This window comes from Falco rusticolus, chromosome Z (assembly GCF_015220075.1).
Source record: "Falco rusticolus isolate bFalRus1 chromosome Z, bFalRus1.pri, whole genome shotgun sequence".
Lineage (NCBI taxonomy): Eukaryota > Metazoa > Chordata > Aves > Falconiformes > Falconidae > Falco > Falco rusticolus.
In genome coordinates this window covers 36,793,076-36,865,164 of record NC_051210.1, presented here as the reverse complement: position 1 = coordinate 36,865,164, position 72,089 = coordinate 36,793,076, and the positions used below count along the sequence as shown (strand labels likewise).

The window sequence follows — 72,089 nt, the reverse complement described above, 5'->3', positions numbered from 1 at the left end:
AGGTAGAGTGCAACTCAGGGTTAAGTCAAAATGATGAGTGGAGTTTACTGACAATGATATTAGAACTTTGATGAAGAGTACAACTATATCAAAAAGGACTATTTATGTCCTTTAAGGTAAGCTATGAAAAGCAAGAACATCTTAGCACTAACTGTAATATTGTTAGCTTTTGGCAATTGAGAGCAGACTCCATGACATTTAATATTGCAATTATATTTATTTTTAAGTGGAAAAGATTGAGGAAAGCAAAAACCAGTAAAAAGAATTTTCTCAGTAATTTTTTTCATGTAACTGCCACTTTGTAGTGGTTAGCATGTTGTGAATGGTGGGTTAGACTAAAAGCACAGGCTGTCACTTGAACTAGAGAGAGGAACTGGAAAACAGGATAGTATGATGAGGCCCATTGTTAACGGAACTGCTGTACCCTTGGTATCCCTTAGCAGGAGAGTCCAATAAGGTAATTTGTTTGAGTGGTACAGTGATGTAAGCAGCTGGAGCTGGGTGACTGCAAAGGGACCCTGAACAAAGAAATTCCTGGGCAATTATATCCTTACAGTTGGAGTTTCCCACATCTCATGCAACAGTTTAGGCCAATAATAATAATAATATTAAGGTCTGGTGTCTTCTTCATTGGGTTTCTTCGCTCTTTCTAGGCAGGCTGTTTTTTCTCTTATCTCTGATGTTGTGGTTTCTGCTGATGGTTGTAGCTTCCCTGTCTTGCAGCTTGAACGAGCTTTTGAGGCCCTCTTTCAGAGAATGAGATAAAAATTCAACATATCTACATGCAAGTTCACAGCTCGAGGCCTAAGGCTTCAAAATTTAGCTACTAATGCTAAGCAGTTAACTACAGACGGTTTCAGTCCAATGTTCCTTAACATCTACAAAGACTCTAAAGTCATACTCCATAAGGTGTGTGGGTAGGTGTAAAAAGGGGAAGAACTTTCCCTTCCAGAGTGGGATAAGGAAGCAGGTACAGGTACAAACCTCCCTTATAGCAGAGAGTGACTTCTTTCTTCCCCTGCAAGTCACTAGCTTCTGACATAGGAGAATCGCACAGCTACAGTCACCTTCTGTTGTTTTTCTACAACTGTCAAGGTTGGCCAAATATTAAGTAATAAACATACGTGACAGACAGCAGTCCCCCTTTCCCCACATCATACAAAGAATCTAGGTAGAGCTCATGATAGCTCCCCCCCCAGCCAAAAAGAAAACCCCAAACAAAACCAAAACCCAAACCTTCAAAAAAATCAAACCATAAAAATTCTGGAACAACTGCTGTTACTCTAAACCTAAAAAACTACACATGTTTGTAACATACCTGTGCTTTATAATGTAGTGTCATTGTAGTACACCTTTCACATTGCCTTTAGCAATTGTCAGTTATGCAGTATGGTTCATTTATTATAAGTAAACACAGTAGTATTTCACATTTCAATATGAACTGTGTTTTTATGAAGCCTTGATTTCTCACACCTACAACTGAATTCTAATGGGTTCCCTAGAACCTGCGGAAGCTCTAATCTGATATTTTAAACTAAATGGACAATCTGTTATGTTCATCTTCTGCTCCACTAAAGTTCATGGCACACTGTCTGAGTCCAGTTTGCTTAAATTATTGATCTGGGAGAAAAGGCCTTCGAATGTTTTCTAAAAAGCCTTAATTCTGAACAGAAAAGGCTCAAGTGTTTGCAAGCATTCAGTTCTTGTCTGTAACACATAAATAACAAACCTATGCATTTAAAATGATTTACAAAACAGTTTTAAAATCACTGTTAAATGTCTGTTTGGGTTTTCTTTTCAAGCATTAATTTGTCCAAATGGTTTAGCTTGAAAACGCATCTTCTCTATTCAGCTCCAGTAATTATTTTAGCAGCAGCAGCCTGCTATGTTGCCAGATTTCAGCTTGCAAATTAGGGCAATTGCCTGAGGCTGTAAATCATCCTGGGGGATTTGTGGATGTCTGTCCAGCTGCTATAGTTTTGCATGTATGCAAGAGAACAATTTTTAAGAATAAGTTCTTCACAGCAGTATCTTGCTTGCTTTACATGTGAGCATGTAAAGCAGAAGATCAGTAAAATATGTAAAGTACAGTGCTACACTTCTAGTGTGCTTTTGGAGCCAGCTCCCTGTTTCTGGTTAACTGCTGTAAAGCTCATTTAGCTCTTCACTAGAAAAAAAGCCAGCATCTGTTCTGTTTTTTTCCATCTGGTGAAACCAGAACTTTACTTTAGTTGCCCAAGAAAATAATATTTACTCAGATGTTCTAAAAACTTTCTTATCTGCTAGAAAGAGATTTAGTCAGTATCTACTGCAGCAACCTTTTACCATGTTGGTGCGGGGACATAGATTATCTAGAAATATCCCCTTGAAGTCAATACTGCCCTGCCATAAGGGGTTCATGGTGGATAAAAGCTGCCAACTCAGCTTTGCATACCTCCCACTTTCCTGGTAGGCAGCATAATTAATAAGCACAATTCAGATAGGCCTGATCCTGCAGCACAGCATAAGGTGACTCCTACAGAGCCAGAAAATTATGAACAGGCTTTATATAAGTGCTAAGTATCCGTTGCTTTGTTATTTTAATGAACACAGGTCTTACAGAGGGGAAGAACTAGCATTAATCTGGAATAGGCATAAAGCAACAACTTCAGTGCATCATGAATATGTGGTGCTTGTCCTGAGACAAGCTGAGAGAACACTCTCACAGCTTCCCTCATAAACATTTTTGGTCTCATCCCTGGCATTTTTCATGACATACTGTTCTGTAGTGCGGTCTTAAAAATTGACTTGAGATAAACAGCCCTGTTTATTTGAAAGAGAAATTATGCAACGTGGTCTAGTGAAAGGTGTCCCTGCCCATGGCAGGCAGGCTGGAATGAGGTGATCTTTAAGGTCCCTCCCAACCCAACCCATTCTGTGATTCTATGATATTTGCCTGGTTACTGATTTAAACTGTTCAAAGCCATTTTTGCACAAGCAAACAGGAAAATGAAATTAATTTGTTCACAGGTGCTATGCATGTGCAATATGAGCTATTATGGTAATCAGAAATGCGTCAGGTCCAGGGGAGTCCTAGATTCATGTTCGGATAAGACACAGGCCACACACAACACTGTGCTGCTCCTCAAGCCTTCCTGTACCATCACAGGCAAAAACCTATGCAGAGGCGCTGCCACATGGCCCGTCAACACTAGTGAAGTAGCTATGTGCACTTGCATTGCCATATGGTGCTATGAAATTAGACCACTACCTCTTTTGTCAATGATATATCTAATTGGTAGGTCTAATACAAATATGTATCCAATATCAGTATATCTAATTTTGAGAAGTATTGGGTGCTTTTCTTAGAAGATACCTTATTCTATGAATAACTCTAAGAAGTCTCTATTCTGTGAAAATCTGTATTGTGTATTCTGATTTGAATAGCCTGAAAACTTTTAGGAGTATTGTACATGATAGCTGATGTAGAAATACTTATCAAAGTGAAGTTTACATGAATTGAAATAATGAAGAACACTTGTGCTACCCCAGAGGGCCGTGATATTTCTACCACCCACCTACTCCTATTTATTTAGTGAAAAGATGAGGATGTACAATAAAAAGGATACATACTTGTCTTGAATGCTTCCCTTGAGAAGGTTTTTTTTACATTCTTCCACTTTCTTTCCCTGTGTTGTTTGTAACTTCCAGCTGACCATTCTGCACACATTTTTACACACTCTTGCAGTGTCAGGCAGTAGTTCCCTAACCTACCAGAGATGATCTTGAAGAATGAAGGTTTTTCAGCCACCCAGACTTCATTTTACTCTGGTTCCCTGTAGTCTATATCCTGTATCTATGTTAAAAAAAAAACCAAACAAACCAACAGGTTAGGACTTCTGCTTTGTTTTCCTCTATCTTTTAGATATTTGATGCAAAATAGAATGACATCTGAGTTCTCTACCATTCCTCTTACTGCCAAAATTCAGGAACATAATTAATTATTCTCACTGTGGGCCTTGATAGGAAATTCACCATAGTTCCCCCATATGATGGTGGATCCTTTTCACACAATTTATTTTTGCATACATAGAGAACATTTCATACAAACAGGATAAGCATAGTTATCTTTAAAAAAAGCCTAGTCAGAAACCATTTTCAGTAATAAACAAGTCCAAATGTAACCAACAGCTGCAAGAAACAAATTATTCTCACTGTTAACATCAGTGTATTTGTGCATTCTTAGAGATGCATACAAGTTTTCGTCAGTCTTTCAGAGATATGTTAATGCCTGTATTTTCTCCTGGGTTTGAGCCACACTCTGTAATGAAAGTTATTATGTCTTTTCACTCTTTTGGCTGTCTGGATGCTAGTTTTCTCCACCCCATTCACTTCAACCACCACTTTTCATTTATGGTTATCACTATTCCATAGCAATCATGCGTTGATATCTTATTTATGTATGCCATATATGTATTCCTTGCAGCTATTCTCCTTTTTACACTCCTCACTGATGTAAAAAGGTGTTAGACGTTTATAAAGTGAGTATAATGGCCTACCTTGAGATCGTAGCAACGGGAGTGCAAGAGCTGAAAGTCCCTATAGTAAGATGCTGTTAGTACCTACTTTGTGGTCAACTACTGTCTGGACAGGAGGTACAACAGGATGTAAGATTAAACAATAACTTAGTAGTAGCTGATAGGATAAAGATATAACCTCTAGCTACGTTAGGTAGTTATAATATTAAAAACCATACCTCTAGGAGGAGGCTTTATATGAAAATGTAGGACCACCTTAAGCTAGAAAGAAATTAGGAGATGTGAAATGAGCTTTTATATAGATGACTAATCACTTATTTTTATACAATCATTTTAAATTACAATTTTGTATAAAAGACAATGCATGTTTCCTAAAAGCTGTGCTAGCTGTGTTAGATGCCTAGCACACAATTCTGCAGCATTGAAATAAAACAAGTATCTCAACTGTGTGTTGATTTGCTTATTGCATACCAGATGAAGAACTCAGATTTGGGGTAACATCTTGGTGACCTAAACGGGACAGCTGTAAGGTCTTGCCAGATCATCTTGCTCTCCCTGGCAGCAGAGAAATGGATCACACAGGGTTCTAGCAGGCACCAACCATCTGATCGAGGATTCCGCCAAATCTTCTCCAGTGCTGGAGTGGTAAGCAACTAAAAGGTGCAACACTCAAGATACTTGTATCAATAGCAAAAAGGGGGAAAACACTTGAACTGGTGAGTACTAAATTAGTTTGGTTTTTCCTTGCAGTAGGTTAAAATTTCTCACAAATAAATGCTGGGTATAAGGGGGAAAAGTGTACCTTTGGTAATGAACTCAGAGCCTAGTATGAAAATGAGGTATTGGTTTTAACGGGCTGCAGGAAATAAGTTGCACTCACAAGTAGATGTGTGATACAACGGGGGTGAAAAGGTTAGCTTTGCTTATTTTGTCAGAGCTGAGCACACAAAGGAATTGGTCTAGGTATGGGATCAAACCAATTCATGATTCCTCCCTGTAGCCCTCTAGATTGTATTTTGAAAAACTGGAAACAATTTTGAGGGGGGTCCAATGCATAAAGTTAAAATTAAGAGATATTGCAACCACTACTGGCCAAAGTATGAATTGTATAATGGTGAACTGTGGCTGGAAAATGGGTTGTTGCAGTTTAATACTATAGTACAGTTGACGTTGTTTCGTCACTGACTTGGGAAATGGGATGAAGTTCCATACGCTGATGCTTTCATGACTCTGTTAGAAATCTAAGTATTCAGAAGAAGTGTAAATTAAGGGGAGCAAAGCTGGGCTTTGAGAAGAGACCAGCAGTAGAGTGTAAGCAGAAGCCAATGCAATACCAGATGTATATTTGCACCCTTTGGATACAGAATAGGTTGCAGTGGGAAACAGGTTGCAATAAGTTGCAAATGAAAAGTGAGCAATGCTGCAGACCTCACTTCACTCTGCTGTTCATGATCATTATGTGCATGTACCTGCAGAAAGCCGTGTAATTTAAAAATAAACTAGTAAGTAAACCAAAAGCCTGAAATCACCATGTCCATAAATTTCTAATGCTACATATCCTACTTAGAGCTCTTTATTTTTTTAATGAAACAACTAATTCTTTTCTTGGAAACACAAAGATCTTTAAACCACCATGATTTAGCTAATTAGTCCCTCAACACATCCCAGGAAGTATAACAAATTAACCAGCAATTTCTCCCATTGAAACCTGCATTTTTTCTCTCTTTCTTTGATCATTATAATTACCAGAGGGATTACTGCTATTTGTGCTATCATTTGACGGCTTTAAAATACCTGCATGTGGAGCACAGGGTCATTATGGTTATTTGCTGGATGCATAGATTAAACTAAATCTATTGTGACTAGTTCAGAAAACATTTTTTTCTTCTTGGATGCAGAGAGGGGTGAGAGAACAGTCATAGAAGTGAGAATTTCCTTTCCACAAACTGGTTTTGCATCTCTGCAGATCAGATCTTCCTTCCATTTGTGTGTGTGCAACTTTCTGTAGTTTCTGCATGAATCAGTTTTCTATCCTGAAAGCAGTATAGTTACCAGTACACTGTTGTAATGAAACAATGTCAAAAAATGCCTGCGTTGGCCCCCAGATTTATAACTAACAGCTGTAAAACAGCAGCTTGTAGCACTTGAGTACATGTGGTGGTGTGATATGAAATAGTTTTATTAGGATATTTATATAGCGTTCTCTTCCACAGGCTGAAGGCAGTAGAAGTGTATTTCTTCTGAAAATACAGGCTAATTTGGATTCCTTACCTCTTCTTTCCTTTTTTTTTTTTTTTTTTTTTTTTCTGGATGAGTTTTAATGATTGTACTTTACACAAGATTCTCTGTGACATTTTCTATTTTTCCTTCAATTTTCCTGGACCCATTACTTCAGGCTTCATCTATGACATCACAGCTTTGTCATCCTCCAGAAACACTACCAATTGTCAGCCCGGCATTGGAGTGGGGAATGGTCAAGGCCCTCATTCTACTCAGATTAAACCTAAGAAAGCCTTTTAATCAAGATTTCATTGGGAGCATGGGAAAGCGGTACCCCCAGAACTGCAAAGGGTGTTAGCTGCCCATACGAACCTCACTGTGCTGGCTCCACCTCACCATGCTGAAGGTCATATGGGCAGGTCATCGAGTATGCTATGTTACAGATTTTATATCTCTTCAGATATTGCCAATACCATTCTGTATGTTTGTAGGCTGAATTGCAGATAAGCAGCAGTCTGGCATGGTAGTATATAAAACAATTCTCTTTTGCTATGCAAGCAATTTAGGATAGATTTCCCCAGGAGCACGCTTCTCCTGGAAAACAGTTGAGAAAAGACTGTGGTCCTCCTTATTATTGTTGGCAGTTTCTTTACTTTCTTTTTTTGTTTAATATCATGACTTGAAAAGAAACAATTATTGAAATTGTTCCCGTGTAATGAGTAGAAGTTTGTATATGCCACATTCTGAGGTGATCTTAGCTGGCCTCCTTATTTAACTTTCTGTGGATCTATGCTTCTGAACATACATTTTTCAGGTCGAGAATGGGATAAAAGGTGTTACGAACCTTTGTTACCTGGGGCAAAGAGAAAGGGACCCTCCTCCTCACAGGGACTTTAGGGTTTGCAGCAGATACTCCTTTTTTCTCCCTGCAGAAGCATGCAGAAGGTCCCTAAGTAACCAGTAGGCTAAATGTTCTCGTATATGTGTGTGTCTGTCACTGGGATAAATGCAGTCCACACCATTTTCTAAGTAGTGCAATATCTGTATCTGTAGTCCTGGAGATGTGTGTGTGGGCAGGCAATTTCTCTCAGAAGGGAAGTATTTACAAGCTGTGCTGACACTTAGGTGGCCTCATTGTAGCACTTGGAACTGAATATAAAGTTTGCATGGTTGTGTCTGCAATCACAGGACATTGGTGGTCTCTCTGGAAGCTGGAGTTCTGGCATAATGTCATCAGAGTCTCAAGAACTATGGCTAGAGGCCTGTATGATTTATCTGTTGGTTCCTGATAGCTAGTTCTGCACAGCTGGGAAAAAAACCTGCAAATTGGTATAGCTTTGTAGTCCTGGACAGCTGGTCATGGTCTTTTCTTTAAAATAAATTATTACTATCCTTCAATGGTGTTTCATTAGGCTGAAACCAGCCTGGATGATGCATGATGAGGGGAACTAGGTTTCAAACTTCCATGCAACTGCTGACAGCTGAGGGGACCTAGACACCAGTTTTTCTCCTAAGTGGCTCAAGCAGTCTCCCTGTGTTGGCCTGATGCTGTTTTCCAGAGCTGCTGATTTTTCTGAAATATTATTTCAGAAATATTTTTATGCTTACTCTAGTGTACTGAATCCATCTGAGAAAGAATTTAAGCATGCTTAATAACAATAAACATTCCTCACAGAGGGCTTATTTATAAAAACATTACACTTTATGGATATTGCATGCATGCAGCTCTTTTCAAAATCAGGCCAGTTATTTAAATGCCAGACTGCATCCTAGTTGACCGAGTCTTAAATTTTGGCTGAAATTACTAAATATTCAACCTAGCTTTCTACTTGTGCTGAACTTGTGTTTGAACTTTACCGGGAAATGATCATTATTACTTATGTAGAACTGTGAAATCTGCCTTTTTAAACTAGAACTAAAAAAAGCTCTGAAGAGGTAAATGTAACCATGATTTGGATATATTCCCCTTATTGTACAAACTTCCATTGTATATCAGTCATAAATGAAAATACGTGTTTGGGAGTTGGATTTTTTTTCCCCCTTACAGCCTTAAAAAATAGATTTGATTTTAGTAAAGATGAAAAAAACTATATATCTAATACACTATTCCACTATAGGTGTAATTTTTTTTTGAAGTAGCTTCCTGTGACATAAAAATCCCTGGTATTGTTAGATGTTTTTCACTTGATAGTGGAAGAAAGCCCAGTATATTCTTCATAACAGTAAATTCCTCAGTTATATTTTGGAGTTTAAACTGCTTCAACTTTTCTTCAAATATCATAAAAGTAGTCTCGTAATTTTCTACAGAAATCTGTTTTGTATTTCAGTCATGAGACATCCTAGGAAAGACTGAGTAATAACTCTGTTCAAATAGACTGTAACAACAAGCATCTGAGGAGGAGCAGTTTCACCAAGAGTTCAATTTTTTAGATCCTTCTGTAGCATCAGTTTGATAGCAAGGTTTTAAAGAGAAGTGCAATTATTTGTCCCTTCTATCTTCACAGTATTGGGGCTTTTCTTAAAAAGGTCACTGAAAGAAGTATATGGCTATTTAGACACCTTATTTCATTGCAATGACAGCCAAAGATTACAAATTTATAAATTATTAGACACTTAATTACTGCCTACTTTTCATTTTAGAATGAACATTCAAAATGTCTTGCTGTAAGCAGTCAACCTGGTAATCTGAATCACTTTCTTGAGAATTAATTTAATATACAAGGACCTTGAATTAAGAGCAGAACTGGAAGCATTTAAACTAAATAGTGTCAGTGTCCTCCCTGGTTGCATCTCCCATGACTGCCCTATTCTTCCTAGCACTAAAGTTACTATAGAGTGAAGAATGTGGAAACCCATGTAGTACCATTCTGGGCATGGTCAGAAACAGAACTTCAGCCTCTGAGGGATTAAAACGCATCTCCCTGTTACTTACAGTGAAGTTCTGTTTTTGAGACTGCCCAGAGCATCCCCATTGTGATACTTCTGAATGTCTAAACACCTGCCTTGCTTTTTAACATTATCAGATCCAAAGGTCTGTGACAACAGGGGAGCAGACATAAACTAAGCGCTGCATTGAACATGACAGGAGAAGGTGCTAATACTTATTCCTCCCAAACCATTTCTGTGCCTGGCTCCTCTTCAAAAACTCAGTAACTAGAAAGCTCACCGAGGGTGTGGGAGTTCTATGGCCAGCTCAGTCTTCAGCCTGAGGGGACTTGAGCATTGTTTTCCTTTCCAGGGACAAGTGTCTGTATCAACAAGTTAGAGGCTGTTGTGCTGGTAACCCTTCCATGTTGGACATAACTGCTAAATAGCCTGTAGTCATAGAACAAAAACAGTGAACATAATTATATTGCCTAGTGATGAGGGACCGACTTGGAAGAAAGGAAACCTAATTTCCAGCCTCTGTTCCAGTTGTTATTTAAGCATCTTATCTAATGTCTCTTTCATTTGTATTCAAGCAGCTGAGAACTGCTTTTGTTAAATTCTGGGCTGCAAGACCAAAGAGACTTCCAAGAGTGAGAAGGATGTTGTGCTTTAAACCAGCAGAAAATAAACAGAATATGTGAATATGAGAAGTACATTGCACATGCTGTTTAGTTTTTCTGCAAGTGTAACCATGTTAGTGCCATATTCCGGCACAGTGTCTTTTCTTTAAGTGTATTATTTATAAAATTACTTTGTGTAGCAGTTTGTTTTTCTTATTTTTTAGCAAAGCCTTCTTGTACCTACTTTCAAAAATTCAGGGTGTAAGAGTGGATGCTAACAGATGTGGTTTCAAATTATTATACATTTAAAAGATGTTTCTATTTATAGTACAAAATCACAATAAACATAAAACACAACCTTCCTTATTTTCTTCCTGAGCATGAATTTCAGAATGCAACAATTTAAAAACAATCATATTTTCTAGTAATATCGTCTCACATCTTTAAAAGGAAGATGAAAAAGGAAAAAAGAAAAAAAAATTAACAGGCCAGCATATTGCCAGGTGAAAGCAAACGGGTTGTGCTGGATTGTCCAGCTGAGAAAAAAAGTCATACGACTGTTTGTTTGGTTTGTATTTGTGGGTTTTTTTCCCTGGTGAAATTCATGCCTTCATTCTGGTTTCTGTTACCTAAATAAGATGTTTTAGCATATTGGATGCTTTAGAGGTGGAATGGTTTTGTGGTCTGAAAGTTAGGCTGAGGCTAAAGAGCTAAAAGAGGTTCAGTTCCTTGCTTTGAGTTTCTAAGTGATGCTGGACAAATTCCTAGCCTCTAGCCCAATTGCATATTTCTTGCTTATTGATGTCTCGACTACAGGAATAAGGAATATACAGAAAATAAAGAATATACTCCTTATTTAGTAATTTCTTAATGCATGGAGTATAGAGGTTGATGTAGTGTCAAGAACAATTTTTACTGAACACTGTATGTATGTAAAACTGTGGGTTCAGATTTTAAAATTTCATAAAATTGAACCGATATTGCTTTTGGGTTGCACTTATGTTAATATATCTTGTTTTGTTAATGGCTGCTTTAAGTTTTGCTTGACATTATTTTCCATAACCAATGATATCTTTGCCTGTGTTTCTAAGGAGCACAACAAATGTAACTATTTCCTCTTTTTAATTTAATGACAAATAGAATGAATAATCCCTGCAGAATCCAGTTATTTAAGGCTTTTTCAGAGGAATTCAGCCAATGTAGGGAGCTTAAACTGAAGAGGATTGATTTGAATATGCAACCTCAAGAAGCTGATGTTGGTACTGTCTACAAATGCTGGCTACTAGATACTGCAAATGGTGACAAAAAGGTGTCTCTCTTTCAAATAAGAGACTGTACCTTCCAGAAAGTAGTGCCTATGTATTACAAAGAATAGTTTACATTTATACCCACTGCTTCATAGTGTATACATTTCAATGATGTCCTCAGGAAGAGGGACAAATAGAAGAATGTGAAGTGGCTTCTAAATAGCTGTGCTCAGCTCAGTAGCTATATTGAGATAATTGGTTTAGCTCAGGGGTCCTCAAACTTTTTAACCAGGGGGCCGGCGCGGATGCAGTGGCAGGCAGCCATCTGCGGCTGCTTGGTTTCCCCCCCAACCCCCGGCGGGGGGGGCGGGGGGGTCTGTAAATACCGGGGGCCGGACTGAGGAGCCTGGGGGGCCGTATCCAGCCTGCCAGCCATAGTTTGAGGACCCCTGGAACTTTAGCTTCTGTGTTAGAAATTTAGCACCACTAGAGTTTCCACTTTGTTACTGGCTGAATCTGTTTGCATGTTTTTCTGAGGGACCAGGTTAGAAAGCCTGCACTATGCTAAGAAAGAAAGTAACATTGCTCAAAAGTTGGTTCTGGGGCTCCTGCTGTATAGTCCACCCCAAATAACAGCTCTGGGGTCAACAGTCTAATGCTAGGACTTAACCATCCAGTCCTATGGGATCTCAGGGAGGCATTACTTCTTCTGTATAAATAAACACAAGTATAAAAATTCAGTGGCAATTTTTAGACTGTCTAGACTCTCATATGGAAGCTGACACCTGCTTTAGTTACAACCCTTTGCTAAATGGCATTTCCATCTTCCTTTCCCAGAGGCACCCTAGTAGTCTTCAGGATGTTCTGCCTCAGCTGCCTTAGGTAAATAACACTTTTCTTCCTTCCACCTCTTTCAAACTAATTGAAATTACTTACACACACATAGCACCTGGCTTTGACCTGTGAGAAACTATTAAGTTTCCAGCCAAATTTCATCACAGACAGCAACCAACAGGACTATGAAGGAGGGTGCTGAGCCTGTACAGTTGGGACCAGCATGCCACACAGATTCAGAGGTATGGCTGAAATGCAAAAAACTAAAGTTGCTTTCATCTATAGTTGTATGGCAGATACAGTTTGTTTTTAAATAGTCCTTTCAGTATAAAGGCAGAAATTAAGAGATTCAATATAGGAATTAGTCCTTTCTGTGTTTGTATGAACATGTTCTGAATGTGAGAAGCATCACGTTATTTGTGAGGGACCCATCTTGTTTAAATAGGTTGCATATGGTTACATAGTAAACATGCAACTGCTCTTGAACCAAAATTTCTCTTTAATACTAGTAGATATTACAGCTATGCTAATCATCTTTTATTCAATGCTTGCTAACTAACATATACCTATTAATTCCACTAGATTTACCATGGTCTTTACACCATCTCTATAAAAGTTACTAACAAAAAAAAGTACAAATAGAGCATTCAGTATCTCCAATTTCTAAAGCACTTTTTATACTTAAATTTTAACTTTGTCTAAATTTTAATTAAATGTTATTAATTCAATTATATTATATTTAATTTAATTCTTATAATAGAGAACACTTACAGCATCTTTAAAGATTTTAATTGCACTTCATCAGTGATGGAGATGTTTAAGGCTCCTTCAACAAAAAGATTCAGCTTCTTCCCTGCTATGTGCTTAGAAGTGATTGGACACAAACTTCCGCTTCCCATGGATGCCCAAATGATTGGTGAACTGCATGCAGGTACATTTGATATAAAAATAATTTAAGACTACATAATCATATTTCATCACCTGCTCAGTAAAAAAAAAAGGCATATTTGATGATTAAGAACATCTCTATGCTCCTACTGAAGTTATGACTGTAACAGACAGGTGTACATGTTAGATTTAATTTAACTTGTTTGGGCAGTGTAGTCATGGAAGCTCATCACAGCTCTGGATTCATCATGGCTAAGCAGCTCTGAAGCAGACCCTGGACATGCATATGGTTAGCTAGCTAAGTTTGGTGCATCATGTCTTGTGGTATAAAACAGCCATTTAACAAAATCCTCACACTGTATTTCACCCACCAGCTTTCCGACACTTAGTCGCCATAAGCAAGCCGGAGACCACTTCCACTCCTGTGAGGATGTACTGATGTCTCACAGAGGATTTAAGTGATCCAATATAATCGATTTGACATGTAGACCATAAAGTTTTCTCTTCATTGATATGTAGAGGTGGTGCTTTAGTGGGGTGATCTGCTTTTAATTTTAATCTACAATAGGGACATTCTGTAAGAATAGTTTCACAAGTTTTTCTGTTGATAGGCCAACCTTCACTCTGTGCAGCAGAGTGCTTCTTCACCTGTGTGGCCTAGGTTTTGATGTATGCATTCTCCCAATCGATATCACTCAATATTTAAGGTGATTTTCCTAATTTTAGTTAGCTCATTCACCTTTAGATTCCATTTTGTAGCAGGTTGATTATTCTTAGTGTGAACTTTTACCCTTCCCAGCCTGAAAAGTGGTTTCCTGGGTACATCTAGTAATAATTGCCAGTCTTTGCTTCACCAAACTGGGGATCTATTTACTTCCCAATTAGAGGTTTCTCATTGACAGGGCCACTGTGTGACACCGGCCCATGCAGCATGTGAGTCTATATAAGTGCTTTTTGCTCCATTCTGCGGTGCCAGAACAACTACTCTTATTTCTCCTACTCGTGCATTGTCTTCACCTTCTTCTATTACTTCTTTACTGGTGGTAATATCTAATACAACAGCCTTATAGTGCCATTTACTGCTCATCCGTTTTGCTGAAGCATCCATAAACCAAACAGTTTCTGTTGGCGAACCCTCAGTGAGGCATGGTGCATCCAGAATGGGTGAAGGTTTAAAAAGTTGCTGTAATGCTTGCTAAAGGGTCTGTGTTTATGGACATCTGCAATTTGGAGGCCTTAGTGTGTGCTTCAGTTAATTGCCTGTTTTCTGCAACTTCTATTAGGTAGGCATGCCATTTTTGGATAATGGGGGTTTGTGCAACTCCTTCTGGGGGAGCAGTCCCCTCTAGGATTACTTCTATTAAATCAAATGGTCCTGTAGTTTACACAGGGTGTCCCTGATGTATCTTCTCAACTTGTATAGTTGCTCAGACTAAATATAAATATCTCTTTTTCCTTCAGATTATCACAGTTCCATTGCTTTAAATGCCGTTGAGCTGAACAACAAAGGTCTTTTTGGCCCATTGTGGGCAATTTAGAACAGGTTACTGTTAAGTAGTGTGTTCAGCAAAGCCCCATTCAGTTATAATAGGGTTGTGGGGATGTACTAGTCCCAGTGACTGATAAGTTTTAAATTCTTCAGTTAGAGTTTTGATAGCCTCTTTACGTTCTAATTTCCACTCCCAGGGCATGCCTTTCCATAAAAGTGTATATGGACGGGAAATGTTAGAAAATCCAGGTGCATGCTTCTTCCAATATCCTGATGTTCCCATTAACTGTTGTAACTCCTTCCTTCAGCAAGGCATTTGCAGCTCTGATTTTTCTTAGTCTATCTGGAGGAATCACTGCACTGCCTGCTACCCACCAAATACCTAAAAAATTTACTTCTCTGCTCAGCCCTTGACATTTTCCAGATGTGGAATCTCTATTTCTGCTTTGTTCAGTGTTTGCTATACTGCTGCGGCTGCTGCTTCCCCCACCTTCTCAGGGAAGTTCCTCCAATCAGAATATTATCTATATATTGGTATAGTTTCACATCTTGGGAAAGTGAGACTCTGTAAAAGTTCAGCAAGTGTGACATGAGCAACTGTGGGTGAATGTTTATACCCCTGTGGGAGTCTGTTAAAGGCATATTGAATTCCCTCCCAAGTGAAAACTTTTCTTTATCATCCTCATTCAAGGGAACCATAAAGAACGTATCTTTTACATCTAGAGCTGCCATCCATGGGTGCGCAGCTGCTTGCAAAGTAGCTGTTAAGTGTGCAGTACTTGGTACAGCAGCTGTTAATGGGCTGTATTAGCATCCAAGCACCCACAATCTGTTAAATGCCACTTTCTGTCTGGTTTCCAAACTGGTGGACAGGTGACTTATACGGGGAGGGATTTCTGGAGATTTTTTTTTTTTCTCCAAATCAGATATGTCTTCAGAAATTCCACTTGATGCCACAGAAGAAATTGGATATTGTGGTACATTAGTGATTTTTGAGTCAGGGAGTGCAGAGGCCCCACTGTGGCCTCCTGATTTCTGCTGGAGTGGGGACTGATGTTGGAGATGACGGAACACACTGTGGTTTGGCAGGTGCCAGGCTCAACCATTCGAAACATGGAAATCTAAATCATTTTCATGATGGTGTTTAACTGCAAGGCAGGTGCTTGACCTGCACTTCTAGCCCAGGAGCCATAGACTGACATAGGCAGTTTGACACACAACACTTGCTCCCTTCACACTGCTGATCTTGTCTTTGCCATCCAGATCGCATGCACAGCTTCTTGACATCTTGTGTTAAGAGTTGAAATTTGTGCTCCTGTATCTATTAAAAACTTCACCAATTGTCTCTGAGGACCAACTGGAATTAAAATGTATGGCTCATCATTGCTTACCCACTGATAAGTTTCTACTTTCTGGACAGGCAGGCCCAGTTGCCTTCCATGTACCTTACTTGTTTTTTGACTTCATGTCCTGCAATTCCTCCCTGAGAGGGAAGAAGGGATTGTCTTGCTTTCTGGGGACTGTTATCGAAGGGGTTGAAATACACTCCTTTCTTTCACCACTGTCTCAATCAGACTCAAGCTAATGCCAGTAGGCTAATCTTGAATGATGGCTCTGGGAATGCCTAGGGCTAATACATTCTTCCACAATTAATTCCTCCATTCCTGATATTCTATTTGCAGGTTTTTAAATTTGTTTACCTTTGATCTAGTTTCTCTCCCCTGTTTCAAGGGTCTTTTGTGATCTCCTCCCCAGGGCTTCAGGTTTTGTTTTTCAGCTGGTGTATCATCTCAGCCCATTTCATGATTGTATTTAACAATGCCATACGTTAATTCCACCTATGTCAGGAGCTGCTTGGGAGCATTATTGCTCTGGTTTTCATTATATTCAGTATCTTTTAATGTCATCCTGTTTTGCAACTGGATATGGTTTAAGAATTGCTGGCACTCTTCTAATCATGGTGTTAACATTGCAAAATCTATTGAAGCAGATATTGGGACATCATGGGATCCCTGTTTGTGCATGGCTTGTATGCACTTGGGTTTTGTGACAGCTGTAGAGAGCTCATTTAGAGATTTAATGGGAATTATGAAGGATTCACCTTACTCCATAGTGTCTATATTCATCCAGCCCGATAAACTACTCAGCTGGTGATAGTATGGGGTGTATTTGTTGGATTGGGTCCTAAATTTAAGAAAACTCCTGGACCTCAGTAGCTGCTTGTTTCATCCTCATCCAACATAATTCAGTCACCACCACTTAGGCATACTTGCCATAAGTATTCTGTTTCAGTTTCACCTGGTTTTGTGCTATATCTCTCTTGAAACTTTGTCAATTGCAATGGATCCCAGGGGATGGTTTTGCATAGTATGTTGCTTCTTTCGGTTTTAACAACAGGTCTAGCTTCATATTCAGGAGGATGTGTGGGGAACAAAAGATCATAATCTGGCTCGCTATCATCAGGATCACCCCAGATTTTTCCAACCCAGTCTTCAGGGTTTACTATTAGTTTTATGATCTGTACAATGTCAGGGTGATGGGAAGGCTATATAAGCACCATTTCAATCCTTTCTCCCAATTTTTCTTTTTTCTCTTTTCTTCCTGTAACTGTTCTTACAGCTGTTCAATTTTTAAGAACAGCAATAACTCAGTTGCCTTCCTACCTTCTCTTTGCACCTGGAGATCCTGGTCCTTCCTTTCCCTAGTGTCCCTTTCTTGACCGTCAGCTCCTAAACAGGTACCTAGCATCTTGCAGATAAGTCCTTCCCCTTTTCTATCCTTTGTGCAGCCCCTAGTTACTTTTAGGTGATCTTGAATGGCTTTCCAATCATGCCAATTGTCATGAGCCCATTACTCCAAGAAGATGGGACTTGAATTCTTTCCATGCCTCTGTAAATAATTGGTGATACTACTTGCCATCCTGCCAACTATGCCAATTTGTTGCAGATGGAGTGATGCACTTCACTTATAAGAGACAAGTAGCAATATGATTATTGTCAAAAATAACAATTTAATAAAGTTTGATAGTAAATGACAGTGGTTTAACAAGATTGATAGCAAGATACATTTGATTATTTACTGCGCAGAGAACAAGGTCAGAAAAAAATGTCAGGAAGATCCTCCTGTTGAGTCATGAGGTTCAGAAAGGACTCCCTTGCCTTCTAAACTCCTTCTCAGAGGAGAGTTTAAGTGTACCTAGATCCAGACTTAGTCTCAGATTTGGTCAACTGTTTATATCTAGGTGTGCAATCAGTCTTTTATGCCACTTAGCTAAGATGTCAAGGTTTAGCATGCTATTAATTACTTACTGAGCATCTGTTGGAGCAAGTAATCTCTCAGCCTTGAGGAGCAACCTTTGAGAGGTGTCCCTCCTCGGGGGAAGATCCTGGTGTGCAGCCCACTGCTGTGCAGGAGAACTCAACGGGCTCTGGACTGTCCACTATTTATGGAGTAAGATAATCGACTCACGTTTGACTAATTGACTCATCTTTGCATATTGACTACAGAACTTAGTTTCTTTCAAACTTGGCTTGAGTAGACCTTGACCAGCACTGTTAAGTGGGCACATTGTTCAAATCAGCCCGTGGCTGTTATTTTGTTATCTGTCCCTCCTGCATCCACTCTGAGTCAGATACAGCTGTCACAGCCAGATGTATCCAATTCAGCCACCACTGCGGGTTATTGCACTGGTCACAGAAATGAAGGTCAGGGCAGGGGTGCAGGGGAGCACACTGCCACATACGTTCACTGTTACTGTTTGCCCAAAGCACCTATGTTAAATAACCATGGGAAAACCAAGGATATACTTTTTGTACTTTTAGTTTCAGTTTCGATATAACCTAAGCTTATGCTTGAAAAGTCCTTCCAAACATGAAAAGATGTGGGAATGTTCTTTTGGAGAAACTTATTTTAAAGTTAAATTTCTGTATGTAACTTTTTATACCTAAGTCAGTTCCTTCCTTCATGCAACATTCACACTTGCTATGACAAATCTTTTTTTTTTCCTAGTTCTGCTGGAATCAGTCTTTCCCCTCCTACTTCTTTCCACAAGCATTCTCCTATAGAGTTCATGCCTTCTTTCAGTATCCCCTATGAAAGAAAATTGATTGCAAAGGGTGATAGGAAATCTGCATCTATAGACTGAAAAATATTGAAGCAGAATCTAAGCAGCCTCAGGGAATTTATTCTTCAGTCAAGTTCTGCAGGTATGTAATTTTTTTGTGAAAGGACAATGTTGTAGTGTTACCATAATAGTACCTAAGAAGGAGGTAGAAAAATCCCAACGGTGTGAAAGAGCGTCAAATCAATTTTTTTTTTAAATGGTATGTTTTAGCTGACATAGTTACATTTTTGCAGGATTTTCCCTTTGAATAAGTTTGAAATGCTTGCTTCTATTCCAAATGAAATCAGGTTTCAAAATGCAGCTCTACATTTTCCATGCAGTCTTCAAGAACATCAAATACCACTTGCATTTTATTTCCTCAGTAAGAAAGTCACAAAATTCAGTCAGCATCATGAAGGAGAAAATCCAACAGTCCCCAGAAAAATCCAGAAAAAACTAAGGAAAAAATGTTTCAGTTGCCATCCCTTACCACAACAGCGTGTGTAGGATAAAGTCTTTACTAAATACAGACATAACGCAGCAACTTACTAGATGTGACAGAATGGTTACCGTCTATCTAATGCACAAGATGGAGAGACAGAAATTTTGATCTGGGTGTCTGGACTCTCTTATACACATTTGTGCTAGTAGACTCTTAAGCCTTCCCACCCCCTACCCCCATGTAAAACAGGCCTAAAAATAGTGAGACCCTGCTCTCTGATAGAGAGATTGGTTAGATGCTGTGGAAGATTGCATCATGCTAAAGCTTATATCAAGTCTTACCAGTCGGTATTTCTTCTGTACATTTTGCTAAATTATTCTTAATTAGGGTTTGAAGTCCAGTTCAACTCCTGTGAGACAGAGATATATATTCAGGGATGGGATTTAACATTGCAAGTTGAAGGGTTTCATGGAATGCAGTAGAAATCAGAGGATGAAAGAAGAGGTCTAGAGCTGCATTAATATGCTTCACAGTTTTGTGTTTTTTTTTTTTTTTAATTAATTTCCTCAGTTCAATTAATGTACTTTACATATATTTAATTAATTTACTTATTTTACAGAAATAAATACTGTTGTATGAATTAGTAAGGATGTAGGGAAAAATATGGTGTCTGCAGGGTTCTTATTTTCTTCTACTTTACCCTGTATTCAGTATTTCAACAGTAACAATTATTCCCTTTCTCTTGCCAGTCTGGGTTTTCCCTGCAACATCTAATGAAATATTTGCCAAGATAATGTGCCATGCATGTTGCCAAGTGAGCTAGTCAGAGCACATCACTTCATCAACAGTGAGTTATTTATAGAATTCTTTTATGTGCCATCTCTGTTGGCTTCGACTGATGTCCTGTTGGAAAGTGACTTCAGTTGCAACTACCATAGTCACTTGAAGTGTGTGATGTACCCCTTCTTTCTTCCTCATGTTGTATCCTTAATATATAAGAACAGCGTGGGAATGGCTGCCCATTCTTTCAGCCATGGTTTTGATTCAGAGAGGGACAGGAGGAACAGTGACCATGATCTGACAGAAGTACTCAGTGCTTTCCTTAAAACTGTCTGCTGTCATGACTAAATTATGCACGCTGAGCAGTTATTGGAAAGGAGGAATGCCAAAGGTGTTTGGTTTGAGCTATTCCTTATTGCACTGCTTCTATTTATTGACAGTGTGCCAGACTTCTCTCAGGAGCTGGCTCAACTATTCCCTGCTGGTTACTATCAATGTGCTATCATTTCCTTCTCCACTTACTCCATTTTTTAGTTATTTCTTTTCTTTTCATTTTTCCTTTCATTTTTAATGTCCTTCATTTTACACTATCTAGCAGCAGAGGTAAAGATGAAGTCGAAGAAAGAGTGGCTCAGAGGGCTGCTTAATGACATGTGAAATGTGCACATTGTTTATTCATTTCCCTTTAGTTCTGTATACTTTAACAGCCATGCATCAGTAGGTATTATACTCAAGGTCATTTTGGAATGAAGCTGAAATTAAAAATGTACTTTATGTTGTCATTTTACATCTTTCTTTTCTATTTTCAATAAAGTCAAAGACCATCTAGCATTTTATGTTGAATTATTTATTTATGTATTACCAAGCTTTACTTAATTTATCACTCATTAATGCAGTAATTATCAGAGGTTTAAATATGATGTTTGTGAATTTACAGTTACAGTTAGCTTGAGTGCAAGTGCAATTAAGGTAACATCATGTGCCACCTCAATTTTATACAAGTAATTTTGCCTGTACAGCCTTAAATATATGGAAAGATCTCATGTCCCTGAGAATAGTTCCTCTGTACTGTGCATACTTTAATTAAATATTCCTGTCCTAAGAATGTGTAGTAGACAAAGTATGTAGTGAAGAGTGTGCATTCAATTTCCCAGTGAAGGGTGGAAGCTCCTACATTTCCAAATTACTTTTGTATGTGATTAATCATACATAAACAACACAAAATGCCTCAATGGAAGTGACTCCATTTACTAATCTCACTGTAACTTTTAGTAAAGAGAGATTCTGTGTTTCAGATAAGAGTATAGAAAGATTAGCACAAAGGAGCGTAGTGAATACCGTCAAGTATCATGTTTACACAAGAATACGGTGGTTTTATAGCATAACAAAACTGGATGATGCATGGGAGTGGTGGTGTCCTGCTGCAGGTCACACATACTCTGACACTAGTGGTTCCAGAAGTCGAGTTGGACCTGATCTTCACACCTAAAGCAAGCAATCAAGCATTCAAAGGTCATTGAAAAATAATATATTTGAAATTATTTATTGGTTTTGCCACAGGCTAAATTAAACAGATTTTTACAGAAAAGAAAAATACTGTTTTCCATATGTTTCCTTTAAAGGGACACATGTCTTTCTGTGTATATCTACTCTAAGCTTTCTGGACCATTCTTTCATTCCTGTTAGGAAAGCAGGTTCACGTATGTCTCTGAAATCTTTGTAATGATCTATTCCACGGAGAAAAGAACTTGGAAAGTGCTCTGTCATGCTAGTTTGACTAAAGTTTGAGTGAGTTTTGGCTATGTTTTTGGTTTGTCTTATACACAATGGAAAATCTAAAGGAAGGTCAGAGCTACAAATAGGTTTCATGGCATGAATTTTCACTAATTGGTTAATACTGAGGCATTGGAGGTTTAATCAGAGTTGAGGGAAATTAAACAGGAATGATGAAACAGAAGCTTTCAGTAAAACACCCAGTTTCAGGTTACTTCTGTCTGGCAATAGTCATCCTCAAGTTACAGAGCTGCTGGTGTCCTAAGCTGACAGTAGCAGAATTAAAACCATACCAGATGTGACAGATCTGAAACACAAGAATAGACAGTAATATCAAAGGAGACTTTCTGACCCCCCCCATCATCCTTCAAGATCTTGTTCTGTTTCCAGTGTGAAATCTGACAGATGGTGAGAGAAAGATGACCTTTCTGGGGGAGGATTTAGCAAGAGCTTTGGTTCGGTTGGTCTAACTGATCTTGTTTCTGAGAACATATAATGACAGTATCACAAATAGAAATGATGAGGCATACCATCACTAAAAACTTTTGTTGCCGTGATACAAATTTTGTCTTATGATATTTGTCTTTATTTGATCCTTTTAGTAGCTGTTTTAATGAGTCAGCAAACAATCGTAGCAAAAGAAAAACCTTGATTTGCATTTTTTTTTGTTGTCATTGAAACCATCAATTCAGTGAATGTGGGATAAACATCACAACAACAACAACAACAACAACCAAACAAAAAACCCCAAAAAAACCCACCCCGCTGTGATTTAGGAGATGAGCATGAACAAATTCATGTATGGCTGAAGCTTTATACAAGGTTGGATCTCACATAGATCAGAGTTGATGATGAAACTGCCTTTCATTTTTAAAGAGCAGGATTTCATGAAAGACTGAGAAAGAAAAACCTGCCTGGCATAGTAATGTGATGACAGCTTTATGATGAAAATATATCAAAGGATTGTGTGATCTCCTCTGCAGAGCATGTGGACTTTTAGAAAATTTTGAATTGTGCACACATCAATGTATTTTAAAGGACAATATATCACATTTTTTAAAAAAATGGCGAAGTTTTCTTTGGGAATGAACAACCTGCACACTGCATAGTCAGTCTGATCATTTCATTCTGCTTTCCTAACTCACACAAAAATGGTACATCTATAAAGTTGTGAGGATACTTTCTAGTAAGGGAGGAAGATTTTTGGTAAATAGTTTTTGAAAGAGTCAGATCATCTTCTCCCAAAGTGATATTGGCATTTCCTATTGTAATGGAGATTATTTATATATGTGCATACATACATATACATACATATATAAATATCTGTATTTTTTAAAAAGATTAATATCTACTCACATTTAACCTTTATTTACAAAATGTGCTAAACACTAAGCTAGACCTAACAGCACAATACAATAGTGATACAATGCTGACAGTCATAAAATCTTGTCAAGTCAGTCTAATTTATGATAAATTAGCAACATTGTTGCTGGCAATAAAAATTCTGCTTATTCTATTGGTAAAATAGACATACTTGGAAGAAAGGATTGGACTTTTCAAATCTTTTGTGAATATTAGGGAGGACATTGGTTTCTGCGTATGCATAAGAGAGCATAACTGTAAAGTGAACCTCATTCACTGAGTTCTCTTCAGTGAAAAGTTAACTGATCCTGTAGTGTAGTTCATTACAAGATGAACAAACTTCTAATAGTCTCCTTTCTTCAATTTCTCCTTTTCAGAAAGATACCTTAAAACCAATTTATTGCTACTGATGTTTTTACAGAACCTTGCAAAGTGTGTTTTTCCTGTCATGCTAATGTGTAGTAGAAGTTAAAATTTGTCATCTTCAATTTCAGAGTTTTTGTGCAACAGAAGCATACTGTCTACACATTAATTTTGTATTCTTCCTGGCAGATACTAAAGCTACAACCTAATGAGTGCTCCAGGTCTGTTATCTTCAGTGGGACCAGATCTAGGTTCACTGACTTCAGAAAGGCTTCCTCTAACTGAGCGTAAGCCCTGTGCTCAAGGTCTTGCTGGCTGTACTTTTGAGATATGCCTGAATCTCACACCACTGACAAAATCTGTCCAACCACAGTCTTGTAAAACTATAAAGAAGTGTCCAGGCAGCTAGGATTTCTGACTTCTCTGGGTACTTTTATCAAAACACAGCTAATGGTGAAAAGCCTCTATCTTACTACGATTTCAGGGGCCCTTGTTACTTTTTAAGAAGTGACTCCACAGTGTTTGTAAATGCTGCTGATACATGTGATTTATGTTTCAAACAATGGGCAGAGGAGAAGTTTGAGTAATTCATTTGCAATTAGTTTTGGCCACAAGCTGTAAAGCTGACCTCAGTCATGAGGTTCAAAGGAACAAAGCAAAGATATTTGAGCTAACATTTACCCAAGTTGATTGTAAAGCAGCAGCATGCAAAACTGGGGCAGGGCACATCTTCCCATCTTCTCAATACCTTACAGATTCAGCAGAGGTACACAGGCCCATAAAAGCTGGGTATCAAAACAAAAGCAAAGGGTTTTTTTGTCTGTCCAGTTGTTTACTCTAGAGATGTTTTGAGAACAGTCTATTGAGACACTTAGGCATTTCACAACTGGACCTGACAAAATTCCAGAATTGGGATGCTTGAAAAATGAAAATAAACAGGGCATAAAAGTTAGCCACAATTTTTCACACCTCAGATATGACTGATTTTTTATCTGACTCATAGGGTAGGGGAGTTATTCTATCCAAGATTGCTTATGCTTTAGTACACCTGTACCTGGATTTATAGAGTTATACCTAGTAACAATGTGATTATCTTTTAATACTAGTTTTTTCTTCTTTGCCTTCCTTTTCTTCTCTAACAGCATAATAGCTCCCCATAATGATTTATTTTAAAAATTGTGTCCAGAGATATTACTCCATCATATAAATTATTAATACATAGATGTGACTCTAGCTGACTACAGTGACATTGCTTCGACATCAAATTTGTGTGAGAAAGAAGAGTCAGACCTCTTCCTTGTGCTGAAGAGGAATCTTCACTCTCTCTTATACAGCAAAATACCCACACTGCCTATCTTGTATTCCCAAAGCCTTCTGCATGACCAGACTTTTATACTTTCTTAACCAGAGCTGCGTTGCACTTAGAATTAAAAATCCACAAACTTGATCCATACAGAAAACAGGGTTAAATAGAACTAGTCTTCCAGTGATGACTTTGCTGTATGGCTGCTGTGATTTCAATGAATTAATCCTGCCTGAATTTGTAGCCAAAATGTGACTATATGTGACAGTATTCTCTGACATGTCCCTTTCAGATTTTATGCTCCAGTTTATCCCTTTTCAGTTCAGTTTGGTTTGTTACTGTTCAGGAGGACAGACTAGCACTGTCTAACTCAGAAGGCCTAATTAACTGTGTCAACTCAAAGGCGGTGCTTATGACTTGTTAGAAGTATTAGATGACAAGGGTATACACACTGTCACTAAATATAAAAGCTTCAGGAACAGTCTCCTTTAAGAGCACTGCTTCCCATGCAAAAAGAGAGAAGGATTTGTGGGGGAAGAGGAGACAAAAAAGCCTGTCCACATTTCATGTTTTACATTTTACAGTGTGTCTTTGAAGCAGAACTAAGGAAATGTTTCTTTGATCCCACCAACCTGAATACCTTAATGAAAAAAACCAAAATGCAACTAGGAGAATTTATAATACCTTGCAGCACCTTCAAGCTGATTTACTTAGTTCACTGGACAAAAAGCTCATTTATTCACAGGGAGATAATTTGCCTTCAAGATACCTGGCATTTTCATGCCTACCCTCAAACCATTTATCATTTCAAAATACCGTTAGGAAATGAGCCCAATAGGCAATGATTTAAATTGGCATTGCCTATTTGCAAAACAGCTTCCTTAACTGCTGAAGGGAAACCGCCCAAGAAGCCCATGTTTTCTTTTTCTCTTTCTTTCTGAATAACGTTACAACTTAGACATTTCAATTTGCTTTCCGCTTTTGCAGTCATCTCCAGTATACAATAGAAAAGTGGACGATGTGCCCAGCAGGCAGGCATACAGCATGGAGGGTGTGCTTGCACTCACATCAGGGTTGTTCTCTCAACAACTACTCTCCAAAAGGGACTCAGTGAGTATGTGCTTAAAGGAAGTCACAAATCTGAGAAGGATGATTCTGCCAGAAGTCCTGGCAGCAGTTTACTTGGGAAGGCATTTTTGGTAACTTGGTGTCTCTAAGAGGCAGTTGTTGGAAGGACAGAAAGTTTTGGAGAAAAGAGGGGTCATGTAATCCCTGGAGGACCTTATATGACCAAATCTAATAGAGTTCTTAGGGTGGTGAAGGAACTGAGGCAAAGGCTGAGATACAGGAGCTAGATGTAAAGTGGTTCCCAAGCTGGAAAGCATGAATTGTGTAATTGTAAATCCTGGGGGGAATCCAGAGTCTCAGCAGTTCTGAGATTTCACAGAAAGTGAGACGGAGAAACCACATGCCTAGAAAGTCAACCTGAAGATAATGTTTAGGTTGCAAACTCTATCCAGTGTGTGGTTTTGGGCTATGAGTCCAACTGTTTAGTGACAGTCCAGTGTTCGGATATTCTCCCTCTGCTCGTGACCCATCGGAGTTGTTGGACTGGCCTGACAGAGGCACGTTGTGTGATGGAGGCATTTTTTTCTCTTTCCCTATTCAGGATGCCTTGCTGCATGCTCTCAGGGGTTCAGACCCAGTCCAGCCTCTCTGCCCTACTGGGATCGGGCATGACAGCTCCTTGCAAAACAACTTACTGCTCTGAGCATACGCAGATGCTTTTTTTGTGCCAGGAGTCCCACTTATATGGAATGATCCCTTTCCTAAACATTCAGACAGACCTAAACTTACACCTTTGACAGAAGGGAGACATCTAGAGAGTGAAAGGCATGGCATTTGCAGGTAAAACTGCAGTTTGCATTTCATGGAAATGGTCATATTTCTCTGATGCTCACACAATTCAGAAGTATTTAATTAGTATGCTAAAAACCTATCCTTCACAAATTGTTCTGAAGTGTTCAGTGTTTCAGTTGCTTATAAACAAGGTATTTCAAGGAATACTCAGAACTGTTGGGAAGCATAACTTCTAAAAACTTTCCAATTCAGTCCACTGTGATTAAGAAATATAGTTTAATAGCCACAAATACAAAAGTTCTGATACATGCAGACATCATTTTTGAGCTTAGTCTACAATGACAAAAAGACATAAAGTTGAAAAGAGTATGCTGAAGTGTGCTTGTGAGTGGTGATTCATAACTAATTGTCTCAGAACAGTTTGTTACCAAATGATTCACTCTTGAAATGAAAATATGCTACAAGAGAATATTTTTTCCATTCCCTTTTCCTCTTTGATGCAGAACAGCCACAGCTTAGCCCAGCTAAATGCAAATAGAATAAGTACTCCTGGACCGGTGGTAAAAGTTCTAATTTAATTTTATTAAGGCCATAAAGAAATAAAAATAAAATGTGCATTTCAATACTATAATGTTATACTACTATACTGTATAATTAAACTGTACTCAGCTATGAATCAACTGTATCCCATAAGTAAATATTGCTTTAATCCTGGTATGTATTTTTTTACTTTCATAAGGTGGTTTTGCACCTATATATTGCCAGCAACATTTAGCAAATACATCTATCTCAAAAATACAATACCAGAAATCCAATTTTATGGGAAAATTATACTTGTCCTCATTATTTCCAAACTAGACAAAATTTTCAGTGGTATACATTGAATCCTCCTGTAACCATCACACTGAGAGTTCTTTTCTTATAGTCATAAAGCATCAGTGTTACTCAAATTAAAATGGAAAGTTGCATAAAAGAACCACAAGTACTCTAACTCAAACTTAGCATTTCTATGAGGATGCCATATGTCTACACTCTCTGTTCTTTCTAGAGCAAAAACCTAATCATTAAGACTTATATATCTTTCAGTATAAGGAAGGAAAATATCTAGAAGGCTTCAAACAGAATGATAGATTAGCTTGTGAAACTCCTTAAAAATAATAACAATAAAAAAAGCTGTGATTAATTAGGCTGTATGATTAGTTTTCATAATTCTGCTTTAAAAGATTTACATCTGCTCAGCAGGAAATATTTATTTGTAATGAATTTTCCTAGACTTGTACCTCCTAGCATGCAATTTTTAATAGTTCTTTTATGGAACAGTGTCCGGATTTGCTGCATCTTCTGAGTTCACCCATGTTTGTCAAGGATACTTAATTGTGAATATTGACACTGAAATAAAGTACCACAGTTTGAGAACAGAGGGATGAATAGGAAGAGGAAGTATTAAATTTTAATTTTATTTTAGGTAATTTTCCTTGGTTTTATGCAAGTTTTTATGTGAATATCTATACAAAACGTTTCAAAGAAATCCATTCTATTTACTGATATTTCTAGTTTTCCTCTTCCACTTTCTTCTTTTCACATTCTGCCATTTTTTTTCTTGCAACTGATGAAGTTGAATACTTTTTTCCACTTTTATTAATAAGTAACACTCTGAGAAGTGAAATATCCATCCCTTCTTTCCTGAAGTACAGAGCACCAGAGCTCTAAGTACTGCAGGGAAGTACAGGGGCATTTTTTAAACTTATGGCCACAGGTCAGGGGGCACGCATGCTCTACAAAAGAGGAAGGGAACGATTAGAGAATGAGTGGGGATAAAAGAAGAGACAGAAGAGGTCACTAGCTGGGTTTAGGTGAAGGTCTTGCAGCAGAGCTCACCTAGCAATTTTCCTGCAAGTGCCATGGGAAGCTCCAAGTGGCACCAGCTGGGGTATAACCCCAAGGTCTGGGAGAGTCTAGTAAAGAGAATGCATGTCTCCTCAAAAAAAGAGCAGACACTGTGTGGTACTCCAGCCTGAGGAGAATAAGCTTTGTATAAACCTTGAATTTCTGTGGTATGCATTAACTTCAGAATTATGGAGTTTTCTTACTTTGATTCTTTATAAAGTCTCACTAGTAGAAACATTTGTTATGAAATAGTTGCTCAGCTGTAAAACCTCCTCAGTCACTTGACGTTAACTGAATAGAGCACAAAAAGATATCACTTTGCAGATGAAAATTAAGTCAAAACATTGAGCCCAGTGTTCACCTTTTATAACATGGATATTTATAAAACTTCTGAAATCTAGATGACTCTCTTAGCAAATGGACATCAGCAACCTAATTCTGAACTGGTAATGAAATGAAACAATAAGAACGGGACAGAACTTCTCCAGCTGGAACTGGTTTTGGTAGACATCCAGAATACAACAAATTTGATATTTCAGGTAATTATTTAATCTGGTTAAGAATTAGTAAAAAAGATATTTTGGGTTTTGGGTTTTTTTTGAAGGAGAAACAGTTTATTAGCTGGTGATCTCGTATCACTGTGGTTGCAAGATGTCCCAGTCATTCAAGTTAAGATAGCAGCTATTTCACAACTTGGGCAACCTAAAAATGTCATTATTTGGTATTGCATCCAGTGGAAACCAGGAAAATTAGAAATGCTGGTCTCTTGCAGAGTTGCTACTGCGTAAAACACTTCTGTTTCACAACCTCAATACCATATAATAGTAAAGAATAAAGAAGTACTTACTAAAAAGAAAGGAAATCGTACGTTCAGTTTCACCAAACATTTCCTGCCTCCATAACTCACTGGAAGGTTTTTCATGAAGAAATGTAGCCTAGTGCACATTTGTTATTCACTCCAGCTAAAGTGGACCCCTTTCATAAATTCCTAACCTATAAAAAATGGATGTATTCTTATTCTTACCAAACCTGAAGGTGACATTTAGCTTGGAAAAAGAGGTAAAATTAAGAACAAACAAAAATAAACCTGAAACTAAAGAATTTCATATAGGATAAAATAATAATGTGATTCTGCTTGGATTAAATATAATTGAACTACTTAGTTAATAGAATACGTTTATTCTACTCAGTAATTTACAAATTTTTATCACTTTAAGGACTTGTTTCTTTTTAAGGCAGCAAGAAATTCAGTGTTCCTAACAGAATCAGCAGAGCAAGTGTACAAAGTCATATTTATTTGCAGCCAGCGTAGTGATGTTTTCTGTAGATGGTGAAGCAGGACTGTGTTATGTTATTGCACAAATTTAGCCGGAGCAATTTTTTTCAAGTTTAAAGTGGATGACTTCCTAATGCCACATTGCAGTGTTACCCCAGCAGCAATGCTGTCAGGAGCAGAGCTTTTATGTTCCCTGCCTAAGCAGGAGTTTCTCTGTGGCATTTCAGAAAAGCACAACAGAATGAACCAATGATGGACAGAAAAGAACAGGGGAGGTTCTCAGTCATATTAAAAAAAAGAAAGTGCTCAGTAGCTGAGGCTGTACTACACAGAGAAAGTGTGATGACATGATGTGTCCAAGTGATTGTCCTGTCTGTTTCTGCTCTTCATAAACTTTGTGTTCATAAGCCTTAAGTTCACTTGAGTTCATTAAGCTTACCTAAGTAAGAATATCTGGGTAACTTGCACAATGCAGTCAGCATAATTTTTCTGTTTCTTGTCTCGTATTTTGCATAAATGTTCTGGTTTGGAACATGGTTCACTTCAGCTAAAAATTGATTCTCATGTTGCAATTTTAAATTAGGTTATTCAATACCAAAAATGTATTATATAGACAGGTTTTCTTAAAGATATTGAATGAAAGATTTGCCCTGTTTAAAAACTTTTAACATAATATTTCTTCAGTTTGAAGTCAGACCCAAAACCAGGTTGTTTGGTTTGCATGACCATAAGTTTGTCAGATTCTTCCCCCAACTCTGGATTAGACTAATAACAATATATTTATGACCTTCTTTTGCTTCTGCTAAGCTGCTGTTAATTCTAAGGGGCAGGTGAAATTCCAGTGGGAACTGATACTCTGCTCTTCAGCTCTTTTTTTGGTTTGATTTTTTTCCTTCCTTCAGAAAATTCTTGACTTCTACAAAAACAAATAATTGTAAAAGCTAGAAAAATAATTAGGAAAGCTTAATTTAGAAATGGTATCATATCATATAATACTAATATCTTGGAATCTTATATTCACCTATTCATTATTTCTTTGGCTTACTTAAACAGAAATTTACAGTGTTTCTCTCATACTTCATTATGCTAACTGCTTCCCCCATGGAACAGATATACCTCTCTGCATTTCAGTGCATAGCCTTATGAAAAACATAAAATCTAGCTCATTGGCAAAGGACTTCAGTAGTAATTTGGCAGAAAATTGTCTGATTGTTGTATTGGCTACACCCCTTTCTTTCTCTTTTTTAGCCTGTTCCTACTTTAGAGTTTGGTGGTTTAGATGACTCATTTGTGAAATGATGGTGCAGATGTCAGAGCTTATTATGTTGTTAATTGAGTTGCTATGTTCTCCTTAACATTGCAGCCTCAGTAAAATCGGTGTTGTCTTGCTGGAATCTTGTCTCCAGTAAAGATTTTGTTGGTGAATGTAGACAGCATTATATTAATACAAGCATTAGTATATAATTTTCATGGCTGATGTTAACATCACCTTAACACAAAACCTAACTATTTAGATTCATCTGTTTAGTAGAAGACATGTTTTCATGAGTCCCAGAATTTAATTTGGTCATTGGTTGTTGTTTGTTTGTTTGTTTGTTTTTTAATCAATATTTAATGATAGCTATAATTTCCAAAAAGCAGTTTAAGAATAGTTGAAATTTGATGCTTACGTTAAGAGTAAGTAGTCAGTTGATACTGAGATGTGTACATGACTAGAGTCACAGGATTAGCTAAAAAGATCCTGTTTCCTTTTGCATGCTATTGCTGGCCTAAATACATGAGATTTGGGCACATCTGTTTAAGGCTTTTAGCATTCAGTTACACAAGTTCTTAGAGACTAATAACAAGTAATTCCGTTAGGTAAGAGGTCATCTGTTGGAAATGATGGACTAAGAAAAATTCTGGCTGTAACAGTCAATCAGCAGATGATTGTAAGAGACTGATGGGGAAAATGTAGATCTTAGTATGTATAAATCATTAGGATTTGCTAGACAAAAAGAAATTAAAGCTGTTGTATTAAATGCTGTTGAGACTTCTTTTAATATGATGTACAGTTCCGTAAACCAATATTTTAGAAAGATGAATTCAAAACAGAAGAAAGGCAAATAGAAGATTAGAAATATGGTAAATAATATTTAGTCTACAAACTGGAAGATGATTTCAAACTTTCAAAACCCAGAGATTCTGGTGCTGCCTCACGGAAGACCTACAGGTCTTAAATTATTGCTGTTAACTGGAGTATCTGCAGCTTGTGAGAAGGGTAGTATGATTTAGATTATTTGAATTTAGCTCAGAACAGTTTTTAAAAACCCTCTTCTAGGCTGTATCTGTGTGGCACCTGTCATCAAGAAAATCTCTAACGCACTCACTTTTGCAGTGCTGGAAGAGTATGTGTTAGGTGGATGCATTAAAAAAATAATTATTATTCTGCTGCATATAAACGCTTCACAAATCCTTATTTTTAATTTTTTTTTTTTTAAAGTCCAACACCAAAAAAAAAACCCAAACCAAGTGCTAGGCCTTTAGTTAAAGTTCCTCTGTAAGATACAAACTTTGTTCTGCTGGAGCTTAATTGGAAAACTGTCAGATATTCCTGATTTTTTTTTTTTCTCATGCTACTTCATTAAGTTAGAAATAGCATGAACATATCATAGGCACAATCTCATTATGTGATATTTTGTTCTTCTGTTACAGAGACCTAGATAAAATCTTTAAGCACAGTTGCATTCATTAATAATAAATCAATTAGTCAAGGTAGCAATGGTCTGACAGATGGTGATGTGAGCAGGGATGTGAATGGAAAGACAGATACTCTGTGAGAAACAGTCTCAAAATGTGAAAAGTGCAAACCAGCTACAACAATGGCAAAGTTCTAGCCTGATAACAGCACTGAATAGAATGAACTATGGATTTGGAACTCAGCTATATAGTGCTTAGACCTTGTCTAAGCAGTCTTAGACCTACTTCATGCTACAGGCAGAGACACTTAGCGAATTTTTCACTATTAGAGGAACTTACTAAAAAACAGTTATTGGATAAACCCAAGATACTTTACAGTATCCTTGGCCTGGCAGCCATGGACTGTAGTGGGAAATCCCTGCCCTCCTCAGATCCTGCGTGGCTTCCAGGATTTTGGCTTCTGGTGCTCAGTGCGTTATCTGGAAGTCCTGAGTGACCTGGATCTTTCTTACAGAACCAAAAGACTTGGGTTCCTTGGGACAGAGCTTTCTTACTTGGGTATTTTCCTGGACTAGATTTCAGAAAACATAAAAAAAATGAGCATTCTCTGCCAAATTGGATCAAGCAAACTTGCAAAATACTAAATAAATCCCTTGCAAACCAGAAATCGAACATTTCATCTAGTTCTTTCTTTATTTGAATGGGTGGGATATCCCACTGCTAGATGAAATTCAATCTCTTGTTTTTCTAGTGAGCTGTTACAGATTGCAGATATGGAAAGTGATGCTCTGTTTAATAATGAAAACCATTAACACTGCAAAAATTTCTAACCCACTTATTCCAACACAATGTGAAAAGAATATGCCAGCAGCACAGTCTTACTGGGCAAAATTGATCCATGTAAAAAATTTTGTAATTAAATGGAGGGAGTGATAGCCCAGGTTTAAAATTACAGAGGATTAGGGCAAGTTATTGCATTCAGAGCAAGTATGAGAAAACCTGCATTATTCAAAAAGAAAGAAAAAATTACGCATTGAATCTAATTTTGATTAAAAAAAAATATGTGTATTTTCAGGCATTTAGCTGGGCTCCAAATGCAAATGAAGACAGTCTAAAAATGATGATATGCTTTGTAAATGTTGTTCTCATCTACATGGTGTGTCTTGCTCTGAATTCTGTGCTGAAAATAAACCATCTAGGAGTCAGGAGGCAAAAAAAAAGTAACACACATAGGGTGTGAGATCACTCTCCTTGTGAAACCTCCACACAGACATAAAAAATAATGCAGTCTTTGAGGCAGCTGTAACTGGGCAAGGTACAAATATCGGAATAACTACTGATATGTTTTAATGAGGAGTAAGACAGTGAGGTTCTTTCCAGCAATGAAAAGAGAGGTTTTAAATTCAAAACCCAAATAATTACTTCCATGATTTATACCCTAAATGCAGTTTGCATGAGCCAAGCCAAGTAACGTTGAAAAGTGCTGTTTCTGCCTAAACTGAAATAAGTACTTTTTTATCATACATATCTGGGTGTATTAACCAGTGCGGTTCTACTTGGCCCAGTGGGTGAACCTTCACTGCCTTGCAGACACCTTTGAGAGCACCATATTTCTTGGCTGCTCAGTACACCAAGCTGTTGGAACACACTGAAAGCACACAGCTTAGCCGGCATGTTAGAAGGAAATATCAGGGTAGCTGGATTTTAGTGGTATGCTCCACTACATGTCCCCCCAAAGTATAGACAAAAGCCTCTATCCAAAAAACATCTGTATTCAAAAAGAACAAGGCTGGAAAGAGCCAGCCTGGATTTATGAAGGGCAGACTTTGCCTCACCAACCTGACTGCACTCTGATGAGCTAACTGACTCCATCCATAGGTGTAGAACAGCAGATATTTTTTACCTTCACTTTAGCCAGGCTTTCAGTATGGTCTCATAACATCTTCATAGCCATGTTGGGGAGGTACAGACTGAATGAATGGACTACTAGTGGGTGAAAAACTGGCTAGATTGTCACGCTCGAAGGATGATGCCGATGGTTGGAAGTTCAGTGGCATTTCTCAGGGGCTGATCCTGAAACCAATATTGTTTAATATCTTTACAAACTCACATAATGGGATAAGGTCCTTGGCAAGTTCACAAATGAGCTAAGCTGTGGGGAGTGGTAGATAAACTGGAGAGAAGTCCTACTCAAAGGGACTGACTGAGTTCAAAGGGTTCTCAATAATCTGAAGAAATGCGCAGACAGAAATCTCACAAAATTTGACAAAGAACACGTGGAGTCATGCCCATGGAGTGGACAAACTCAATACCCCAGGAAGACTCCTGGAAAGGGACTTCGAAGAAAAACTTGTAAGGATCCTAGTGGACAAGTTTAATATGGATCAGCAATGTGTCCTTGCAGTAATGAAGGCTGTGTACTGGGCTGCGTTGGCAAAGTGCAGGAAGAAGGTTTAAGAAAATGATTATTTTCTGCTATTCAGCATTCATCAGCTGTCTAACTGGACCATTATGCAGAGTTTCCCGTCTCCTAGTACAAACAAGATACTGACAAACTGTAAGATATTCACCAAGATATCTGGGGACCTGGTGCACAGGAGTTACTGTCTGTGGTACTAGAGTCCACACAGAGCTGCAGCATGGCTGTAATCTTCTTCTATCTTTTTCTATAGCCTAGTAAAATCGAGTTCAGTTTTCAAAACACTAGCACAGTAGCTACATTATGTTGATAAAAGTCCTTAATCTGTCATGGATTATCTGTTATCTGGTCCTCTGCCCTTCATAATTGTTTGTGAGGAAGGGCATAGGACTTCTCTACCCTATTTACCATGTGGTAGAAAGTGTTAAAAATGAGAAGGAAATGTAGTAAAATACAATGTATATGCCTTTGGTATATATGCACTTGCATTGTTGCTAACAGATGCGTACTAAATTATATTTTTTACAAGTGTACCAAATTCTATTTTAGAGTCTTCATTTTCTCTTCTCAGAATATATTCAAACCCTTGATTTTTTCCACCACAGATTAATTTTGTGATCTCTTCTAGACATTTAAAGATGAAGATGACATACACCATGGAAAAAAAACCAACAGAAAGGTAGGGAAAAGTATTAACAATTCCTCCCCTGTTCCCTGTGCCTCCCCCCCACCCCACCCCCCAGCCCCCCCGCCCCATAAACCAGTAGTTTTTATGTGAAGACCACTATGTTTCTGAAGTGTTTTCTTATCTTATTAGACTTTTTGGATTTTTCTTCAGTTGATAACTCTAGCACAAATCTTATCTTCTTGTGATGATTCAGCACTAGAATCTACTGCAATATTCATTACACACTTCCAAATTCTATGACAAAATCTTTACCTACATTACTGTTATTTTTAAGGCTGCCCCTGAACAGTCAACAGTATGAACAAATTGTAGTGTCACATATGCTAACATATTTCAATCTCAAAGACCTTCAGGAGGAAAAAAATCTGAAATATATAAGAAGAAATTATTTTTATTAAAGATGTAGTTGACATTTGGTTTATCATCTACATTAGGCATATAGTAATAAATCATTCTAAGAATATAGGAAAAATCTAAACTAAGCTGACTATCACATGATTTGTTGCTGTGGGTTTTACAGTATTTTTATAAAAGCAATCTGTGAAGTAAGGCAGTAAATCACTCATTTAAAGTGTGAGAGGATTTTATTAGGCTGGCCTTGAAACAGTGGTAAAACCAAAGATTTTAAAATTTAAATCTTTTAAGTTTATCTGTCATATCATATTTTAAATGTATCTATTGGCATATAGTATTCTTAATAAATAATTGTTCTCTTGGTTTTGTTCTTCATTTTACAAAAAATTCTGCAGTCTACATTCATCAATAATCTGGGATTATACCCATGTTGGATTGTCCAGCAGGCTAACTGGGTATGGAAATTAATTTTGCCATTAGATTCTAAAGCCTCATTTTCAATATGTTATGAAGTTCACATAAATGAGTTGTGAAAATGGAAATTAAACTTGTCTTTTACTGCACTACTGTTCAAGGATCAAAAAATTTTAGTCTTATCCTTTAAGAATAGAAATACTGTACACCTAAAACTTCCAATGAGTTGACTCATTTTCAGATTTTTAGACATAAATATGCTCGATTTTACTACAGCAGTTAATTTCTAGAATGCCCTTATTAATTCTAATTATCTTGATTAAACATAAATTTATTCACCCTAAAATGGACATTTTGCAAGTACTGCCTAAAAAAAAATTCCCTTTGCATTTCTTCAATGGTTAATATGCTTTTGATTTTAAAGTTTGCAGTTAATGGAAAACATTCTGTTAGCTGAAAAGCAACAAACCAGTATAATTCATCTTGAGAAAACAAACTGAACTCTTTCTGTGATATTTGAAAAGTGCTGCTAGCAGTGTTCTAACTGATCAGATAAAGTGAAAAAATCTAGGAAAATTCACAGTAAGAACTAAAGGTACTGACCAGATCTGCTCTCATCAGTGAAAAAATCTTACAGATACCAACAAGTGTTTCCAGCATTTGCCCTCAACATTTGCTTTTTATATTTGTGCTGAGATTTCCACACACAATTTCCTGTTTGAAGTTATTTATGAATCTAATCACAAAACTTTAATATCCTTGACAATTTGAGTGTGCAAGTCACTTAACTTAGGAGCAAGAATTGCACCCTTAGTCATATAAAGCAACAGTGAAAGTTAACATTTTGCACTGTAATCACCATGTTTCATGTAATCTCCACCATCAACTTCAACTGGTTTGCTATGTCGTTCATAGCAAAAATATTTTAAATGACTGCCTGCTCTGCCACACAGCAATGGCTGCTGCTGCCTCTCAAGAGCAGCAGACACCACTGTTTTGTCGTGGACATAGGAAACATGGCTGCAAATTAGAGGGATGGTATTAGTAATAATTGTTTTTTCTCAGATCACCTCAACCAGCTAAAAATAGATGAGTAACAATAAATCAATAAAAATAAACATAGACAGATAATAGTTATATTCACACAACATATTCCCCAAAGGTTTTGGAACAGCTAACTAGATGTCCTTGAGTGTTAATATTGCCTTTCTGTGTGATACAACAGATTTCAGATTTATTGTATCTTTTTCCTGACATTTAACTTTATGCTTTGCTGACCACAACCTTCTGCATATGTCAGATGTTGTCAGCTCTCCACTTGATTTGATGGCATATGATTGAATAGGACATGGTTTGAAGTGGTAGCGTTTTTCAGCCAAAGATTTTATAAATGTATTTTTTCATCTGTCAGTAAATGGGCTCTTAGAAAATAACTACCTATAAAAGCTTTCATGTTTTTCAATACCTTAAGTCTTATTTCTGGTGCAGCTGCCTCTCCTTTCCCCTCCTTTCCTGAAGACATCACCATACACTGCTCAGTGTGTGATGGTTTCCCAGCTGAGGTCTCTGTAAAGCCTTTTGTACCAGAGCCATGGCTATATCCCTGCCCCACTCCAGCAAGGACTTGCTGTCTTGGTAATTACTGCAGGCATCGGCTTCTCATTTTCCTTTCGCTGAGTTCTCAAGATAATTACATCCTATTGAGGGCATGGGGATAGCAAGTGGATCATAGACTTGGTACTTTTCCTCAGTTTTAAAGAGCAGTTGTCACTTTTGTGGAGAAACTGTAAACAGACCCTCAGTGAAACCTGGCACCCACTGAATGATGCCTTGGCTTCCTATTCAATACATCCACAGGAAACAAAGGCAGCAGGCAGGAGTCCTTACAACAGGAAAACTGCTTTATCTCAGACTGTGAAGGAAATCTGCCAAGTAACATCACTACATAAAGTAACATCGCTGACCAGTGGAAGCAGGGTCCTAAACACAGATACTTGCTTCCTTCTTACCGAGAGTGGGTTTGTGTGCTACTATGTGAATCTGTGTTAAAACCAATATTTTAAAGGATTTCAACATAGCCTTCTTCCAACAGCAGTGATAATTGCTAGCAATCTGTATTCTATCATTGAGAATAATCCCAGAAGACTATATTGCTGACTTGGGTTGTTCACCCCATATACAAATGACACGTTTCCATGTGGTGAGACATGTCAACTACATGCAATGCTGGGCAGAAGAACTTAAATTTAGGAAGCCAATTTATCTAGTTAGATACAATTACCCTATGTATAATTTGCAAATTATCCTATCTATAATTTGTTCCTAACTAATCAGTGCAAAAATCTCATTTTCTGTTGTCATATGGTTTGGCATTTTCTTTCTGATTTTGTGAAAGCATAGGGTTTGGTCTTTGGGGTTTTGGTTTCTTTCTTTGTTTGTTTGTTTATATATTATCCTCAGAATAGTTCTGGCAATACTACTGTGCTGCATCAAAGCCAGAACATCAACCCATATTGACCTATGCAGAAAATTGTCACCTAAGTTATCAAAATTGTTCTGGATTGTCAGTTTATTTAGAAAAACATGAAACGACTCCTCAGTCCAGTTTAAAATATTTTACAGGGATTTTTCCCTAAACACACAAAAAAAACAGCTTTTAGAAGAGTCACATATGGATATTACATTGTTTTGCAGTCTGAATCATTGACCAGAAAGTCTAAATTAAATAATAGATTTGATTTGTACTTGAAAGTATACATCTCAAGTTATTTCAGCAAAGTCAGATATTACAAAACTTGGAAAAAGCAATTTCCTTTTTCTCAGGCACTCAAGTAGCAGTGAATCAGAAAGCAAGAACCTTTGATCTCTCAGAGAAGGTTCTGCACATTCATCTTTCTGACCCCAAGTTCTGCAAATCTTCCCAGCTTTGAGTTACATATGAATTTAGAATATGAGCTAACCATCTATTCTTTAGATAGGCAGAATAACACTATGGATGTTCAGAAAACAACTACAACTCTTCCAAAAAAAGAAATCACACAGAAATAAAACAAAACCTTGACATAGTCTTCTGCCTCTTTAGGTACCAAAAATAACCCATGATAAATACAAAGCATGTTGCCCAAGTTTCATGAATGTTGAGGGAATCACAGTACAGCTCTTGCTTTCTTCTAGTATTTTCAACAGTGCATTTAAATCTGTACATTAAAAAATATCATTCTAATAGAACTGACTTTCAAAGATGCTAGGTAATTATATTTAATAACACACTGTAATTAAGTATAGGCAACAGAAACCAAATTTTAATGGGAATGGAAAATGAATTTAGGTACTCTAGCTTTTATCACTCCTTCTAAGGAAAAGAAGAAAATTGTTGACAGAATTGACAGTCTTTAATCTTTAACATTACAAACTGCATTCTTTAGTAGAGTCTCCAGTGGAATATTGAACATCTGAAAGTATCTGATGTTCATACATCTGAAAGTATCACATTATGTGTTTGAATGCACATGCTAATTAAACATGGAAGACTTGTATAGTGCTGAACTAACTGCATAGTATTTAAGGTTTTCAAGTTCACCAAGAACTTTTCTTTAAAGAAGAGAAAAGGGAACCGGTGTAAAACAAGCCAGTTAAATCAAATCTTTTTTCAGTTGACAGAAATAAACCAGAATTTTCAAAAATATAATAAATTAATGTCTTCATATTCCATTGGGATCTTCCCTGTTGGCACACTTCCCTTCCCACAATGTTTTAAAGATGATAAAGAACAAAATTATAAACAAAAAATATTTTAAGAAAAAACTAACCCACCCAGTTATCAACCATCCTGACAGATGATCAACTCTCTAGATAGGGTATTTGTTGTTTTTCTGGGTTGGTTTTCTTTTCAATGGATCTATCATGATTAAGCTCCCTTGGAGACTGCTTGCTGTTGTAATTGTATTGTATATATGGCATTAAAGTAATTCATAAAGTACTAAGATTTTTATTTGACCATACTTCAGATTTCTCATAAAATAAATCTGCCATCACTTTTGCTGATACACACATTTGTGTTTCATGAAATGACTAAAGCCAGCCTATCTTTCCTCACATTTGGAAATATAAAAGATAACAAAAATATCCTGAAAAGTAATCCTATGCCAGATACACCACTTCTCTGTGCAGATGATGAACTAAAAGATAAAAGATGCAGTGAAACACGATTCTTGCTGCCCACACTGCTGTCAGCATGGCAGCCTCTGTTGCCAGGTGGGGATTTTTCTCCTACATCACAGTAGCTATGTCCAAATGCCAAAAAAAGTCCTTAATCAGTCTGAAATGAAATTTCAAATATATATACTAATAATTATAACAGGCTGGTATTTTTTTTTTAAGTAGAGCCCACAGAAAACAACCAACATACCCTAACATTATAATGTCCAAATGATAATGTTTTGGCTTTCTAGACTATGTTTTTATGTCAACATTTAGATAGAAAGCACTAGGATTAAAGAGAATAGGTTACATTAATGATTATATAGTGGTTGTAGTTTTTCTTGTTGGATCACATATTTTTAGCACAATAAGTAAAATAAATAATATTTAGGCTGTTAATCTTACTTGGTAAAACATAAGAAAATGGTAGACAATGGGTTTTTTTCTGCCGCATCTGCAGCAATTGTAACAGAGAAACTATCATGCCTGAAGAAAGTAACCTTGTTTCTATTATTTTTCTCAGAATGTTTGACCATAGGGACGGGTGAAGAAAGATGGAAAACAATTAAGACCAGTTATGAAGTTCTCCCAGGAAAAAATAATCTCTTCAGCTGTGGGAACACAAAGGGGTAAAATCTAAACAACATGCAAACTGTTTTAAAGAAAAAAACAGCATTAAAAATGCCCATAGCAGGGTTGCCTTTCTCTCTTCGTCTATTTTATCTGTACCAATGTCTAAATTCTACTAGAAGAGAATGCCCCTGGCAGTTCAGCTGAGCATTTTTGAATGAGTTAAAGAACCTAAACCACCCAGTGCTTATCGTAAGCTCAGTATTTATAACAACACTCCTCTTCATAATGAATCAAAATAACACACACAGCATGTAAAGGTAACAACCTTTAACTAAGAATATACATAACCTTAGAAAGACATTCTAAAATATAACTACTGACCACGACACCTGGAGTTAATGTACTTTCCAGTTACTACATCACGTTGTTTTAAAGTCCACTAACGCTCCTAGTGGTGTCTTCTGCTGCTTGATACACCAGCTACTGTGTTCTATTGCAACTACTCTGTATATCACTCGTTGCCATACTGTATGCATTTCACCCCCACCATTTTTCCTACTAGTAGTAGTATTAGTGAAACGGTATGTCTGTTGTAAAACAATACATCAGAGGGACAGTATTAGTTTATATTTGTGCCAGGATGACTATAAGCTATCCTCAGTGACTGTGCTGGATCACAGAAGAAACAGAAAGTCAGACTGCTGATGTCTTTCAGGATGTGTCAGAGAGCCAGATCAACTATGTCATTAGTATGCATATCTCTCCCACCAGTGGGTGTCTTCCCTCACCTGACACCTATGACGAGGGTAAAAGGATGCAAATCCATCAACTAGTTTCTGTACTCAGTCTCTCTTTGGGCACTTGCCTGCTCAGACTGCTGAAAAATTTGCAGAAGTGGTGTGCAACAGAGTTTATTCTCTTCACTTACTAGCATAGTTGAGGTCTACTATGGCCCCTGCTATATGCCTTTTCTGTACTAGCCCAAGCCATTTGTTCATCTTTTCAGCATAGATCAGGCTTTCTAAATGTCCTGTTATTCCCATTGTTGTTCTCCAGATCTCTTCAAATGGTCTGCATATTTCTGGACCCAAAACTGGAGATGATATCTTGAGTTTTCACTAGTTGGTTGAAGTCTTCCGCCCTCCACCCCACCCCACCCCCCTGCCCCCACCCCACTCCAGAAATGCATTGTCTTTAATTTGCTGATCTTCCTTCTTTATGTTTCGCAATCACTTTCACCCATACTGTCTTCTGCTATGTTACTCTCAATTTCTTCTTTATTGACAACAATTACAGATGCCAATACTCTCCTGCAATTTTCTCTACTTTCTGCTTAAAAGAAAGAGAATTCACTATCAATCCTTTCCAAGACTTGCTGAACTGAAGTATCTTGCTCTATTCTTTTCTCAGCTAGCCTTTGGATTGCTAAGGTCTCCCACATTTTCCGTAGGCAATCCCATTATAATATTTTAAGTCTTAAAAACACTTTTTACCTTACTCTCCCACCTCATTCTTTAACTAAAGAGGTCTAAAATCACTCAAAGTGACTAAAAAGGGGTCTTGTTTTAATGTAATATCTGTTTAAAGATGTTATTTCATTTATGAATTATTAATACTCACAGCCAAATTAAAAACAAAACAAAATCTGCATGCATACCAATTACAAAATTCTAACATATGGAAAGAGTACCATTGGTCAACATATCTCAAATTTAACGTGATAAATCTGAGGTTTATTTTTTTATTTTGAAATAAAATAAACAGTTACAAAGAGGAAAAGTTTAACAAACTACGAGACCCAATTTTGTTCTACATTTTTCCACTGATTGAACCTTTACTTTGCATCCCATCTTCACAAACATCAGAGAAATCTCGATTATAGCTTTTTTAATTATTACTAAAGACAAAATGAATTAACATGAATATCACAAAAAGATCATGTACATAAAGTCACTACTCCTGTAAAGGGAGTATTTAATTTTAAGTGGGATATAGTTTTCCAGGATTTTCCAAGAATTGGGTTAATCAGTAAAGAGAGTTCATATTAGTCAAAATGCCAGTGAAAATAACACAGGTCTTGAAATGTGAACATCTGTTTGTTGTTTGAATGAGGCTGGGATCTTTGACTTGTTCCATATAGAGTACTAATAACCAGAAGACATCATGTACCTCCAGCATTCAAATCTGGATGACTTATAGGTAAAGTTTCCTACATTTCAAATCCAGTCGCCTCAGCCAGCACTCAGTTACAGAGGGTTCATTTCTAAATGTCATATTCAAATGACACCTCTTCATTTTAATTCACATTTCACAAACTCACAAAATGTTTAAATTCCATCAAATATGAACAAATTCACTTAATATTAAATCCATTTCCACCAGTGTTACTACCTAGGTCAGATTTTGTTCTGGTTTAACATGTGCATATAATCAGTGTCACTGATTTGAGCAAGAATAGATGCACCTCTTCTCTTTATGTCTCTGACTCACTTACGAATTTCTATGTTGTCAACCTCTGCATGTTGGTGTCTTTCCTGCCTATATAAATCCTTTCATCGCATGGTGCATTCTGCTTTATCCACCACCACCCTCCCCACCCCCCACCCCCCGACATTTCTTAAAGTACTCAAAATGCTCTTCAAGCAAAACCCTGCCTCATGGTGGTATTCCATATGCATGCACTTACTGCTTTTAACTTAAGGGGAGCAAGCATGACTGCAAGCATTTGGTGCTAGAACTGTAAATGGTACATTCCTTTTGGCATTCATCTAATCTGAGCAGGCAGCAATGTGTTTCAGAAACTCTTTATGTTGGTCAGGAAAGACATTTGGGAAGAACGAAGAGCAATTTTTTCCTTCCACTTAGCCTGCCAACCTACCTTCTTTCGTATACAAATAATTGTTCTTTAAAACAAATACTTAAAAAGTAATTTATGAGAATTGGTCTCAAAAAAATAAAGTTCCTTAGAAATCTGAGCAGTGTAAATAGGGAACAAACAGTAATTAGCAGCAATCCCTCCAGATATATACTACATTTTTTAACCAGGAATTAATTACATACTGATGTGGTCTTCAAGCCATTTCTCTCTCCACTGGAAAGAAAGCACTGGACTGAGACAGAAAACCTGAATTGCATCTGGCCATTTACTGGTTTGTAATCCCTAGCCAAGTCTTTGTGTGACATTTTCCCTGTGTGCTAAATTGTACAAAATTTCTCGTTGGCCTGTTGGTGTAAAAACTGATGTAAAAGTATTATGCTGTACATATCTCATTCAACTGTATTAACAGAAATATCTGTTATATCTGATCTGCTTATTTTTCAAAAAGAAGAAAATAAAGGGAAGAAGTTCAGTATATAATTTTCTTGAGAAGGTCATTGGCCACTGTTACTCTCAGAAAGATCACCCATTCAGATTTATTCATTTCCCTCTTTGAAAGTTGTCTGGATGTGTCAAAAAAAACTTGAAATCTTCCCTAGTAGAACTGGGAAATTCTACTTTTGCTAGTAAGTAAGGTATACCAAAAATCAGACAAGCTGAGCTATTCGCACTAATTTTGGGGATTTTTATTTCTAATCCTGGCCAAAGTCATAGGATAGAAGAAGTGGAGTAGTACCTATTTATTTATTTATTTATTTCAAAGTAGCCCCTCTTCATCAAAGACCAAATGAGTTCTGGTCACTCCGTACACATGTTCAGTCAATGAGCAAACCTAAGCCAAAGCCTACTGGACTTAATTTGTTCTATTATCCCCTAAATTCTCTCAAGAATTGAACATCTATTTTTTACAATTCAAAGATGTTGCTGGGACTACTGTCTCTTTTCCCACAGATGGGGAATTAAAGAGGGGGGCAGGGGGGAGGGGAGCAACAGACACACTATCAACCCCTGCATGTAACTTTTACTCTTCAATTGCTTGCTTGCTTTCTCAAACTATGGTATAATTAAGATCTTTTGTCATTTTAGTCTTGCCTCCTGTAAACAAAGATGATCATGTCAGTGAAATTGGAAGTCCATAGTTTTATCTACTGACTTACTATTTCTTTTGAGACTGAGCTGAGAATTCCAGGTTTATTTCACAGCAAAAATGGCTTTAAATGAATACTCAAGAAAGCTTTCATCTGACATGGTCTTTCCTCTTTAAATTTAAATTAATTTTATATAAAAATATATTTATATTATATATTTATATATAATATAAATATATATATATTATAAAATAAATAAAATAAAAAATAAAGTTAAAAAGATAAAACCAACCACTGGAGAGCTCTTTTAAAAAGAAAATTGCCTGCAAAAAATGCATGTATATTGTCATACCTTACAGACTAAACAAAACATGTCCATAGCCAAAACTAATTTTTCTAACTTCTAAATCAGTGTCTGCACTGGTACACACAGTGATGAATCCCATTACCATAGAGCTGTGAAAAGGAAGTTGCCTACAGTTTTCAAAAGAGTGGTGGGGCAATAGTGTGATGGATATTAGGGCAAAGACAATGGTTAGAAGCATCTGCTGGCTGGGGTTAGGAATGCTCTCCATGCCAGCCCTGAGGCATGTACCAGTGCCCGGCATGCTCAGCATGAGCTGCCAGCTAACTGCCCATGCTTGTGTAGAGGTCTCTGCTGGAGCCCAGCATATGCGATCTATAAGCAACCAAATTCAGAGGAACTGAGGAGGTACTGCAGATTTCTTCTCAAGCAAAAGCAGCAGACTAGGAGTACAGTCCTTCCACACACCCACTGCATCTCCTGTAGGTTCCTTTGTGGTGAAAGCATTACCATGGTGGAGCTTCAATCGTTAGTAACAGCTGAAGTGTGTAGCAAATGAAGTTAGAGGGAGAGAGATATTTTATTTTGAAACTGGAGTATTTTGAAATGAAAGCATGAGAATCAAGCAAGTAAATTCTGATATGTCCAGACGGAACAGATTTACAACAGATTTACAACACACCATGTTGTAAGTTTGGAAGAAATGATAGGTTTTGAAATATTGGCAGCTATTTTATAAAATAGCATTAAAACAACATAAAGAAATGAAATTTTCATTTCATACATTTTGTAAGTTTTCCTGAACCTTCAGGAAGAAAAATGTTGTTCCAGTTTTATACAGAAGGAATTTGGACATGTGTATTAGTCACTTTGCTACGGATAAGAAAAGGTTTGAGTTAGTAAAAGGAAAACATTTCTTAAAAGTCCTCTTTTGTAACTTGCAAGTTTATCTTTCTCTTAGTTTGATAGGTCCCCACACTGGAAAAAATCAACAATGTAACAGCACAGAGTACAAACCCCTGCTGTTACAAGACCAAGTCGGTTGTTACCACACCAAATACCGCGTCCTTGAAACCAAGCTGGAAAACACAGGGACAAATCTATTGCAAGCTAAACCAAGAATGACTTTGGTCTCTGACATTCAGAAAAAAATTGAACTTGCACATACTTCCATGTATTTGAAAGTTAAAATTCAAGAAGCTAAAGCTGTTCCTATTCAAGCTTCTGGTTTCTGTTCTAAAATACCCATTTTAGTGACATTTCAAACCATAAAACATATTTGTGTGGGAAACAGATGACTAATACTGTCTCTACAAATGACTGTTAAATTTTCTGTTGAACTTCCAATTCTAATTGCCATTGAATGCACTTTAAAAATCTCTTGTTGAAAATAGTCTTAATATGAAAGTTTCTTTTCCTAAACTAATTCAGATTAAAAGACCCAGTAGATAAGCACTATTTTCAAGTTTCTGAGGAAACACAACTATCTAAAGATATCACAATAAACAGAATATAGTTATAAATACTAGTCTGCATTAAAGTAAATTATCTCATGCATCTGTATAGTACAGAATAATATGCTTTCTTGACTGCAATGCAACATTGATTTTTTTTAAAATTAAACAATCTAACTTCCATAAGAAGTTTAAAGTGATGCTGTACAACTTAAATGACACAACAATGTTCAGACTGTGGTAACTTCTAGAGATGCAGACCAGTAGCTAAAATCACAGCCAATGAAGACCATAAAATAAAGCTGAAGTGTATTACTTTTGAGTCACATCCTTTTTGAATCTCTTCACATCATGACATTAGTCTACAATACACAAATCTCACGTATTTATACCCCTGGACTAACATAGCGTATATATCTATTCCACATCATCAGCTCTACGGATTTTAACCTGGTCTGGACTAATCAGTGGGAGAAACAATGGAGCTGAGGATCCACTGGTTTGATTAGCGACTTTTGAATTCAGGAAATACTTCATTTAAGACAACACATATTCTTTATCTGTTAATTGTTGACCAGATACGTTTTTGTTCCTTTTAGTAGCTGCTACATTACTTCTGCATGAGGCACTTGCATCTGTACCTGTTGAGGTACCAGCTAAACTGTATTTCCATAAATTTATAGCTGGACCATAATGTTAACCAGAGGTTTTCAGTGTTACCACCTCTACTATGACCATCACAGCATGGGCAGTGTCTGCCAGGGCAGAAATGATAGCTCATGCTCCCCCGTCCCCATTCCCACCCACTGCTCAAGAAGGAACCTCAAGCCCCGTTGTGGTTGTATGTCTTGGAGCAATGCTGACCCTGGGGTCTGATCTTCCCCCCTTCTTCAGACAGGCTGCCCATGTAGCAGCACTTATTTCTAGAGGAGGGGAGAAAACACATCAATGCCTTCTGGCCAAATGCTTTTTCCTCTGCTCTCTAAACCATTTCCAGCAGACAGGGGAGCACCTTGGCTGTGACAGAGGCAGTCTGGCTGGCTGTTCTTCCCAGGGAGAGGAGAGGCAGGATAAGCAGCCAAACAGAGCCACTGCTGCTGCTTCTCTCCACCCCCCACCCCCCCGTAATAAAATTCTGTGTTTGCATCCATCTGGCTTTGGTGGTATTTTTCAGTTCTGCAATCTGGACACACTTTATGTGCTGTTACATAACTGACAGGATTTTTTTTTTAATTGTTTTTTGCGTGGAAATGATTTAACAGAGTTACTGTATCCCTATGATTACTGGACTTGTCAAATTATTTTGAAGTGTTCGTTAGTAAGTAATTAATCAACTAAAATGGTCCTCTACCTTAGTAGGATTACTTGGTGGCTTTTGAAAAATGGTATTCAGCTTTGGCTACTAGATAAGCAAAAGACTGTAAAATGATTAGGTGTTGCTCAGACTTTCAAAATGAGGCCAACCTTAAATCCAAATGTGAATTTGAAAAGAAACAGGAAAGCAACTATGAACAAAAATGGGTTTGGCAGCAAAAAGGGGAGGCAGAATTTTAAGATTTTTTTCTTTTAGTACAACCAGGTTTTTAACGTTCATATCAACTGCTACTTGCAGTGATCATTTTGTGACCCAATGGATTTTATTTTTAGGATAATTCCAAATATATGCAGTTGACTTTTTTCCTCATTTATTTATTTATTCATTTATTTATTATATTTATTCCTAAATATTACCACTGAAATGACACATATTCATACTCTTGCCATATTCAGACAGGCCACTGAACGTAATCCCACCTCTTTCTTCTAACACAGTCCTTCACCGTTTGTCGGTATGTGAACATGCTTTTCACACAACCATACATGATGGGATTATTACTTGGACATGTAAAGGTGCTTCTATAAAACTACCTTGCTCTCCCTTGCTGCTATGTTAGACTTGATTGTCCCAGTCATTTTTCATTTCATTGTAAAAGACAAGCCTTGATCGATATGAGGTTTGTAGGAGGAAAGGACCTGGTGTTCATGCTACAGAGTGGGCATGACTGTAGAGGTCATCTCCTTTCTTTGAGGAGAACACCTACCTCTTTCCAAGTGGTGAGAAAGCAGACTCACCTTTCTCCTCCCTGCCGCCCACTTCTCAGCTAACGGCTTAGTCATTACCTGCTTTTAAATGATGCTTTCCATAGGAACCTATCTGCTTAATCCAAGGAAGGGCTGCATAGCTTTATTGAACATCCACCAGCAGTTTCTGCTTTTGAAGAACTGAGGCCTCTCTGTGCTAAAGAGGAAAGAACAGAGACCCAAAATTCTGTGGCTAAAGAGTGTATTCTCCTACACAAGCATATAAATTAGCCATCCAGTGTGGAGTTGCTTTTATAAGGAGTTACAGGTTCAACTAGATCACTAAGTAAGCAGCAATTGCCCTCCTTGTGTAATCTACTGCTTTAAGTAACAGCCCTATTTATTACTGCAGCTCAGTGTGACCCTGAATATTGATTTTCCCTTTGAAAATACATTTAGGAGTCCTCCCTGATCTCAAAATTTCCTAAGAAATAGTGAGTTCATGTAAAATCTTCTGACGTTCCCATTTCCAACACACCTGCAGGCACACACACACACACACACACGCACACACACACGCACGCGCGCACACACACACACGCGCGCACGAACCTTGACTAAATTACTGAATAGGCTGACAGCCTGGTTTTAAGGACTGAGCTGACAGCAACAGAAACTGATTTGAATAGGGAAGTACCAGAGGCAAAGGATCTTTGCAACAGCATTGAGCAAAAGCTGCTGTAAAGCAGATATATGTTAGAGTGATTGGCACCTCAGTGTTCTCCCCATCTCTTTCTGAAAGCTAATGAAAAATGATCATCCTCCTCTTTTATACAGGGGAAAAAGTATTTACCCTTTATGCAAAACCACCACTTCTTCTGTATTTCCTACTTTTTCTACTGAAGTGGATACAAATACAAAGGCAGCTTCCATGTGACAGACACTGTCATCCACAGCTTTCAGAGCACCAGAATAGAGATGCTCATTTAGGACTCATTGTGGGCTATTTCTTGGCATCTCAATGAGGAATAAATACATCTGTCTGAATATTAAATGCTCCTTTGTGCTTCAGTTACCTTATGATTTTCAATAGGTCCACTACGAGTCATTACAAAAAGTAGTGCTCAACCAAGGCAAACTTTATGAAACAGAAGAGTGTTAATGTTTTTCTAAACCTCATATTCCTCCTGTTAATACAGAGAAGAACCTGTGTCCTTCACAAGGAGCACCCAGGTACATATTTTCAAAAGTGTTCAGGCTCTGCTTGCTCTCCCTTTCTTCGCAGTTTTAGTGGAGTTGGACTTTAGACACCAACTACATGAAATAAACCTGTGGATTAATTAGGAAATGTGCACAGAGGGTGGGTGCACAGAACTGGGACATGCCAGTTAAAATGCCAGTGAACTACATGTGGTAAGTATGTATTCACAACTTTGTATGAGGTTATGTGTCAACAATGAAAATATTTTCTAGTGGGAAACAGGAGTAGTAACCAATGAAAAAAAATTTGGAGCAGACAAATTTTGTAATGCTTGTGGTGTTTCTGTGGAATATGTTATAATAAAAATAATATCATAAAATAATTACTGACTATACTATGCAAACCCTAGGACACTGACTTGACACATCCACCAATCCACAGTAGCTTGTGTCAGAATCAGGACAAGCATAGTAAATGATAGTGTATTAGAAGGAAAAAAAATATTAATAAGAATTACTAGGAATCCTGGGGTGTCTTTTAGTAAAAATGAAAAGATTTCTGGACTGCTGTGTCCAATTACTTCACAGGGATAAGAAATTTCATTCAGTGCTCAGTATTTCATCACTGGCTCAAATGCCTACCAATGTGCCTATGTATTCAAGCTTGTTTGTTGGTCCCTCTTATTACTTATGTACAGAAATGTTTATTTAACTGAATAACTGTTACCACAACTTCTGAATTGCAAGAAGTGTTGAAGTATTACATTTGACATTTTTTTTACAACAGCTGATAATATAATATGCAGTAGCAGGAAATCTTGCAAAAAATAAAAACAACAGTAATTTAGTAGCAATTAGGACAATTGCAAGATCCATATAGTAAGTTTCAATTTTGCACAAGCACCAAGTTTTATCTGTTGTTATTTTAAAGTAAATAATAAAATACAAACTAGCTTCCAGAACTATTTTGCTTTTTGATGACTAAAAGTAACACCCACTGATAACCTGTTTTATGAAGGTAGATTGCTTTGAAGGTGTAGATGTTTGCCCCAGTATAATAAAAGAGAGGTAAATGGTAGATAATACTGCTCCAGTTCTCTCAGGACTTGTCAGGTGTCTGATTTGTATAGCAGAAGACTTTAGGACACTGCCTAACATGTAAGAATATATTTTGATTTAAAGATTTGCCTTTACAAGTTTTAAAAAATACATACTTAATATACTTGTGAAACAAACATAATGCAGTCATCAACAAAGCTTCTTCCAAAGTTGTGATTCCATTTAAAACTTTATTTTGTATGTTCAGAACATCACCAGAAACATAGAAACTTGTAGGCACAAATGACTCCATATCCAGAGTTTTTGAATAAAATATTTTCTATTGAAATTGCAACAACACATTTTTATGATAACTATATAACTTAATATTTCATATATACATATAAAAGTCATGCATTGTAAAGAGTCATTTTTTCTAGAACATGATTCCTAGGTGCTAAAATTCTCTGTAGATCTTACAGGTTTTAAACATGTCATATTTTTTCTGTACATATTAAAGAGTTAATTATACTGATATCACATTCCCAAATAAAACAGAAAATGTAGTAAAGCTGTGTATTTTCTTTATTTACCTTACAGTTTTTTTCCCTGTATTAAAAAAAATAAATCATATAAGTAATAGCAAAACAAATGTTTAAACCAGCTCACAAGTATGTAAGATATGTAAAATCTAGTAGTATAAACTAGGATGACAATGCAAGGGTATAAAATATGTTCTATTTCAAGTCTATGGTCCATGAGTAATATTGCTTCTGTACTGGCCTTGCTTTGACACATGCAAGTCCATGAAATAATTCATGTCTTACTATGTACCAGACTTGGAATCAACCAGGAATGAAAGGAAATGGTCCTCAAGCTTACCGACTGGCAGCTTGTTTTATTTCCACCTGTGAAATACAATTACCCTTTTCTTGCTATGAGGCACATCCAAAAAAAAAATCCAAGGCTGAATTTCAGCCCTGAAATTCAGATCCCCTATATTCTATTTCTGCAAGATTCTTTACTATGTAAATAATTCCTCCAGTTAAACTAATAATTTTAAAAGGATCTTTGTCCTTACATGGCCCTTTTTTCTCTGAGTTTCTATCATTATTACATTCTGGCCACTTAGCCATGTGATATGCATTATGACCTTTGGCACCGGAGTGTTAGCATTTGTGGGAGAACTCTGTACTGCTGACTTCTGTAAGTGACCCACACTACTCCTTAAGTGTGATCATTCTTTTGATTTTCCAGTTTCGTTAGTGGAATCCAGTGTTGTGAAGATGAGTATCATCAGCCATTTGCTTACAAGCAGAGTAGATGTGTAAACATTTTTAAAAGTCTTATTAAGTGTAGTGCTTTTACATGTTTTGCATTCCTGATCTGGAAATACCATTTGATGTATTGACAGCCTGACAAGGAATAGATGCACTTAGCTGTATAAACCATACCAGGTCTCTTTATGTATTTTAGAACCTGTTTAAGAATTTGGAGAAACAGTCTGACCAAACACAGAGCAAGCATTGAACTGGGACTGAGGAGATCTGCTTTTGTTCTTGGGTTTGCCACTACCGTGCTGGGTACCTGTGTGCAGTTGCTTCCTCTTTTGGTGCCTCAATTTCACCACCTGAGAAGTTAAGATTGATTTTAATGGTGCCAGAGTTTCTTCTGAGTGAATGACAGAAGTTGTGCTCCTTTCCAGACACTGCTAATAGCCGTTCTTGCTCAAAGAACTGTATACTATCACTCTACCTGTGAAATATGTGTACTTCTGTTTGAAAGGTGGAATGTAAGCAAGCAGTAACTCTGAGAGCAACAGGGTAACAATTTTTAATGTAAATACTGCATTTGAACAGCTCCTAGAAAATATTTATAATGCAACAGCATGCATACTAATAATACTAGTACTTGACTGCATTTTCTCATAGTATGATTTTGGCATAAGCATTTATGAAAAATATGATAGTTTGTTTTTATGATTGCAAAGCAGTTCCTAAGGTGCAAATTGTAGCTTATACAATTTTGATGAGTCCTTTTAAAAAGTATGTGCTTCTTTTATCTTAGATGGTCTTTGTTACCAGTAGGATACATACTTTACTCATTAACAGTAGTTTTTAAAAAGCTTTGGAGAGAGATCCAGAAAAGCTCACATTTTGTACACTTTTTCCCCTTCCAAAGGTTTTGAGAAAGGCAGTTTCCCATGACAGAGTGGTTTAAACCAGTTTTTTTTTCTGTTCTGAACTTTGCATTGCATTGCAACACAGTACTGACTGCAACTGTTAATATGCCAAATCCTGTAGTACCAATTCCAGCAAATCTCCCACAGACTTTTGTGGGCCCTAATTCCAGATATAGGATTTGGTTCTATAAATAGTCACAGCAGTTCAAATCAGGAGTTTAAATGGTAAATATAAAACCCTTCAGACAATATAAAGGCAATAGATCTAATAGTGCATGAATGCAAAACCACTCTAGTTGGAATATAGTGGAATTTCACTCAGATAATCTGGTAATTTGAATGAAAACTTTGTATACTACACCAATCCCTCTCCAAGGGTACCACCAGTTCAGTAACATTCCATTCATTCACTAATCACACCACGTGTTCATTTAACCACGAGCAGCATTTGAACTGAGCCTTACCCATAGAAGCTTTTGTATGGGACTCCCCAGCCAGTTCTCCCTGGGAAAGGTTTCTGTTTCTGCATGTACACCATTTTTATACAATCTCACATTCTCCACTGGCAAACATCTGCTCTTCTGAAATATAGTCGGGCCAGAAGCACAGGTCACTCTTGAAGTGGTGGGTCCAGAAAAGGACATGATCTCCATCTCCTACAGGGGCTGTTTTTACGTCATTCTTCAGTTCAAACACCACATCATACTAGAAAGAAACCTTATTCTGGGGGTGGGGTTAAAGAGAATATCTGTTTCTTTTGACTGTGCTACCCCCATCTTTCCTTTTAGTGTGAATCTGTTCATTTATTTGTCAGATCCGAGACTATCTTATGCACACTGCTTCACCAGCAGTAATGACAATTGCACAGACTTGTTTGTCCACAGCATTCTTAAAGGGCGTGATAACACCACTCAGCATGCATTTATGTGTTCTAGGTTTCTTCATGGCCATTTCTTTGTTTTAGTTCTAATGTTATACATCGCCTTCTCTTGTAGTTATATGCAAATCTAAATAATATGAAGTTGATTTTCCAGATCTTTCACATTATCTTAGGGATGAAACTTCTTTTCTTCTGTAAATTACAATTAGATACCCTAGCCTTTCTTTTACTTTTTCTGACAGCTAGAGTACATGATATTTTAATTGTTGGTTTTTTTCACAGTAACTCACTTTCTCATTTTCCAAATGTTTCTTTTAAAACAGATACTAATGAATAGGGTCTTGCATGGTTGTTTGCTGTCTATAGGTTTTACATGGGCATTGTCACACAGGTGAGACTGCATGACTACTTCTGAAAATGCAATTTCACATCACCACACATTTGCCTTTCAGCTTCTCTTTCCTTTTCTGCTGCTTGCTTTTTTTGCCATCAATTTGTAAACTCACGGTCCTGCGTTTCTCCAGGTTTAGCAATTCTTGGAATAACTCTTTCACGTTGTGGTTCAGCTTGGCAGAGGTCTCCATGAAAGCACATTTCCACTTCTTAGCCATGGCTTCTCCTTCACTGGTGTCTACCTCTCTATTTTGGTTCTCATCATTTTTGTTGCCCACCAGCATTATTGGAATGCTTTCCACATCTCCTTTAATCTGACAGATTTGTTCGTAGATTGGTTTGAGCTCCTCCAAGGACTGTCGGCTGGTGATAGAGTAAACCAAAATGAAAGCATGTCCTTTAGAAATGGAAAGGCGTTGCATGGCTGGAAATTGATGGCTCCCTGTAGTGTCAGTTATCTGCAAAGTGCATATGCTTTTATCACAGCTGATCACCTGCCGATAGGTGTCTTCAATGGTAGGGATGTAACTCTCTCTGAAAGTGCCTTTCACAAATCTCAAGACCAAAGAACTTTTGCCCACTCCTCCAGCTCCAAACACAACAACCCTGTAATCATTGCTTTGCTCAGGCATGCTTCTTGGTTTGTCTGTTGCTCAGCTGAAGATCTAGGAAAGAGAATGACAAAACCAACAAAAGAGACATTAATACAGACATATGTGGAGAATGCACTTTGTGATATCTCTCCCAAGAAAAGAAATGAATGTGATATAAGTCATCACAAGTTGTAATAATTTAAGAAGACTTGCAGCAGGTTACAGAATGGGTTATTTCAATAGTAAATTTCTATCGATCATTATTATTATGAATTTTATATTAATGTTATTATGAATAAATATTAAATTGAAATAGGTTATTTCAATAGTAAATTTAGGATATGCAATGTTACCTGCACTGGTAGCAAAGCACTGTCTTCATCACTGTATGATTTATCTTAAATTAACATTGTGAGTTTCAGTATTCTTCCTACTGGACTAATATCCCCAGAAATAAAAAGCTGCATCTGGGAAATGGTATACCAGCAAGACCAAGGCCAGAACAAATTGTAGAAACTGAAATACTCTTCTGTCTCTAAAACAAGTCTCCTCAAATCATTGTTGAAACACACCGCTATACACATGCATGACAGTCAATTACTCAAAGCATGCCACGTCTTCAGTAGTTAGGGAATTTATCTCTACTACAACTGGAGAACACTCCTGAGGGACATCTAAGATGTGTTTGTAGCTTATTCAGCAATAGCACTAAGTGTACTTTGTTTCTAACTCTTTGAGAACACGCACCCCCAATTCAGCATGTTTTTCCACTTGCATTTCAGGTCAAAGAGTTCATTTTGGTAAACTGAAATTGTTCATGTTGTCTGCCTTTTCATTCTAATCTTTATTTCACAGCAGATTATATGTGACTGGAGACATGCTACACTTGTCAGAAAGGCTGTGCAGGTGTCTTCACAATATTTTTAAGTGGCTTATGTTGTCAAGGTTGGCAAATGCATATGTCAAAGGTCACAAAACTGTGATCCCTGAAGTCAGTTCCCCTTGACAAAACCTGTCTGTAATCTGTAGGACCACAAATAATTGTCATCATTATTAATAATGGAAATAGTAAAGCTTTCACAGGGCTGCAAGCTGTAGTCATTTTGGAATTCATTGAAATAAATGTGAAGATGAATTTGTCCTCGCATCAGTAGGAGTTCATTAGGTACACAGCACATACGAGTCTCTTTATATTTAGTGATATTTAAGCAAATAAAGACTAAAAAATTAAACCCTGGAAGTTGAAACAGGTCTAGGATGTTGTTACTTTTCAAACCGAAGCTAGATACAGAAAAAAATATGTGTGGAACAAACTGCGAAATTTGCTGCACCTGTATTTGCCCTTAGGAAAATGGGCTGATTTAATAGGGAACCTTGTCCAAGTGCTCTAATGGTCCAAGGTAATTGAATTTGTCTGTTGCACTGTTTCCTGAGTAGCAGCTAATGCAGAACAACCCAAAGGTATTTCTTACTGAATAAAGAAAGCCTTCAAGCAATTTCTTCATTGCAGCAGGAAGAGTGATTGCATTGTGGGGCAAGATTTTAAGTTACCCTTAACCTGTTTAGCACAGGGAGGATAGGATTGGTGCTGTAGAGGTATGGATGTGAGTGGAGCCCCCATGACCTTATCCCAGTTGCCAGCCCACACTGAATTTTGTGCTTTTGCATCTTTGATGCTGTTGCAGCCTGTGCCAGTTAGATTAAAGCTATGTCTGCCCATGCTGCACTAATGTCTTCATTTTTCTGTTCAAGCATACCCTGATTTTGTTATCCTTCTTGTCCAGGGCATCCTATTCTGTCCTAATTCTAACGTCTGAAAGCTGAAAACATCTGTCTTTACATAATGTGTTGAATGAAGGAGTTGCACTTCCTCATCTGCCACACCATAGGCAGAATAATCAGGGCAACTGGGGATGCTGATCCTCAGGCAAAGTGGAGACGCTGTCACAGCTCTGCCTGCCCAGATGGGCTTCAGGCAGAAGGCAGCTTCACCCCTTCCTTCTCTCCTATGCTGCAGTCACTGTCACTTTCAGAGACCTGTTTAAATATAGGAAAGATTGATAAATAAAAGTGTTCATCCTGAGGCACTGAAGCAAAAGTTTTTCTCTCTGACAGCAGAATTCAAAGAATGGAAAGAAGGGTAGTCTCAGAGAACACTGGTATATGTGTTTATGTAAGAGGGAAAATCCTCTGAGGAACAAGGAAAATGGATGACCAGCTCATGCTGTTGAGAAAATAAGCAAAACCAAAGTAGCTAGCAAGAAATGAGAACAGAGGAAGCTAGCAGGACAATTTTCCACTGAGAATAAACCTGTATGTGCGAGCTGTAAGCACGCAAATTCAGAACAGTTGTAGGACTGCATGTTGTGGGTGACTGCATAGGATGAGCTACGATAAGAATTATAGTTTAATAATTTTTGTGAGCAAAAAGGCAAGAGAGAAAATCATAGCTATTTCACCTCAGAAGCAGCTTAAGTGTTGCACAATCAGGTAATATGTAGTCTGGGAAGTATGACATGGTGAGAAAAAATGCACTATGAAAATCAGTGAAATACAGAGTAGAGAAATAATTTTTTTAAAGCTATCTGACTGTAATCCTGCTATATTAAACTTCATGCTTTAAGCATACTCAGAAATCTCCAAGAAACTGCCATATATAGTTGCTCAAATGTTAGAACAAATTGAAATGTGGCACTTAATGGTGTGAAGTATTAAGCATCTGAAAAGCTTCTAAGGGAACCTGAAATGGCATGGTAGCTAATCTTCAAATACATAATAAATTGTTGCAAAGAGGGATAGTGTGCACCAGTAGTGGAAAAAAGGTGGAAATAATGGGCTTAGGTTGTAGAATAGATTCACATTAGACAACAGGAAAACTTTGTAGTGGTAAGAAGAGCACAACTGTTGCTGAGGGAGATTTTGCAGAGTGGCTATAGAAATGACCACAGAATCACAGGATAATTCAGGCTGGAAGGTCTCTGGTCACTGCTGGTCACAGCAGGGTCAGCCATGAGACTAGAGAGTTGTTCTGTCCTGTCAGAGTCTGAAAACTTCCAGTATTTCCCACAGCTTCTCTGGGCAACCTGCTCCACTGCTGAATTACCCTCAGCGTGATTTTCCCTCCCTTATATCTAATCCGAACTATTTGTGTTGCAGCTCATGCCTGTCACCCCTCCTCCTCCCAGTGCCCATTGCTGTGAAGGGTTCAACTTCACCTTCCCGACGGCTTCCCGCAGGCGCGGAGGGGCTGCCCGGTGCCCCCCCGGGCGGTGCCTGCCCCCGGGCGGCCCGGCCCCAGCCCCCAGCCCCCAGCCCCCAGCCCCCAGCCCGCACGGCGCCTCGGGCCCGCAGGGGAGCTCGCTCCGGGCCGCCGGCCGTGTCCCCTGCCGGGGGCGCCGCAACAGACACTGCGCGGCTGCTGCCTCCGAGCGCTGCGCGGGGGCGGGTTATCGCCCCCCGACCCACCGCCCGGGGCACGGCGGGCCCGCACTGCCGCCGGGGCCGTGCCCGTGTGGTCCCCACCACGGCCCCAGGGCCTTCCCGCGGAGCTGCTCCCCAGCCTGTGCTGCTGCGGGGGAGCAGCAGCCTCAGTCGCTATTTGGTCTGTCCCACATGCAGGTCTGTTAGTCCTACGGATCCTCCGTTTTACCAAGATTAAAAAATCAGATTATTTTAATTTTTGTCCTGCTCAAAGCAAAAAACGCAATAAGCTCAGACAAGGCTTTCAGATCACACCAGGGAAAGGCTTCCCTAGTTTTTACCGTGCGCTTACATTCTCTGTGTGCATCTGGTCAGAGATCCTCCTGCAGTGAAAACCATTCTGTGTGGCTGTGCTGCACAGGCACCCAACCTAATGCATTTCATACCGCCCTATGAGTGCATTGGGTTTTCTTTGTCTTAAAATATATTAACTAAAACGCACGACAGGACAAAACAAAGTAGCACATTGTTTCATCAGTGTTCAGTATTCTGGCCAGTGCAGATAAGGGAAAATTAACTTGAGAGAAGTTTGACTTTTCAGATGTACAGTATCCTCCCTGATTCATACCTTGAGAACCTCTCTGTTTCATAATCTACACATAGAGAACAGCAGTTGCATTTTACACTTTAAAGCTGACTTATTCTGGAGTTTATGCCTAATAAATCCTCATTTGCTGCCTTTGTTACTTCATGGACTACATCAGTGAAAAAAATTGCTATCATCCTGTGACACATTAACAAAACTATGCTCACTTAAAAAGGCGAAGCACATTTTATAACTTACATCCACACCCTTCATTATTTGTTGGTTGCAAAGTTCAGCAAGTTAGTGAGTCTCCATATACCTCTGCTGATTTACCTCTGTTTTCTGCAGATGCTCCGCTTGTGCAAGGCTTGAGTTGCTCTAGCTCAGCTGCTGTGACTGAGGCCAACGGGGCTATTCTCTGGGATAAAAGGCTGCTTCCAGTTCAAACTCAACTACAGACCTTTATGCTGTTCCTTTCTTAGCTGTTTCTGACATGCCAGGTAAAGAACTGAAGAGCTGTTCTGACAGGAGGATACAGTTCAAGGACTGAGTCATTTTGATACACAATCGGTTATTTTGTTATATAGTGATAACAAAAAGAGGTATTTAAAAATGTTTAAACAAACTACCTTGCACTACGGATTATAGACTTGATAGCTGAAACTCTTCATGTTTTTTGGGTGACTAATTACATGTGGGTGTGTTAGCATTTACTAAATTGATGTCACTGATCCTGTATTTAGCCACTGGATCTCCATAGTTATCACTTATCTTTAATAATGGACTAACTTTTCTATCAATTTTATTTATGACCTGATTCTTATGTTTGTATTTAAGCCACGAATAACACATATAATAGAAGGCAAAATGTTGAGAGAGGCTGAAAAATAACTTGTGAAAATTAATCTCCTTGAATACTTACCCTTAGAGTAATATGAGATGAGAATCTCCTAGCTGGTGAGCCCATCCAGTTTGTACTTGAAAGCTTGTATAGAAAAAAAATTGCCCACTCTCCAGTGTTTCCACAGTTTTGTTTTGTTGCAAAAGGATTTAACCACATTTGTATTGTTAGACTTCCATGAAATGTCACAGGTTGCACATTTCTTTGAAATTTTTTGGCTAGGTGGTATTTTTTAGGGTAGTATACATTTTAGAAAACAACCTGATACTACGTGTGCTGTCTGGAATCAGAGGCTTTGATTGCATCTTCACTGATCCAGTTCTTGAGGTTTTAAGATATCCTACTGACATGTCAGTCTGATGTGCAATACAGCAATTGTCAGATACTATGTATTGATTTCCTGAAAGCTCTCTTTCCTCAAGTAAGATCATCTCATATCAGTTACTGATTTTGGGGTTTTTTTTAAGTGTTTAAGGAGATGTCTCTGTTTATATTGTCATTGTTATGATGGAAATCCAATAATTTACATGCAATGCATTTAGTTCAAAAGCTTGCATCAATTTAAACTAAAAATCCATCAGGCTTCCAGTGATGAGACCATCATGCAAAGACACAAAGTGCAAGGTGAAGAATAATACCAAATGTAGATATACATGAGATGGATTTCAGCATGTTTGTAAGGTTAATGGGCATTTCACCACACCAAATGTGAAAAAAAGCACACATTACTAATACACAGGAGGGAAAAAGAGCTCTGCAAGTTTTTACTTGTCCATTACGTATATAAACAGGCATTTCTTGGGGAGTATTTTCACCATATTTGCCAATGATCTTGGACTTAAAGAGTGGGGATTTTCTTACTTCTAGTGTCTTCAACTTTTACTACAAAATGCTCTTTTTCATTATTTTTTCTTTTTCTTTGCTTGGTTTGCTTTGGTCTTTTCAAATCGATGGAAATTTGGATGTGTTTGAAGACAAAATGGTAACAGTTAAAACAGCTTTTTCTTGCAACATGAGGTTCTAATCCATGTGGAAAGCATATTTTTATTCTCATGCTGAACAAAGTGTTCTTTGAAAGTCTGCTTCTCAACAATCAGCTAGTGTAAATTGTGACTTCCTCACTGAGTAAAAGCTGTAGCACTTTTGATTGATGTCAGCTCTGGCTTTTATACAGGTGTTGTTCTTGCCATGTTTGTTAATAAAGAAGAATATTTTCACACTGTTAGTGCCTGTGTCATTGATATTTGAGCAAAGCCTTGGCCAGATATAAGCATCTATTCAAAATACCTTCTCTTTTTGCTTTACATGTTTACATAAAATGGGAGGACAACTGGCCAAGTCATATTAACATAAGTCGCTATGCATGGATTGACAATACTAATGATGATAATTAAAAGTAATGCATTTAGACTAAAACCACTTCCTGCATTTGCTTTGCCATTTCAAAGTTACAGCTTGGTAAGTTACTGCAACATCATGCCTTTTTTTCTAAATGTTTATCTATGTATTGGTGACTTCCTTGCACTTGAATTTAAGTCTGTGATCTTTGTGTTAGTAGATACTATTCAGACATCATTGGATAACAAATATTAGGCTAAATATTATTTATTCCTGATTGTTCTAACTTTTTAGATACCTTAACAAGGCAAAAATATAGAGAGGTGTGTCAGATATTTCAGGTCATACCTTCTCCCTATGAAAAAACCTGGTGGAAGTCTTGAAATGCAAAGAAGTCTTTCACAAAACAGTGTGATGTGGGATTTGAAGGCAGCAATTTACTATATTTTGCTCAAGGTATTTATGCAGTGCCAGAGAACATTAAGCCATTTGACCTAAGATTTCTCTGGGCTTTTTCACTGTCTTCAGTGCAGTTTGAACAAAGTGTCTTATTTTATTCTTAAAAAGAATTCTTTGCCTACAGCTGTTCCAACTAATGATGACTCTCCGAGAAGCATCTCATTGCTTTAGGAAAGGTGATTATGCTGCTGCTGCTGAAATGTTGGTAATTGGTTAAATTAGTTGCCTCCAGAAACTTCTTAGACTCTAGCACCAGTTTTGCTGTTATTTCATAGTAATAGCTTGGGTTTTCCATTAGTCTAAAAGCTCATGATAGAAGTCCCTCTAAACATAATTTTATGCAATTGGTCTCTGAATCTTGCCCAGTGTTAACATTTTTTTCAATTAATGCTGGAGGATGGTGAAGAATGGAGTTTCAAAATAACGGCAATACTGCATGATCAGTGAAGATTAAATCCACTTCAAGATTTCCAGCACTGAATGTCCAAGCGCTAACATACTGGTTTACTGAAAGAAAGCTGTCTTAGTGCTGTGTAAAGTAGTTACCGTAAAAAGGAAGTTGGGCACTGTTTGTGTGACCTGTAGGTTCAGCAAACACAGTTCAGCAAAGTCCTTAAGAAAATGCTTAAATGGTGTACATTCTTGTCATGTTTTTTTTGGGGGTTGGTTTTTTTTTTACCTTGGGCTTAACTGTAGTATAATTGAACACTGTAAAGTCTTCATATATAGCATTCATGTGATATAAAGGCTGTTTACGGTGGACAAAAGATTGAGAAAATCAGTGATTTTGGGCAGGTCAGTGTAGGTGCAGCAGCTAGAAGTGGCATGGAAATGTTCCAATATAACAGGTCTTATTGACCAAACAGCATTCAGCTATTGGACGTTGAAAGCAGTGTAATGATCTAACTTCAAGATCTGTGTAGAAGTTACCGAGTGTGGCCAAAAAAAGATGTGAAAGAACACGAGGTTTTTGGAGTTCCAGATTTATTTTCAGAGTCAATACAAAACTGGATGACATAAAAGGCCATGGCAAAAAAGAAGAGTTTTTCTCAACTATACTTTGAGAGAAAAGCAATGTTAACTTAGTATTTTGTACCATCAGCCAGAAGAAAGCAGACTAGATTAAGTTAGAGACAAAATGGCATCTTCCGTGGAAGTAAAGAGTTGAGTGCTTTCCTCTGACACACTGTCCTTGTTATAATATTTACTTGTTCATGTGAAAGTAAAAGATAAAATCAGACACTCTTCTTATTCAACATATGCATAGGAAGCAAAAATTCAAACTACAAATTCAGTTTGGCTTGACGGAAACAGTTTCTCGTTTAGAGTTAGACTTTCTACAACATTTGAACTGTTTCAATTTGCATAGAAAATTCATCATTTAGAATTTTCTAACTGACATGAAAGCAGTGGCTCAGTCTGTACAAAACTTGATAGGGCTGAGACAAAGTAGAAAGATAAACAGCCCTGCATGACCAGAATGTCAGCAGACAAAGTATGTCCTTCAGGAGACCTAGTATAGCCTAGGTGATTGTAATATTTACTTTCAAATATTTAAAAAAGAAAAAGGGAAGAAAAATAAAAATGGCTCCACTTTTTCAATGTTGGCTAAAGTGTTTCTTCCATTTTGGGACAGATTCTTCACTACATTACAAATGCATATGCTACACTACAGATACAATCTAAGTATTAAGTCAGGATATCAATTTTGGAAAGTTTTTTCAGAGAGGTTCTCTGAAAGGTTTTACAGATTCCCTTCATACTGCTGGCCTAACACAGAAGAGTAATAGAGAGGACAGGATTCTTTCAAAATAATTTGTCACAGTTTTTTTCTGTATTTAAAGAAGTGAAATATTGTCCTAAACATCTCCATGTAAAGAAGGTAGAATCCAGCCCCTGCAGTGTTCTGTGATCACAGATGTTGTGCTCTGCTTTAGAAAATTTTTATATTTTCATCACACTGAAGTTGAAAACCTTCTTGACGAAACAATACCTTTTCAAAATTGTTTGAAGCCCTATGAATTATTATATCAAATGGATCCCTTGGTAAAACAAAACCCCCAAATACATAACTGTCAGTAAGAAAATATTTACTGGCTCTTGGGCTAAGATATGGCCAGCAAGGATAATGGCAGGAATAGTTTTACGAGGCAAGAAAGAATGGGAAAAAAAGGGACAAGAACTAGATGAGTTTTCTACAGGGGCAATAGGTAGCATGGGTTTCTGAAACTAAGTTTAACCAAAGTGGCATTTCTTGTTGAAGGCAGGACTGCTGATGGAAGAATGAACAATGCAGAAGGGTCTATTGGTTCCATTTTCTGCTAAGCATTCATGTACAGAAAATTCAAAAGGTGCTGGACCTGATCCAACAAAGATCTTTAAAATCAGGAATACACTTTAATGATTTGGTCTACTGTTGTCCAAGAGCTTTCAGAACTAAACCCTGAGTAACAGGTATGTACTAATGAACCATTACCATAAAACAAGATTCAGCATCATTGAACACACCAAGTGAAAAAACATTCCTTTCATGCAGAAACAGCAATAACATGCTAAGTTTACCCAGGGTGAACAGGTGTCCTACTGATTGCCACTTTTTATTTAGTGAATTGGCTAATCTTAAAATTAGGAAAAGGAGAGTTTAATGACTTTGGTTCCTGTTTAAACTCAGGTTTTACCTTAGGTATGTTAGATACTTCATTGACTTAAACAGAACTACTCTTATCTACTCAAGCATTTTGGTAAACCAGTATCTTAATCTTTCAAGTGCTTACAGTCAAAACTCAGTGACAAATAACTCAGAAGCCTTTGTGGATGTGTAGTTAGGTATTCATGAATTCACACACAGAAATAAAAATGTCAAGATAACAGCACTGTATTCAACTCTCCCTGGGACTGATTTTTTTGAGTTTTTTTCCCAGCTTAACAGACCCAACACTGTAGGTTTTGTTCAGTTTTCAATAGATTTAATCTACCTGAGTAAAGATAGAAAGATCAACTTAAAACATTTTATGTCCACCTTTCAACATGTAGGACACTATGCCATGGGGTAGAGCAGTAGGGTTATTAACTGGAATTTGTCACTCACATAAAGGCGGGATCAGAGACTCAGTCTGACCTTTCAGCCCCTCATTTTTTAATAGCAGGCTAATCTACTTTTGGCAGCTAGCTATAACTTTACATACTGTAGTGAATTTCTGCTTCTCCAGATGTCCACTAGCCAAAATAGGTGACTTTTTATTGGGCATCTTATGGAAAAAAGTTGTGGCTTTTAAGTTTTCCTGAATAGAGAAAGTTAGAACATATAAACCACTAAAAAAACCCCCAATACACCAGCCACCAAACCAAGAAGGAAAATATCCCAAATAATCATTTGACCGTAGAGGCTTTGGATGTGAAATTCCATATACTGGGAGATTCATGATAAAAATCCAAGCATAAGCAACAAGCTAGTTTCATATAAATGTGTGTCTTTACACAGAAAAGCCATACATCCATGGAAGACTGCTTCCGTTCAGCAGAGGAAATTGTACAAAGAGCAGTGGCCCTTTTGCCTTTCCACTGTAGACCTCAATTCTTTAATGTCAGTTTCAGACTATTTGCACAAATCTTCTATAGAAGCAGAATTATTAAAGGTTAAGGGCTTCTGACATATAATTATAACTTCTATAATTATCTTTCCTTGTTGGGCTGGAAAGGATAGCTTGGTTGTTATCCTGACTACTGAAACAGGCCTGATACTCTTCCACAGCCCAAATAACACCCCTTTCAAAATGATGTGGCTTATACTGAGAATATCAGTATTTGTCTTCTTGTCCTAGTTGCGCGAGGTAAGCCCTCCAAAAACCCTACCAGCCAATATAATACATTTTGCAACTGGTTTGTTGGGCAATAACTTGTGAATAAGTTAATGTAGCAGGTTTCAGGATCCAGAAGGAACTCCGACAAGTAATTAAGTAATGTAATCTCCTTGTTGATATGCTTCCAAGCACTACTAAGAAGCCTGTGTTTACACTGAAAATTTTCTGCAAATCAGAAAAGGTTGAAAACCAGCAATTAAAGTATAACTGTGGGTATGATACAGGAATGACAACTTTCTGATAGGAGTTTCTACCTCTTTACAAGAAGCTATTTGCTGTCTATGATGTGCAATTTATCATAACCTGGTTTGGGGAAATTTATATATTTTTTCTTTTTACTTTAAAGTGTATTTTCTTTAAAATTTAATTCGCAAATCTACACTGCAAGACTTCCACAAAACTGAATACTTACCGGGTTTTTTAAAATTATTTTTAATGAGAAAAACAATTTCGTACTAATTTTCATCACTGCCCTGGCTTTCAGTACTTTCTATTACGAAAAAAGAAGGCTTAGCCTTCAGAGTAGTTTATTCACAATTCATGTTTCTTTTCCTTGTAGACAAAATTATGAAAACTATATTCTAAAGATTAAAAAATAATTTCCCAGTAACACATGGTAGCATTTTAATGTTTGAGTGAACAAATTGGGAAAACGCTAATGTTTTTGAGTTGGGTTTACAGCAATAATTTACCAGTTGATGGTAGCTCTTATTTGATTATTTAAATTACTAACTTTTCAGAACAGATAAAAATTTCCCTAGATTTTCAGGGAAGAATATAAAAATAAATAAATAAAAGGAAGTCTCCTTTTCTTAGCTTCACATTAAGTCAGAACTACTGGACATTTTGGGAAGAAAATATTTGCAGTCCAGGAATGGATTTGCTTTTTCATAGAAGTGCTTTACAACATACCTACTTTAAATGCAGATACTAAATGGCTGACATAACTTCATTGACATTTATTCAGATTCAACTAAAACCAATTCCATTACCTTCAGTGAGGGTGAGGGTGATTGCATTTTGCTGCCATAGCGTACTGCAGCCCTGCACAGTCAGAGAAATCAGAGACTGATTTTCATCACCAATACAGAAGTCTAACATTTAACTCAAATTTGTTTGCTTGACAGGTGGTGCTCCTGACCTTGGTGTGAGTGGAAAAACCTGTCTGTCACAGACTTGACACACCCTTTTTGACATTGCTTTTGCCTTCCTTGGATACTCATTTATACAGTAATCAATATTTTGTGGTTGAAAACAAATCAATATTTGTTTTCTCAAAAAGGCAAAATAAAGAATGTTCTGTTTCAATTCATATGTACAGTTGCATTGTCACTTGGTGGGTCTTTTCTACTGCCTTTCTAGCAGTAAGATAAGTTAATGCACATTTTAACTTTAGTGCAACAAAAAAGAATGCAGTGAAAATACTTGTTCATTGATACTTAGCAACCTTTGTTTGGGTGCAGAATAAAACAGAAACATATGAAAAAAATTTCCAATATTTTTTTTTCCTAGTACACTTAAGGAAATTGTTACTTTAAAAGGGAACGTAATATTGCTAACAGTTTGTATGCATGTTTCACAAAAATGCCATTTTTCTTCCTTTATGTAATACTGAGAATTGCTCAATTAGGCCTAGTAATACAAAGTATAAATGGGAAAGTTAAAAACTATTTTGAATCATCCCTATATACCAAACCAAATGTACTGCAATGAATACTGTTTTATTTAAGTCTACAAATGGCCTGGTACTCACGTGGCTTGCGGGAGCTGGAACATTCGAATGCAGTTTATTATATATTACATAACAGTTACTGAGATTTACTGCAATCCAATGTAGTATACAAATCAAAAACATAAAAAAACAAGAGAAGGATCAGATTATAAAAAGAAAGAAGTAGAGGAAAAGAGAATATGGAATTGAATGTGGTCATTCTGCAGGAACATCTTTGAACCAGAATACTGTTTATTGTGCGTTTTTAAAATAAGCTAAGTTTGAGGTAATTACACACACTCAGTCACAATGGAAGTGTGAGTTTTTGCTTTTTCACACATGATGCTTGGATCTTGTCCTGGTTTTGGCTGGGGCAGATTTAATTTTCTTCCTAGTAGTGAATACAGTGCTGTATTTTGGATTTAGTATGAGAATAAAGTAGATAACACACTGATGTTTTAGATGTCGCTAAGTCGTGCTTAATCTAAATCAGGGGCTTTATTGTTTCCCATGCTCTGCCAGTAAGCAGGTGCACCAGCAGCCGGGAGGGAGCAGAGCCAGGACAGCTGACCTGAACTAGCCAAAGGGATGTTCCATACCATAGAATGTCATGCTCAGTATATAAACTGCAGGGACCTGGCCAGGAGGGGCTGATCACTGCCTAAGGACTGGCTGGGCATTGATCGGCAAGTGGTGAGAAACTGTATTGTCCATCACTTGTTTTTCTTGGGTTTTATTTCTTTCTCTCTTTTTGTTATCTCCCTTCTCATTACTATTATTATTACTATTATCACTATTATTATTGTTATTTCTATTATTATTTCTTTTATTATTATTTCATTAAACTGTTCTTACCTCAACCCATGGGGTTTAGATTTTTCCAGTTCTCCTCCCCATCCCATTGTGGCGGGGTGGGGGGCAGTGGAGTAGGGTGCGTAAGTGAACAGCTATGTGGTATCTAGTTGCTGCTGGGGTTAAGCCATGATAGACAGGTGTGTTGGTTAGCACAAAAGGAAGTTATCAGGTCATCCTGAAAGGAAACTAGAAATAGCAGTAGTAACAACTTCAGAAACAGCATTATGAGTTTATATATTATCCACTGGTTTTGTTGGTACTACAGAGACTGCAGTGCTGGTGTAATAAAATCCTGACGACTTGGCCAGAAGGAGCTGTGCTTCTGAACTCCAATCATCTTACAAAGAACTTGCACTGTGAGAAAGGGATGTTATTCAGCTTGATGACCATCACACCTTATTTGTCTGCTGGTGTAAACAACAGTGCAGCACAATGTAGAAAAGAAATAGGCTTTCATTTGTCTCTGGTGTGAGATGTGTGGAAAACTGTGTTTTTAAAGACCTTGACCCACTTGCAAAGAGACTTTTGAATGTAGGCAACTTCCAGTGAAAAGTATGAATGGTGTTTAGTACTGAAAGAAACCTGGATTATCAGATCCAGTTCTTTGCCATTACAGGCAACCATTTCACATAATCCCTTCCACCAAGTTCCAAGTAAAACACATTTAGAACACTTTCTTTCTATTACCTCAACAAGAAGGTAATTTCAGAACCTTGCTGCTAATTGTTTCAAACTTTGCAGCCTAAGTGTATTCACGGTCTATTTAAACCCATTTGTTCTTCACTATTCCCAGGTGTCATGGTTTAGCCCCAGCTGGTAACTAAGTATCATGCTCGCTGCCTGCCCCCACCCCACGACAAGGGATGGGAAGGAGAATCAGGAAGGGCAATAGAATAATTGAAATAGAATAAAATAAAAACAACAATAATAACAATAGTAATTATAATGAAGAGGAGGGAGAAGGGGAAAAGAACAAAATCCAAAGGGGAGGGAGAAAAGAAACCAAATGATGCACAATACACTTGCTTACCACCCTCTAACAAATGCTCAGCCAGACCCCAAGCAGTGATCAGGAAGCCCCAGACATGTCCTCCCAGTTTATATACTGAACATGACTCTTTGTGGTATGGAGCATCCCTTTGGCTAGTTTGGGTCAGCTGTTCTGGCAGTGTCCACCCCTAGTTCTTGTGCCACTCCAGCCCTCTCACTGGCAGGGCCTAAGAAACTGAAAAGTCCTTGATCTAGTTGAAACATTACCTAGCAACAACTAAAAACATCTGTCATCACCACTATTCTCATATCAAATCCAAAACACAGCACTGCACCAGCTGTTAAAAAGAAAATAACTCTACCCCAGCTGAAACCTGGACACCAGGGATAGAAATAAATAGCTGTAAACTGCAATCATTCCCCCAGTTCCATGGGGCCATTGATTTGCAGCTGTGTATTTGAACCTTTTCCATGTTTAAACAGTTCTTCATGCAAAAGCCTCAGGAATGTGTGCAGTGTGTGAGAGAGCATGAAACCTCAAGGGATACCACATTTCATAGTCCCTGAACAATGGCACAGATGCCATTCTGAGAGAATTGGGCACTACTGCATTTAGTAGGCACGGCAAGACCCTGTGGGGCAGCTCCTGAACATGAGTGAAGTCCCTAAGTCAGAAAAGTAAAAGGGAGGTAGGAGGCAAGGCAAAATAGCCCTCTGATCCAGAATTAATAATTATGAAACCTGCAAACATTCTAGATACCGTAAACTGTAAAGCTTGGCAGAGGTATAACAGAAATTAGTTGCAACATCTTCATTTATATGGAAAGGTATGGGGATGTACATATTACATACCTGTGTGTGTGCATTTATAAACAGGCATATATATATTCATGTATGACTACGTATTCATGAAAACAAGACATTCAGGAAATGCTTTAAAAACAAAATACATCAAATAAGTTGCCCCATTCTGGGCTCACCCAACTGTGACTGAGTGCTGCAGCATATAGAGCATCCCACATTTCACAGGGAAGATAGCAAGAAAGGAAGTATTATCAAATTTAATTCAGTCCCTCACAAATACTGGACAATGGCCTTTCATGATTTATTTTCTTTCTTTCAATTGAAAGAGGCACAATCTACTGCACAAATAAAACATTGCCTGTTTGTCAGTGGAATGCTGCAAAGTTGTATTTGTTTCAAAGAAACGAACACCTGGTCTTATTTTATTCAGACTCAACATTTTTGATTCTTTCATCGTATAAATTAAAATGTAGCCTTCATTTAAAAAAAAATGCATCTCCCCTTAAGCACTGCAGTGGCAGCAGTTTAAACTAGGGCAAAATCCAGAACATTGAGTTTTAATGAAAGACAGTTTTAAAAAAAGGTTATGAAGCCCTTACTAGCATCCCAGCACACAGAAAAATGATGTTTAACTGGTCAGTATGCATATGACCAACCTCTGGCTTCTTGTCAGCCCCAGCTTACAGCATGCCATGTTCTCTACCTAAGATACATGCTTAGATCAAATATCGCAGTCATAACTCACACAAAACTCTACTGACTTCAGCGGAAATTTTGCCTGAGTGAGGACTGTGGATTTTGGCCAAAGGCGATAAAGACCTCTACTCTCAATGCAAAGCTATTTTTATTTTACAAGACAATGCAGAAAAACAATGGAAAAAATTTTACCTGTGTAGGAACAGAAAGCTCCAAATGCTCCTCAGTTTCTGCCTGTCATTGCACCGGCTGTTCACCCCCTCTGCTCTGGGTTTCCTCCACCAAAAAGGAGTCCCTGTCTTAATCAAGGGGCTGCAGCTCTTTCGCCTGCTGCTTTCCCTTGTGCTGCTCCTCTCCTACTGACTCCCCAGTGTCTGGGCCGTGGCTAATGCTCCTGTTGGCTTGATTGCAGCCTCTCTCTTTCTGCTTTTACAGATGGACTGACTCCAGCATCTGCTGGTGCTACTGCCTAAATGGCAACGGCAAAGCTCATCCAGGCTTTTAACTGCCACCTACTGAGTAATTGTGGAATATATATGAATATATATATAAAAGTATATGTATATAGGCTGTAATTTTGTGGCTTTCTCAACAAATGTAGTAGATTTTTGCAGTTAGTCTTTAAGCCCTCCAAATATCCTGCAGTTTGTCATTTAAAGTTGTAGTTTATGTTACTCTGTGTCCATAACTCTCTCTTTCTTTCAGCACCTAAACATGGAACAAGCCTGTTCCCTTAACTTTAAAAAGATTACAAAGCCTTTGGTGAGGCTAATGCCTAGTGGGCATAAGCCAGCATAGCCCTATACAAATCAATGGAGCTGTGCTGATTTATACTAGCTGAGAAATTCATCCTTTAGGTCTAATATTTATTTGCAGAAATATAGTAGATATCCAATATGAAAAAAAAAAAACAACCCAGATAGCTTTTGTCCAACACACCCCCTCAGAATTTCACCCACCTGAAACTGAAAGAAGGATGGGCTGACCAGCTAGCTCCCAACAGTTGGCATGATGTGACAAATTCCACTCTCTGTAAGGGATGTGTTTGTTTTCCTTGTTTTTAAGAAAGACTCATTCATCGTGTTAATGCTTTTGCCAAATGCAGAAATGAAAAGGGTTCTCCACTCCATTTGTGTCTTACAGAAGTATAAGTGTATTAGGATACAAAATGACCTGGTCAATACTCCCTGAGGCAGTTATTCGCGCTACTGTGCACTTCTGGTACAGATCAATTCTGACC

The 72,089-nt window shown here is 37.6% G+C and overlaps 1 protein-coding gene across 1 annotated transcript; it reads right to left on the bottom strand.

The window, feature by feature from the left end:
- Positions 1–51,401: 51,401 nt before the first annotated feature.
- On the bottom strand, positions 51,402–71,386 carry DIRAS2 (DIRAS family GTPase 2). The gene is made up of 2 exons (XM_037374451.1): positions 71,042–71,386; positions 51,402–55,301 (listed from the first exon to the last, which is right to left on the bottom strand). Exon 2 carries the CDS (start codon positions 55,266–55,268, stop codon positions 54,669–54,671), a length of 600 nt encoding a protein of 199 aa, XP_037230348.1. The 5' UTR covers positions 55,269–55,301; positions 71,042–71,386; the 3' UTR covers positions 51,402–54,668.
- Positions 71,387–72,089: the final 703 nt, after the last annotated feature.

Coding starts and splice junctions, on each gene's coding strand:
- DIRAS2 (XM_037374451.1), bottom strand. CDS start 55,268: ATGCCTGAGCAAAGCAATGATTACAGGGTTGTTGTGTTTGGAGCTGGA.